Source organism: Chiloscyllium punctatum, chromosome 6 (genome assembly GCF_047496795.1).
Source record: "Chiloscyllium punctatum isolate Juve2018m chromosome 6, sChiPun1.3, whole genome shotgun sequence".
NCBI classification, from domain to species: domain Eukaryota; kingdom Metazoa; phylum Chordata; class Chondrichthyes; order Orectolobiformes; family Hemiscylliidae; genus Chiloscyllium; species Chiloscyllium punctatum.
Genome location: NC_092744.1, coordinates 140662285 through 140734373, shown reverse-complemented (window position 1 = coordinate 140734373; position 72089 = coordinate 140662285).

The following is a 72089-nucleotide window of genomic DNA, read 5'->3' as shown; positions in this document are numbered from 1 at the left end:
AGTATCCCACTGGACAAACGCCTACCCTATCCCTCTGAGCCTGCATTTCCCATGGCTAATCCATCTCGCATACACATCTCAGGATACTATGCGCAATTTAGCATGGCCAATCTACCCTGACCTGTATATCCTTATACTGTCGGAGTAAAACATAACGCCCAAAGGAAACTCACAAAGACACGGGGAGAATGTACAAACTCCACACAGCCAGTCATTCAAGGATGGAATTAAACCCAGGTCGCTGCCCTGTGAGGCAGCAAAGCTAGCCTCGTGGTGCAGGTTCTCAGTTCCTTGAAAGTGCTGTCACAGGTAGACAGCGTAGTGATGAAGGCATTTGGTGATCTTTCCTTTATTGGTGCGTGCTTTGAGTCGAAACATTTGTATGACAAAATCTGTACAAGACATTGTTTTGGCCACTTTTGTAATATTGCCTTTAATTCTGGTCTCCCTGCTGTCAGAAAGATGTTGTCAAACTTGAAAGGATGCAGAAGAGATTTAAAAGACTGTTGCAGGTGTTGGAGGGGAAGAGTTGCAGGGAGAGTTTGAATAGGCTGGGACTATTTTCAAGTGTTGAGGCTGAGGGGGGACCTTAAAGGGGCTTATAAAATCATGAGGGGAATAGATAAGGTAAACAGTCAATGTCTTTTCCCAGGATAGACGAGTCCAAAATTAGACGACAAAGGTTTACGGTGAGAGAAGAAAGTTTTAAATAGGGACATGAGGGACAACAATTTCACACAGAGACCACTGTGTGTATGGATTGAACAGACAAAAGAGGTGGTGGAGGCAGATACAGTTACACCATTTAAAAAGCATTTGGATGGATACATGCATGGGAAGTGTTTAGAGGGAGATGGGCCACCTGCTGGCAAGGGCGACGAGATTAATTTAGGATATTTGGCGGTATGGATGACCAGAGAGAACGATCGTTTTCCGTGCTGTACATCTCTGAGAGTCTATTGACTCTTCAGTGTATAACACGGGAACAGGAGGAGGCTATTCAGCATCTGAATTCTGCCAGTCGGCTTGTTTGCTCAATTACTGAGAGTCAAAAACAGAAATACATAAGTCAGATTTTGATGGTGTTTTACATAAACAGGAGAATGGCCTTGAGTCAAGAAAAGCTGTAAAGAATGTGAAGAGGCCATTCAGTCCCTAACCTCATTCCACAGGGGCAGCAGGTGAGCACAGAGCGATTGGAACCTGTTACTCAGGAGCAGGAGGAGGACATGTTTTCACAAGTTTTCACAAACTTGGGATCAGGAGACAGTCATTCAACTACTTGACACTGGGACACAGGAACAGGAGACTCAACTGTTCGAGACTGGGACACAGGAACAGGAGGCTGTCACTCAACTGCTCAACATTGGGCCACAGGGAAATCTAGCGTCTAGTGAGGCCCGAGGATCCTGTTACGCAGGAACAGGAGGAGGTGACTCAGTCCCCAACAGTATGGGACACTGGGAGAGAAGGGGAGTTTGCTTGGAACAAACAGAAATAGATGAATAAATTTCATTAGTGGTCCATTCAATTCTGCCCCACCATTCACTAAGACCACGGCTGATCTGATGGTGATTCCCTCATTCCATTTACGGAGATTGTCCTCTCTGCAGCCTCTGCTCCATTTGTTGGTCATGTTGCACACCCAGATGCTGTAACAACAGTCACCATGACTCATCCAGAGGGATCGGACAAACCAGATGAATCAGGATTTGAAGCGTCCAATCACAAGAATTAAAACGCAAAATAAAAGCATTGCCAGATGGTTAGTTCTCTCACATTCGCAATCCAACTCACATAACCAGCCCATCCATTACATATTCAGGATGTAGCACTGTGTAGGTCCGGCTAGTGTTTGCTGAATGCAACTCAGCTATGCCCAGAGGGAAACTACGTGCAGTCCACACCAATGCTGGATCTGTAATCCTGGGCTAAATGTCCAGCGTGGGGAGCTGTGCAGTCCGCACGGGATCATTCATATATAAACCCAGGCTGTTGCATTGTTCAGTAACACTGTGTTAGCTCGCAGCTCAGTGTGAGGAAACTTGCAGCCAATGTTGGAACTGACCGGATGTGCAGCTCCCATCCATTTCCAGCTCCATATCTCCGCTGTGCCTTGACAAGGGATGCTGCGAATGTGAAAGTCACTGCGAGGAAGAGATGTAAATGGAAACAATTTAAATACCAATAGTTCTGATTAAGGCGCGTTTCACTCTAGTATTTAAATATGAAATAACTGAGACAATATCCAATGAGATTTTGTAAATGATGCAAACAAGTAAGAGGGGGATGGTGATGTTATAGTGGTTGTACTATACGCCTTCAAATAATCAATGGGAATTAGAGGAACAAACATGCAGGGAGACTGGCGAGACTTGCAGGAGCAATAGGGTTGTCATAATAGGTGATTTTAATTATCCTAACATAGACAGGGACTTCCAGAGGTTAAGAACCTAGGTGGAACGTAATTTGTTCAGTGTGTTCAGGAAAGTTTCCACAAGCAACACACAGAGTATCCTACTCGGGAAGGGACAAACTCGACCTCCTGTGTGGAAATAGGAATGGATAGGTGACGGAGGTAAAGTGGGGGAGCATTTTGGGAAAAGTGACCAGAGCTGTATTAATGTTAAAATAGATATGGTAGGGACAAGATTGGTCCACAGATTCAAGTTCTAAATTGGGGTAAGGCGAATTTTGTTGGAATTAGGCAGGGGATTGAAGGGCTTGATTGGAGTAGTGTGTTTCCAGGTGTAAGGATCCCGGGAAAGTGGGAGAGCTTCAAAAGTGAGATAGCTTGAGCTCAAGGTCTGCATGTCCCTGTGAGGGTGAAGGGAAAGTGAGGCTGGAAGAGAGAACCCTGGATGACAAGAGATATTGAGGCTCTGACCAGAAAAAAAGGAGGCGTCGCTCAAGGACAGGCAGCTGGGACAAAGGGAATCTCTGGAAGGACAAAGGGAACCTCTGGAGGTACACAGGGGTTATAGGAGTTTACTGAAGAAGGAAATCAGCAGAGCTAAAGTGGGGTATGAGATAGCCTTGGCTGAGCAGATTAGGGTGAATCCAAATTCAGTATAGTAAAGAAAAAGAACAACTAGAGAGAGAATACGACGCCTTAAAACTCAAAATGGCCATGCATGTGTAAAACCTCAAGAGATGGGTGAGGTCCTCAATTTCCCCTCTGCGTTTATCATGAAGAAAGACATGAATACCTATGACCTTTGGGAGGTTAGTTGAGATATTTTGGTACAGTCCATATCACAGTAGAGGTGCTGTTGGACATATTAGAATGCACAAAGTCAGGTAAATCTCTTGGTCCTGACCAGATATATCTAAGAGCACTGCACGAGGCGAGAGAAGATAGTTCAGGAGCAAGGTCCTGGAAGACTGGGCAGTAGCAAATGTTGTGCCCTTATTCAGAAGGGCTGCAAAGTAAAGCATGGGAAATATAGACCAGTAAGCTTCACATCTGTTTCTGGAAACCACTTGAGAAGATACAAGGTATAAGATATGCATGCATTTGGAAAGACAGAGTTTGACTTGGAGCAGTCCGCATAGCTTTGTGCCTGGTAGATAATGGCTGACAAATTTTGATAGAGTTTTTGAGGAAGTGACCAGGAAGGTTGACGAGGGCAGGGTGGTTGACATATTCTATATGGATTTCAGTAAGGCCTTTGATAAGGTTCCACATGGTAGGCCGCTCTGGAAGGTTAGATTACATGGACTCCAATGTAAACTGGCAAATTGGCGACACAATTGGCTTTACATAATGAAGCAAATGTCTATGGTGGAGGTATGCTTGTCGGACTGGAGACCTGTGACTAGTGGAGTGCCTCAGTGATCGGTCATGGGCCCATTGCTGTTTTTATCGATATCAGTGATTTGGACCAGAGTGCACAACGCAACGTTAGGAAGTTTGCACATGACACTAAATTAGGAGACATCATTTACAGTGAGGAAAGTTATCAGAAATTGCAGCAGTATCTTGATCAGCTGGGGAAGTGGGCTGAGAAATAGCAAATGGAGTTTAATATAGATAAGTGTCTTGCATTTAGGAAAGTCAAATCCAGGTAGGAATTTAATGACGAATGATAGTGCCTTAAGGAGTGTAGTGGAACAAAAGGTCGTTGGAGATCAGGTACACGGTTGTCTGAAATTTGAGTCACAGATACACAGGACAGTGAAGAAGGCTGTTGGCACATTGGCTTCATCAGGGCATGGAGTATAGAAGTTGGGAAGATATGTTGCAGTTTTACAGGATGTTGGTAAGGCTGCAGTTGGAGTATTGTGTTCAGTTTTGTTCAGCTTGCTCTAGAAAGGATATTATTGAACAAGAAAGTACGTAGAACAAATTTCCAAAGATGTTCCCTGGGCTAAAGGCTCTAAGTTATAGGCAGAGGTTAGACAGGTTAGAACTTATTTCTTTACAGCGTAGGAAAACAAGGGGGTTCTTATAGAAGTGTAGCCCTCAAAAAATCATGAGAGGCGTGCATGGGGTGAATACTTCAAAATTTGTTCACAAGGTTGTGGAATCGAGGACGAGAGGACATCCGTTAATGTTTGGAAAGGATAAAAAATATGAAAAGAAAATTGAGGGGCAACCTTTTTACATAGAGTGTGGTACGCATATGGACTGATCTGTCAGTGGAAGTGATTGAGGTGGGTACAATAACAACATTGAAAAGGCATTTGTACAAATACACAGATAGGAAAGGATTAGAGGGATCCAGAACAAGGACAGTGGAATGGGGTGAGTCTGGAAGGACATTTTGGTTGCCATGGACCAGCTGGTCCAAATGGCCAGTCATACAATCAGTATCGTGCAATATGACTGTAAATGAGTGTGTTTTGGGGTGAAGACAGGGTCGGGGTGGGAGACTGAGATAAAATATCACGGAAGGATATGTTCACAGGTTCAGAATGCTGAAATGAAGACATTTCAATAGTATCATTCAACACGGGTCAGTATTTAGAAGAATTAAGAGTGAAAGGGATATTGCTGTGTGTTCAGGCGATGGAGAGTTTTGGATGAGCATTTGTTCTGCAGCTTTGTAACTGGGAGTGAGGACAGCAGAGTCTTCGCCTCACTGGGCTGAACGGAACAGAAAACTGTCTCAGTGACATTTTCATTAAGTGTGACAGAGGGGTTGTCTGCACGAGGCCGAGCTAGTTTCCTGGTGCTATCTTACCAAACTGATCTCATTAACTACACATGCCACTCCATAATGTCCCTCTCATACAATGCCAGACCGATTCTCCCACCCATCATGACTGGAGGTACTCACAGTCGCCCGAATGCCCCTGGATATTCCGTAATCCCTGATACTGGTGCCATCTTTAAAAGATCATTGGGCACACGGTTGCGCTTTCTCAGTTTGGAGATGCCCTGCACATTTCCCCAAGCATGGCAATGAAGGGGAAATTACACTACGGTTTGTCGACAGCAGCGCGGAGGTCCTGGTGGATGCGCAAGTACAAAAGGGGGCCATTCTCTTCCCAGAGGGGACCACACTACCAGATCCACCGAGCAAGGGCTGAGCTCATCACCCAGCTCAGTGCAGTTTCTGCGGTCTGAAGAAATGTCCAGCAAAACAGGACAAGCATCAATAAGCTTCGCCACTATGTCAGGATAAGGATCACCACATTATCTCTGCTCCCTCACACTCGCTGTATATCTGTTATAGCACTGACCCCCGAACAAGGCTCATGCTCCACCACTCTTACTACTGCATGCAGCACCTTCCCTCTTTTTCTCCCTTGCCTTTCTAATGCCCCCCAACATAGTTAGAGAATATTCTGCAGAATGTTAATTATGGAATGTTCCAGGTATTGTTCCAACTTATTCCCAGTTTCAGGAAAACGGCTGTGCCCCAATGTATATTATATAAGAGGATGGAGTAGAGATGTACGTTTTTCAAATCACACACAATTAAAATCCATCATGAGGCCATTCAGTACTTCAAATATGCTCCAACGTTCAATTCGTTTGGGGGTGTTCTTATGGTTTTCTCAGCTCCATGTTACTGGAACTTCCAGTCATTCAACCCCCAGGTTCCTGTTACTGAGCGGATGATTCTCAAACACTTCATACCATTGGTTTCTTCCAGCATGTGTTCAGAAGGCATTTCTCATGGGGACGGACTCTCCTTACAATATATTCCATCTGATTTATAAATTCATGCAACAGTCAGCAAGCTTTCCACAGACATGCACTTATTTTATGGTTATCAATTTCCAATCACAATAAGTCATTCTGGTTATTTTACTTGTCTTACCTTATTGTATTCAACCAAAGACAGCTTCCAAAGACTTGTCTCATTATAAAATACAATTTCTAACAGAGAACATTTTCATCTCAAATATACCTGTTTTCTTGTCATTAAAATTTCTCTTGCCTTTTTTGTGTCTGATTCTGTGTGTAACAGTTACACAGTCTCCCACTCAGTTGGCTGGATGGTTGGTTTGTGATGCAGAGGAAGGCCACCAGCGTAGGTTCAATTCCCCACACTGACAGAGGTTACCATGAAGGGGATGCTCTCTCAACCTCACCCCATCACCCGTGTGGGGACCTTCAATGTAAACCACCATGAGTGGTCTCTCTAATGAGAGTTATTTGGGACTCTATTCTCTCAATGCAAACATTTTTATTGATAAAGATATTTTATTATTATCTTAAACCAATAACAAAACAACTCTAATAACTGAACAAAATTTCAGCCATGTGCATGTATATACAAAATAAGTTAAAGTCTCTAAACGGACAGAAGAAAAACAAAAATAAAAAAGAAATAATAAATAAATAATACAGCTCAGCATAACAAAGTGATAGCTCTCGTTCTTTGAGAGCATGAACCGATACACATTCATACGTTCATAATTCTTTATATATGATTCATTAGACATTATCGTCATGGCTATATAAAAACCCTTTTCAGAGTGGCAGATAAACCTGTATCGCGGTTATCCAAAAAGGGTTGCCATATCTTATATAAATCTCTGCTTTTCGGTTACCATACTGGTGAGAATGTCCAAAGGGATATTCTCCCTGATGAGCTTACAACCACCCAACAGACCCGGAGGTTTTTCAGACATCCAACACAACAGAATATTTTTACTAGCACAGGAAGTATGGGGCAGATATTAAAGGAGTATTGTGCATTAGTATTGACTGTGGAAAATGATATAGAAGATATAAAATGTGGGGAAATATATGGTGACACCTTGCAAAATGTCGATATTACAGAGGAGGAAGTGCTGGATGTCTTGAAACGGGTAAAGGTGGATAAATCCCCAGGACTTGATCAGGTGTACCCGGGAACTCTGTGGGAAGCTAGAAAAGTGATTGCTGGGCTTCTTGATGAGATATTGTAGTATGGATAGTCACAGGTGAGGTTCTGAAAGACGGGAGGTTGGCTAACGTTGTGCCATTGTATAAGAAGGGTGTTAAGGACAAGCCAGGGAACTATAGACCAGTGACCCTGACGTTGGTGTTGGGCAAGTTGTTGGAGGGAATCCTGAGGGACAGGCTGTGCATGTATTTGGAAAGGCAAGGACTGCTTAGGGATAGTCAACATGGCTTTGTGCGTGAGAAATCATGTCTCACAAAACTTGATTGAGTTTTTTTGAGAAAGTAACAAAGAGGATTGATGAGGGCAGTGGGGTAAATGTGATCTATACGGATTTCAGTTAGGGTTTTGATGAGGTTCCCCATGGGAGACTGAATAGCATGGTTAGATCTCATGGAATACAGGGAGAACTAGCTATTTGGATACGGAACTGACTCAAAGGTAGAAGATAGAGGGTGGTGGTGGAGGGTTGTTTTTCAGACTGGAGGACTGTGACAAGTGCTGTACCACAAGAATCGGTGCTGGATTCACTACTTTTTGTCATTGACATAACTGATTCAGATGCGAGCATGAGAAGTACAATTTGTAAGTTTCCAGATGACTCCAAAATTGGAGGTGTAGTCGTGAGCGAAGTGGGTCACCTCACATTGACCAAATGGCCAATGGGCTGAGAAGTGGCAGATGGAGTTTAATTCAGATAAATGCGAGGTGCTGCATTTTGGGAAAGAAAATCTATGCAGGACTTATACACTTAATGGTAAGGTCGCAGCGAGTGCTGCTGAACAAAGACATCTTGGAACACAGGTTCCCAACTCCTTGAAAGTGGAGTCGCAGGTAGATAGGATAGTGAAGAAGGCGTTCCCTTTATTGGTCAGAGTATTGAGTACAGGAGTTGTTAGATCATGTTGCGGCTGAAAAGGACACTGGTTAGGCCAGTGTTGAAATATTGCGTGCAATTCTGGTCTCCTTCCTATCGGAAAGATGTTGTGAAACTTGAAAGGGTTCAGAAATGATTTCAAGGATATTGCGAGCATTGGAAAATTTGAGCTATAGAGAGAGGCTGAGCAGACTGGGGCTGTTTTCCCTGGAGCGTCGGAGGCTGAGGGGTGACCTTATCGAGGTTTACAAAATTATGAGGGCATGGATAGGGTAAATAGGTAAAGTCTTTTCCCTGGTGTCGGGAGTCAGAACGAGAGGGTATAGGTTTAGGGTGAGAGGGGAAAGATATAATAGAGAACTACGGGCCAACTATTTCACACAGAGAGTGGTATGTGTATGGAATGAACTGCCAAGTGATGTCAGGGAGGCTGATACAAGTGCAACATTTAAGAGGCATTTGGATGGGTAAATGAATAAGAAAGGTTTGGAGGGATATGGGCCAGGTGCTGGCAGGTGGGACTAGATTGGTTTGGGATATCTGGTTGGCATGGACGGGTTGGACCGAAGGGACTGTTTCCATGCTGTCCATCTCCATGACTCTATGATTCTATGACTTATATTAATCTCTGTTTTTTGGTCCACCATGCGGTTGAGAAAGTCCAAAGGGATATTCTCCATGATGAGCTTACAAAGTCTCAACAGACCCGGGGAGTTTTCAGACATACAACACAACATAATATTTTTCCTAGCATAGAAAGTAAGGATATATTTTTTTTCCAATGTGCATCTGCATATTACTCTGGGCAGGTCCAGGAAAAGAGAAACCGTGTCCATCTCCAATTCGATCCCCAAGACCCACTCTACCACACCTAACACAGTGGTCCAATATATACAAAGCCTGCAGCAGGACCACATGCAATGAGTAAGAGTGTCTGTAGTCATTCTACATTTAGGACACGCTGAAGATAATCCAACTTTGAATTTTGAGAGAAAATCTGGGGTCAGATAGAACCTATGAAGAATTTTCAACTGCATGGAATGGGTTCAATTACAGATCAAAATCCTTCGAGCATTTTCACAAATATGTCTCCGAAAAGATCTAAACACCCAACTCTCTCGCACAGACGTCACGAAGCTGCACAGTCTTGTCTGCGGGGACACTATCCAACAAATGGTAAAGGGTACTGACAGAGAGTGTATTCTTTACAATAATCACCTGCTTCGCTGTATTGGATCTATAAGTGTCTTTTAAAATTGTGTTTTTTAATAAATCTCTAATCTGGAAAAAAAACAGAAGAAGTCTCTACTAGGTAGTCCATACTTATGCGTTATTTGATCAAACGGTATCATTGTTTCTCCTTCAAGTAACACGTGGTGGCTCGGTGGTTTGCACTGCTGACTTACAGCACCAGGGTCACAGGTTTGGTTCCAGCCTTGGGTGACTGGCTGTGTGGAGTTAGTATATTCTCAGCTATGACTGCGTAGGTTTCCTACCACAGTCACAAACATGTGCATGTCAGATGAAATGGCCATTGCTCAATCGCTCATAGTGTTCAAGGATCTGTACGTTGGGGCATTGATCAGGGTAAATATAGGATGGTAGGGGAATGGGTTTGGGTGGGTTACTCTTCAGAGGATCGAAGTGGACTTGCTGGGCCCAAGGACCTGTTTCCACACTGTAAGGATATTACTAATTCTAAATCACCCAAACAAGGTTTCCCCCTCGCTGCCCACATTTTAAACCTGGAATCCATTATCCCTGGTATACCAATTGTAGGGGTAAGAAACATGGTTTTGGCTGTATTGCCTCGATCTGACGCATTGTCCTTCAAGTTTTAACAGTATCGATAATCATTATTTTATGGCAATATTCCAAAATGTTGTCATTTTATCTAAGAACAACAGACTAACAAGGGTTCACTTTGTCTGAGAAGGCTCAATGTCTAGCCCTATTGATGCCGAGGCCTCTGCGGCCCAGGCACTAACATACGATGAAAAAAACTTCATTGATTGCTTTTAATCGGGGAGATCTACTCCTTACAATCTGTGGGGCAGTTGCTATTAGTTAGCTTGATAAAAAATCGCTTATGGTGCCAAATAAAAGAGCTAAACCAGCCATTATGTTTCTGAAATATCTGTCTGGGAAACATCATAGAAAGCATTTGAACTGGGTGTAGGTAATAAGGAAGGACATTCATTTTAATAACAGCTGTCTGACCGAGCCAGGATATTGGAAATGCCTCCCATCTTTGAAGGTCTTGTTTAATTTTGTCAAACAAATGGACATAGTTCACGTTAAATAAATGATCAAAGACAAATGTAATGAATATACTGAAATTGGGAAACTAACCCCGTGACCATTTAAAAGGAAACCAGGATTTTCCCTCGGTATCAGATATTTCCCTAAGACCTCCCATAGGCATGGCCTTCAACTTTGTAAAATTAATCTTATCGCCTGGAAAGGCAACAAGCGAATCAACGCGTTGTATCACATGAACTATTGAAATTGCGGGATTTGACAAAAACATAAGACCCTAATCTGCATGCAATGTAATCTTTCGAGACTTCAATCCCACTTCATATATGTTGGCATCCCTACGGATGGCCTCCACCAGTGGCTCAATCCCCAACATAAACATCAATGGTGAAAGGTGTCAACCTTGTTGGCTGCCTGGAGAAATATTAATATTACTGGTTGGCACACCATTAGTGAGAACTGCAGCCAGAGGATCGTGGTAAAGGACCCTCACCAACTTGATAAAAACTTTGCATATACCAAACCATTCTAATGTACAGAAGAGATCCGGGTACTCAACACAATCAAATGCCTTCGCTCATCTAAAAAGATCAGTAATCACTGGACAGATTGTTGTTGACACTCTTGGATCATTTTGAGTAAATTCTTAACATTGAAGAAAGATCTGCGGCCCTTTATAAAGCCTGTTTGGTCCTCGTTGGTAATGGAAGGTAGCAAAGTTTCCACCTTAATGCAGGAACTCAGACAGGATTTTGGGACCAACATTTTAAAGTGAGATTGGCGTGAAAGAAGCACAATCCTCCAGGGTCTTCCTTTCTTCAGCATCAGAGAGATATGAGCCTCTCTTAAGGATGGAGGGAGGGGTTTGTGACTGTATGAGTGACGGAACACGTTAATCATCAGCCGTGATAATAGTTTTATAAATTATTTATAAAATGCACTAGGACATCCATCAGGAACTTGCGCCTTTACATTCTGAAGCTGCTTCACACCCTCCTGCGGTGACAATGGTGCATTAAGGCACAACACCTATTCAGGGGTTACTCCTGGAAGACCCAGGTTCTTGAAAAATAACTCAATCTTAATCCATCTATCCTCAAAATGTTCAGTCTGAAATAATTCGGTGAAATAATCTCGGAGAGGAGACATTCATCTTTTTGGAATTGAAGGTAAGGATCCCAATACCTTCCCTAATTGAGGTAATGGCTTGAGGGGACGCTCGTTTTCCTGGCAAGATGGACTAATAACTGCCTGGCTTATCACCGTGTTCAAACAGCCTTTGGTTTGTAAAAGTAAGTACCTTCTTGGCTGTCTGTGTGAGCGTGGAATTCACTGTAGACCGAAGCGTTGTGATCCTCTGCAGCTTAGCCACTGAGGGACAATCACAGCATGCCCTCTCGGCTGCCCTCAGCTTTGCCTCAAACCAGCGTTCCTGCTCCCCCTTCTGCAACATAATAAGGAATAATTATTCCCTTGGCATAAGCCATAGCAATTTCCCATAGAGTGGAAGAGTTACTCGTTGAATCTGAATTAATGGCTAAGAAAGATCTGAATTCATTGCAGTGATCAGCGCAGTGGCACAATGGTTAGTACTACTGCCTCACAACGCCGGAGAACAGGGTTCAATTCCCTATTTCAGGTGACTATCTGTGTGGCATTTACACATTCTCCTTGTGTCTGCGTGGGTTTCCTCCCACAGTTCAAAAATGTGCAGGTTAGCTAAATTGGCTGTGCTAAATTGCCTGTAGTGTTAGGTGAAGGGGTAAATGTCAGGGGGTGGGCCGGTGTGGACCTCTTGGGACGAGGGCCTGTTTCTACACTATAAGTAATCTAATCTAACTGCCAAATTAACCAACTAGTCTTAAGAATAAAGGGATACATTCGCTAGTGTCTCGAATCTATTATATTGCCCTTAATCCTAATCAATAAGTAAACTGCTTCATGGTCAGAAATGGTAATATTCCCAATTGTGCAGGATGCCACCGAATCTAAGATTGTTGCAGGGATTGGGAAAATATCAACCCTCATGTGGCATTTATGCCGGTTAAAAAAGAAAATAAAATCCCTACGTGTGATGTGCATCTGCCACCAGACATCTACCAGCTCTCGTTGTGCAGACAAATTCACTAATTGCTTACATTATAACGAGGGTATTGGGGCACGTTTGGACATTCTGTCCACCGTAGGGTCCATAAGACTTTTGAAAACTTCTACAATAATGTGCCACGATGCAAGATAACTGAATTTGGAAAAAGCATCTACCAGGAATTTAAGAGGGTGCGCTGGGAGTGAAGGGGCGGGGGGGGGGGGGGGGGGGGGAGCAATAAACATTCAATATACTATATTCTTTACTTTAGTTCACGGCTTCGGGGATTATGAGCCTCCCGGGAATGTCAAATACAATCTAGTAGGTTAAGTCGAAGATTCGTTTTATCCATTATGGTTTCTCCCCTCCTCGTAATATTAAAAGACGAGAAATAAATCCGATCAAGCCCGACCTGCTGTAATGTCGAATGTTCCTTGTCATCAAGGTGCATCTCCTGCAATAGGACAACAGCCCACCCTCTCTTTTTCAGACTAGAAAGTAAATTTTTCCTCTTTTGGCCAATAGCTCACCTTAATGCTCCACGTAGACCATTTAAGCACATCATTACCTAGAACACACTGTAGCAACATTTGAACTCGAGAGAGAAAGAACTCGAATTAATGATCATTAATAAACAAAGTCTCATAGAGCTTAAAATCTACACATACTAAGGCTACTACAATTGCCAAATCTGAAAACTTTCAAAAACTAAACATTTTAAGTAAATGGCTGGGATGGAGTGGGTTAGAGAACCACTTTGCCCGTGCTGTGATGCACAGCCAAACAAAGCAGACCTTCCAGATAGCCACGATCTTGGATTTCCACTTAACATTTTATAGATATTATCATTTCATTCTGCATTGTATTCCTGGGTGTTCTGGAGCAGTGTGATTTTGTACCACTGTCAGCATTTCTCCAACACTGCACATTCCTGCCATTCCCCGATAATCCTTGACTCCGTTATGCTTTTTGAACCTTCTGTCTGTGCCTCAAACATATTCAATATCTCAGCCTCCAATGCTCTGCAGGGAAGAGAGTTCCAAATACTCTCACCATTGAGAAAACAAAAAATAACTTCATCTATGTGAGAGATTATTTTTGTCTCCTTACCTGAGAAAGGATATAACTAAATTGGAAGCATTTCGAAGATGTTTCACTTCATGTATTCCAGGAATGATAGTCTTATATTATGAAGGCTTTAACAGGTTACTCTTGGAATAAGAGGTGATCTTACTGAAACATACAAAACCTAGAGGAGAGTGATCAGATAGATACCCACTGGGTGTTTGCATAGTCCAAACTTCTTGTTGTTTTTATAGAATCTCTACAGTGTGGAAGCAGGACATTCCGTCCATCAAGTCCACATTGACCCTCGGAACAGTATACCCCCCCGGACCTGTCCCCCTACTCTGTCCGTGTAACCCTGCATTTCCCATGACTAACCTATCTCACCTACACATCCCTGGGAACTATGGGCAATTTAGCATGGCCAATCCGCTCTAAGGTGCATATCTATGGACGATGGAAGAAACTAGAACTGGGAGGAAATCCACACAGACATGGGGAGAATGTTCAAAATCCACATAGACTGTTGCCCGAAGTTGGAACTGAACGCAGCTACTTGGTGACGGGAGGTATCAGTGCTAACCTCAGATCCACCATGCGCATCCGTTAGGTTCATTAGTTACTTGGGGCTGACTAAAGAAATCTGCCTGACTTGTTCCTGTCACTGAACCTGACTCAATCTGTGAACTTTATCATCGGCCATATCACCAACCTGGTTACATTTAAAATTTAGTGTGGGAAGTGGAGGAATGGGATGAGAAAAGGAAACAATGACACCTTCCAACCTCCGTTAGAGCAGGAATTAGGTTAAATCCACAAAGTGGGATTTCAGTCAAGTGGGAATTCTCTTTCGCAGAAGTTTGAGATGGTTGGATCTTTATATCATATCGAAGCTGACTTTGTCTGATTTTCCATGGACTGGTGAATCAGGGATAATGGAGCATGGAAAGAAAAGTGCAGCTGGGATCACAATGAGATGAGCCATGATCTTATTTACTGGTGGAGTAGTGTCAAAGGGCCTAATGTCCCACTTGTGTTCCTCAGCCTTATGTTCTGATGTTCCATTCAGCCCTCGGACATGCTAAACAGGGACAGATCGAGGCCACTCTGATGGTTAGGTGGAGTTTTGGAAATGCACTTGCAAAATCCAGGCTGAGTCAAGAAGTGACCACCACACCCACCCCTCAATCCCTGTTTCTAGGCTTCCCGTCTCTGTAACTTCTGCTCCAGATGTGGGTCATGTTGCAGCCCCAGATACGCTAGGAGTACAGCCACATACACCACCCAGGGTTAAAATATCAAATCCTCTGCTGTCCCTGAATGCAACATTGTACAACACGATTTCCATCAAAATAACGCATTACTTTCCAAAAGCATAACTAGAAATTAATAAATAGGAACAGGAGTAGGTCAGTCGGCCCCTCAAGCTAACCCTGTCATTTCATAAGAACATGGCTGATCTACTCCAGTGCTCAACTCCACTTTCTTCCCGATTCCTTGTATCCCTCCACACCTCTCTGGGTTAGGAAATGCCAGACATTCACTACCTTCGGAGAGAAGACATTACTCTGCATCTCAGATTGAAATCGATGTTCCATATTCGGTATCTATGTCCTCGAGTTCGACACTTTGCACAAGAATGGAAAAACACTTCTTAATATCTACCTTCTCCAATCCCTTCTGTGTCTTGTATGTTTCAGCAGTATCACTCCTCATTCATTTAAACCCCAATGAATTATCGCCTCACCATTTTAGAGATTCTCAATAACACAACCCTTTCTTCGCAGGAAACCGCCAAATGTGCCATCCAAGTTCCTTGCTGCATCATCATGGTGACTTTATGTTTCATACATAGGAAGACTCCAATGCCTTTCCTGTTCCTTTTCTGGAAGTCCTCTCCATTAAGTAACAGCCTGCCTTTTGATTCTCAGTGTCATCCTCAAACTTGGATGTGTATTGCACTCAGCTTCCTCCTTCAGGCTGTCAGCTGAGATTGCAAATAACTAATGCCATCAGACTGATATTTGTGGTACTCCAGCAGATAAAGATCCATTAATCCTGACTCTGCGATTTCTGTGTTAACCAATCATCAGCCCATGTTAATACAGTATCCGACGTCCTGGAGCTTCTGTTTTGTGTAAGAACTTTTAATTTGTAATACCTTGTGGAAAATCTCTGGAACGCCTCGTGTCTAACAGATCCCCTTTATCAAGTCCCCTTGTTACATTTACAGGCATTTCCAGAAATACTTCGCATGATTTTACAGGCAAAATATCATTTCCCTTTCACAAAACCACCCTGACTCTGCGTGAAGGTTTTCTAAATGTCCACGCTGGCCAAGATTTCCAAATTAAGCTCGTCCCATTTGATTTCATTTGGCCCATAGGCCACTAAATGTTTCCCATTCATATGTTTGTACAAATGAGTTTTAAATGTTATAGCTCTCCTTGCATCTCCCACTCTTCCTCTGGAAGCTCATTCCATACCCACACCATCCTCAGTGTAAGAGCGCTGATCCTTCATCCCTTTTAAATCTACCCTCTTTCATCTTAAACCTATTTCCTCTATGTTTAGATTCCCCTACCCTTTGGAAAAGACCTTGGCTATTCACCCTATCCATACCTCTCATGATTGTATAAGTTTCTAAAATGTCACCCCTCAATATTCTACACTCCATCTGATACTAACTTCAAGAACAAGCGTTTAAAGATAAGCACTGCAAAATTGAAACAATATTAAAAATGACAGGTAACCAACACTCAGCCCAAACGTCACACTGTGACTTGTTTTTCTCAATGTTACAATACTCAGGCAACAGGAAACGCTTACTAGTACCAATAAGAAGTCAATCACCTGAATTCCTTTGTCTAAAGGGGATGATGATCACGAAAGTGAAAATGTATCTGTAGCCAGATTTATATAATAAATCTTGTGCTACTGAGATTTTATAAAACTCTGGTTAGGCCCAATTTAGAGTAATGTGTCCAGGGTTGGGCCCCAAACCTCAGGAAGGACATACTGGCACTGAAGCATGTCCAGCAGAGATTCACACGGCTGATCCCTGGAATGGTTGGTCTAACATACGAGGAACGGCTGAGGATCCTGTGATTGTATTTATTGGAGTTTAGAAGGTTAAGGGGAGATCTAATAGAAACTTACAAGATAATACATGGCTTGGAGAGGGTGGACGCTAGGAATTTGTTTCCTTTAGGTGAGGAGACTAGGACCCTTGGGCACAGCCTTAGAATTAGAGGGGGTCAATTCAGAATAGAAATGCAGAGACATTTCTTCAGCCAGAGAGTGGTGGGCCTGTGGAATTTATTGCCACAGAATGAAGTGGAGGCCGGGACGCTAAATGTCTTCAAGGCAGGAATTGATAAATGCTTGATTTCACAAGGAATTAAGGGCTACGGGGAGAATGCGGTTAAGTGGAGTTAAAATGCCCATTAGCCATGATTAAATGGCGGAGTGGACCCGATGGGGCGAATGGCCTAACTTCCACTCCTATGTCTTATGGTCTTATACCACATGGTCAACATTCTCCCTCCTGGCCTCCGTATGTGTGGCTGTGTCTTCTTTATCTTGCATTCAATAGAGAGAACCCCTTACCCCCATTCACACCTTAAATTCGACCCGTTATACAGAATCTTCTCATTCACCACTGCTAAAAGCCCGTTTTTCTTTTGCCACACCCTCTTTTCCCTGTCACCCATCCTCCACTTCTGGCAAGGAATTAAAAGACCATTTTGCAATTGTATTCAGTTTTGATGAATTGTCGCACTGGACTGGAACCACTAACTCTGTTTCTCTGTCTCTGCAGATGTTGACATACCTGCTGAGTTTCTGCAGAAATGAATAGGCACAGAACAAATCTTCAATTAAACAAATAACTATGGACACTGGAAATAAAAATACAAAAACCTTTGTCGAAGGTTCGCTGGACCTGAAAATTTAACTTTGCATTCACTCCAGAAAATTCTGCAACACTTTTAGCAATTTTTTCAGCACTTTCTGTTTGTTGAACAATTTCCAAAGACATATTATCAAAGATGCCCAAACATCCTGTCCAAAATGGAGCGCTGTACACTGAGAACTGAACAGAAACGCATGGTGACAAGTTCCTTGACTCTGAAACTGCATAAGGCTGGCATTACTGACACTGCAGAGCTCTGAATCATGGTCAGGGAGAAAAACAGAAGTAAACACATTCACTTCAAATACAGACAATGGCATTACTGCAAGCAAAATTTTCAGATTAGTACCTTAAATTGATATTGTTTATGTAACAAATTGGAGGCATGACATCAAGTAAAGACTTCCAGCAGAATGAGAATATGAAAGTGGAAGTATTTCTGCATCAGAATCCAGAGTAGGTCACTGAGTACAGGGCTAATGGGTGAATAGGTCTCGGTATGAACTGGGGGGCAGTCAGTAGAACTTAATTGTAGATATTGCAGCTAAAACTGGGTTATCTTCTGATGCGGTAGATTTCAATGACTATCTGTAACATTTCCCCCTGGATAGTCCATCCATCTACCATTTCCATCAAGCCGATCCATGGGTCAGTGACGAGTGTGGGTGAACATAGTCGGGTCGGAATCACGTGCACCTAAACCTGATGACAACCCATTAAAGCTACCGCACTTGACTGGTTACACTACAAACAGCAGGACTAACATCTGATACAGAGAGAGAGAGATGATCCCAAGACTAACAAATCAGATCTAAGCTCTGTCGTCCTGACAAATTCATGCATAAAAGTCGATGGACCATTTACCAACTTACTGGAAGAGAGGATTCCACAAATATCCTCACCCTAAATAATGGAACAGCCCTGTACGTCAGTGTAAAAGATGCAGTATCTGCACCATCCTTCGCCAAAAGTGTTGAGTCGATTATCAACCTCACCCTCACCATGATGCCCACAGAATCACAGATGGCCATCTTCAACCAATTCAATTCACTGCACGTGACATGATAAAAAAAACAGCTGGACACTGTAGATACGACTAATGCAGTGGGCCCTGGCACCATTCCTGCAATAGGACTGAAGACTTGTGCTGTACAACAAGCCGTGCCCCTGGGGAAGCTGTTTCATTCCAGCTCCAACTCCGACATCTCCCTGCCAATGTGGAAAATTACTCAACTATATCCAATCCGCTAAGAGGAGGATTACTGCAAGCTGACTCTTTACTCGTCCTTCAGTCCCATCACGATAGTTAAATTTGACAGAGCTGTCAAGCACCACAGAAATAATCTGCTCAGTGTGGTTTCCGATAAGTCCACATGTGGAGATGGTGCCGTTGTGGAAATGTCACTGTATTACTAACCCAGACCAGGCTAATTCTCTGGCAGCTGGTGCAAATTAACAAAAATTAATAAGATCTAAAATATGGTGCCAGTAATAGTGATCTTGTGTTCAATGTTGCTGTAAACTTCGGTTTCCTTCCCCAATGTACTTTCAGGAAGTGAATCTCCGTGCTTTCCTGGTCTGTCCTAAAAGTGACTCCAGACACAGAGACATGTGATAAACTCTTCAATGATCTCTGAATCGGCCAAACAAGACTCTCAATTATATCAAACTGCACTAAGGTCTTAAATGATAAACCCGTACCGAACACCAGGCCCCAGCCTCGTTAGTAGAAAAGGGAATGGGAAACACAATCCTGTCGACCCTGCAGAGACCTCTGTCCTAACTGTTGAGAGCTTGTGACAATATTTGCAGAGCTTTCCCACACACTGCACAGAAACATTGTGAGAGGAGTAGGTCATACAACACATTGAGCTTTCCCTGTGTAGTTAATGGCCGAACATCTCCTCGGTGCAGTTTTCCCCATACAATAATCATATCCCTTAATATGTTTAAACATTGTGAAATATAAAATGAGAACTGCTGTAGTGCCTTCAGCCCATCAGTTTTGTTCCTCCATTCAATATACAGGCAGGTCTCCGTGTTGATTAAATACAATTTCTATAAAGTGAATTCCCGTTCACTGTGACGCAATTCCTTGCCGGGAATCAGCTGGACAGCAAATCCCTGCCTCAGGATCCTCTCTCTGCAAAATGTACGAACAATGTGGTCAGCTAAAACAGGAATGCAATGCGCTCAGGAAGCCTTGAAACTGAGGCTGAAACTGGAAAGTGTAGACTACATTTAGAAATAACTTTATTTCAAACTGTGGAGAGAATCTTGAGGAGACCTGGAATTCCCCATCGGCATCACGTGGTTATTCAGCCCCCACGTGCTTTCTGGTGAAAGGTACAGTGCGCCAGTGAGTGACTGTAGTGTGAAAGTGTTACATTTACAGCACTGTTCCATTACAACATGTGATTTAAAGAATTATTTAGACTGAACTAGTGTGGTTGTTAGACCAAACTTAATTTTTGGTTTTTACTGATTTTTTGGGGGGTTCGCCCCTTACCCTCTTTTTTCCATAGACTCCATTATTAATATTGCACGATTTTCGACAACGCAGTGTTGCTCTTACCGTGTTATTGGAGAACAACCTGCACTGATATCTGATCTTCTATCTTCACACCGTACCCCTGCTCTATCCTTATCCCTTTAATTTCCAGAAATCCTTATTTATATTCAGCGCCATGACTTCCACACCCTGATCTGGAGAGAGAACCCCTGGTTTGCCAGTCTCAGAGTGCAGACATTTATTCTCAGCTCAATGCAAAGCGGCCTGTCTGTACCTGATACTGTAGCCCCTTGCTTTAGACAGCCGAGTCTGGGGAATTACCATCCCTGCTTCCAATCTGTCTCACCCAATCAGAGTGTTATATATTTCACTGAGATCTCCACTCGTTTTCCTAAACCGCATGGAACACAAGCCCAGTCCCTCCCAAACTCCGATCCCACAACAAGTCTGACATCCCAGAGATCAGTCTGGTCATCCTTTACTGCTCTTTCTCAATGTCAGGTTTATCCTCTATTAGGACCAGAGACCAAAACTGCACACATTGCTGCACAATGTACAACATGGTGTCCCACCAAGGCCCTGTACAGCTGCAGTAAGATACTATTACTCCTGTACTCAAATCCCCCTGAATTGAAGGTGAATACAGCATTTATCTTCCTACCTGCTTACTGCTCCTGAAATATTGCTTTCAGTGACTGGTGTACAGGCAGATCCAGATTTCTTTCAAAGTTACAGCTCCCCACTTGCTGGGTCTATATACACTGGCCAGCGTGCCAATGCCAAATCCCAGTATTGAAGCCTGGATTCAGAACTCACTGCCTGACATGGACTCGGGGGCTACACAGAAATAAACAAATATGTAGCTTAAGTTCCTTTATAGAGCAACATTTTTCAACCACTCCCTTTTCAAATGATAGGCTGCCATTCTATTGTTCCCATCAAAGTACACAAGATCTCATCTCTCCAATTGCTCTCCGTCCGCCACAAATTTGCCCAGTCATTTCACTTGTCTCAGTCACCTTGGAGCTTTTTTACATCCTCCTCACCCACTCACAAGCTGACATTGTTTAGTGCTGCCAGCAAACTTGGGAATATTGCATTTGAGACACTCAACCAAATATATGAAGTTAGAAATCACACAACACCAGGTTATAGTCCAATAGGTTTAATTGGAAGCACACTAGCTTTCGGAGTGACGCTCCTTCATCAGGTGATTGAGAACTTTGGCTAAAAGGAACAGCTGCTTTCCATCCACACTGCCCATGCTCCTCATAATCCTATCCTTCAGAATCACGTCTCCTTCAGCCTCCTCTCCTCCAAACTAAACAACCCAAGCTTATCCAGCCTCTCCCCATAGCTGATGTGCTCAATCCCAGGGAACATCCTGGTGAATCCCCTTTGCACCCCCTCCAGTGCAATCACATCCTTCCTGTACTGTGATTCACAGAACTACACCCAGTATTCCATCTTAGCAACACCAAAGTTCCGCATACCTCTTATAATCTGTGCCTCAATGAATCAAGGTTATGATTACAGTCCCTTATGCTTTCCCAAATTTTGTGTAAACCTGTACATCACATTCAGGGATGTGTGGAGAAGCACCCTCTGACTTTCCTAGTGTGCTACCATTCATTGAGTCCTCCCCTGTCTGGTTCATTCCTGGCTGACCATTTCATCTGTATCTTCCCGTAATTTAAGCCTTCCTCCTCACTGCCAACCAACCGGCCAATCTGCGTATCAAACACAAACTTACTTATCACACTCCCCACACCTCGTCCATATTCACAGCGACATCATTTATGAGTATCACCAATATTAAAGTGGAAAATCATACAACATCAGGTTAGAGTCCAACAGGTTTATTCGGAGGCACTAACTTTCGAAGCGCTACTTCTTCATCAGATGATTGTGCGCTTTGATGAAGAGCAGTACTTTGAAAGGTAGTGCCGCCGAATAAACCTGGTGGACTATAATCTGGTGTTATGCGATTTTTAACATTATCCACCCAGTCCAACACCAGCACCTCCGAATCACAAATAATAAAGGACACAGCACTGATCCCTGTGGTATACCATTGGACACTGGCCTCCAGTCACACAAGGAGTCAACCACCACCTTGTGTCCCCTTCCACTAAACTTCACTTGGATGCGATTTGGCAAGTCACTAATGATTCCTATCTGTTCCCTGGTCATTCTGTTGCGCTGGACACATTTGTAGAATATCTGGGAATTCTCCCTAATCTTGCCGTGCCAGCAGGTTTCCATGCCCCTGTGTTAGTTAGTCCCCTACGCGTGCAGAATTTCCTACTTATTGCAGTCTTAAATGGTCTGTCCTTTATCCTGCCATTATTTCCCGTGATTGTGTATTAGGCAGCCGGAGAAACATCCTGTTAATTTCCAACTTGTCACATGTTTTGTGAATTTTATACATTTCACAGTGACCCATCTCTCATTCTTCGAAACTCTAGAGAACACAGACCGAGTTTCCTCATCACGCAATCTCGCCAATTGAGGGATTAATCAGGAGAATGTCCTCTGAACTTCCTCTGTGGTCAGTATATTCTTTCTCAGATTTGGTGGCCAAAACTGAACTCAATATTCCAAGTACAGTACTCACCAACACGCTGTTAAACTGCTTCAACATGTCTTTACATCCATATTCTGACGCCCTTAAAGGAAGGCAATCCCAACTTTAACTTACCACTTGCATATATTCCTCCAAATACCCTTCACATTCATTGGATTTACAAACTCATTGTGTGCGTTCTTATAGAAAGCCTTCTGATAATCTAAAATATGCCAGTTGTACTGGTTCCCCATTATCTATGCTGTAAGAATCAACTTCAAACAATTCCAAAGCTTGTCAAGTATGATTTCCCTTTCAGAAATACATACTGATTCTCTCCAATGTTGCTGTTAATTTCTAAATAACGAATATCACATCCTATATAATAGACTCCAACAGTTTCCCACAAATGTCAAGTTAATTGGTCTGCAGTTCTCCACACTATCTCTTCTTAACTTTGTAGATGCTTCGATCACTACCGTACATCTATAGTGCTTGGATCCAGACTATGCAGAATGCACTTTGTAATAGAACACAATCATCGACAGGGCAACTAATACTTCTATTTGTGGTTGATTTCTGAAGATTTTGGTATGAGGTACATCTGGTTTGTCAAGGTTAGCAATGCTCAATCCAGCTGTATGTTCAAGTAAAGCCTTTTTTACTGATATAAATTGACTTTATGTCTTTCTTCCACAAGTCTTATATGATGATGTCGTATTTCTGGGTGATTTTCTGAATTTTCCTCCATGATGACAGATGCAAAGTAACTGGTTATTTGCTTGGCCATTTCCCTGTTATCCATAATAAGCTCGTCTCGCCTGATTGCAGATTTCCACATTTGACTATGCTTCTCTCTTTCCTTTGAAATATAGAACATAGATTTATGCAGTCTTTGTGTTCCTGTTTGTTTGCATGTGTGTTCGCTTTTTGATTTCCTTACCCGTTTCATGGCCCTGCTTTTCTGGATCGTAAATTTCTGAGAATTCTCAGGATTCCACAATGTCTGGAATTCCTCTGAAGTCACTTCCTGTGATTAATATAATCTTTCATTTATTCCACTAATCATTGTTAACACAGTTTCTCACTCGTGGGTGTTTTACCTGAAATAAATAGACACATTTTTCAGACTTTGTAGTATTTCTCTAAATCTCCTGGTCCTGACCATATATATTCAGGAACTCTGCAGGAGGACAGGAAAGAAATAGCAGGGGCCCTGATTGGTACATTTGAATCATCGGTAGCCAATCGGTGAGGTCCTGGAGGAATGGAGGGTAGTGAATGCTGTGCCGTTATTCACGAAGGGCTACAAATAAAAACCGGGGAACTATCGACCAAAAAACCTTATATATCTCACTGAGATCGCCATACATTTTCATAAACCCCATGAATGACAGGCTCAGTTTCCCCAACTCTGCTCCACAAAAAGTCTGTCATCCCAGAGATCAGTCTGGTCATACTTCGCTTCACTCCCTCAATGTCAGGTTTGTCCTTTATTAGGTACGGAGACCAAAACTGCACCCAATACTGCACAATGTTCGAGTTGAGGTCTCACCAAGGGCCTGTACAGCTGCACTGAGACACCCTTACTCCTGGACTCAAGCCCCCCTGCAATGGGGGTGAACACCTCATTTATCTTCCTGACTGCTTTCTGTGCCTGCAATATTGCTTTCAGTGACTGGTGTACAGGGAGATCCCAGATCCTTTTCAATGTTACAGCTCCGCACATGGTGGGCCTGTGTAAACTGGTCCGTGTGCCAATGTATTCCCTGTATTGGCCTCTGTCTTCAGAACTTACTGTCCTGCATGGAACTTAGATGTCTGTCCAAACAATAACAGAAGAAAAGTGCAGTTCCCTTCATAGATCGACATTTCTCAAGCACTCCCTTTTCCAATGGTTGGCTGGAATTTTAGTGTTTCCCAACAAAGTAGAAAACATCACATCTATCCACACTGCTCTTCATCTGCCACATGTTTGCTCATTCACTCCATTTGTTTCAATCACCTTTAAGTTTTTTTCACATCCTCCTCACTTTAAAAATCCTAGTTCTGTTAGCGGACTTAGAAACTTTGCATTTGATTCCCTCAACGAGATGTTTGAGGTGTATTGTGAATATCTGGCGTCCCAGCAACAATCATTACGATGCCCCATGAGCCTTCCAAACTGAAACCCATCCATTTATTCCTCCTCATTGTTTCCTGTCCACACTCCCATTTTAACACCATGTTCATATACTACCCCCTGTCACATGTGCTTTTACTTTGCACACTAGGCTTGGGACTCTATTAAAATTCTTGCTGAAAATCCAAGTTCAATGCCTCTAATGTATTTTCTGTAATTAATCTACCAGTCAGTTTCTCAAATATGTTTCCCATTTCATCAATCTGTGTTGGGTTTTTTTCTATGCCCATTATTTTCAGTTCCAATAATTTCTCCAAACTAGTTTATTTACTAGTTTCATTTCACATCATTTTCTCATCAGACTCAGGTTTTCTCCTATTGCTGGGAAGGCTTTGTTTATGCATTTTTCTATGAAGGCAGAAGTGAAGTAGCTGTGTCATGTTTCTCTGTTCTCCATTCTCCATTCCCTGGTTTCACTCTGTAAGGAAGCTGAAACTTTGACTAAAAAGAACAGCTGTTGTCTATTCACCCTGTCCATGCCCCTTGCAATCTTAAACCTGAATGACTTATCCGCTCAGCTTCCTCTGCTCCAAAATAAATAACTTGAGCTTACCCAGCCTCTCTCCACAGCTCATATGTTCCTTCCCAGGGAACATCCTGGTGAATCTCTTCTGCACCTCATCCAGTACAATCACATCCTTCCTGTAATGTGGCTCCCAGAACTGCACACAATATTTCATTTGGCCTTACCAAAGTGCGAGATAAAACTCGGATAATGTTTGGGTCAATGAATAAAGGCTTTATCTACAGTCATGCTGAACTCATCGATTATCATAGCCAGTCACATTCAGGGATGTGTGGAGAAGCACGGTCTGAGCTTCCTAGTGTGATGCCGTTCTTTGAGTCCTCCCCTGTCTGATTCCTTCTTCCAAAGTGGATCATCTCATATTTATCAGGGTTATATTCCATCTGCCATTGATCTGAACATTCTATCTGTATCTTCCTGTAACAGAAGACCTTCCTCCTCACTGCCAACCACCCGGCCAATCTTTGTGTCAAACACAAACTTCCTTATCACACTCCCCCTACCCACTTCACATTCACATCTCTTATGAATACCACAAATAATAAGGGACACAGCATTGATCTCTGTGGTACACCTGGGGAAATTGGGCTCCAGTCACACAAACAGCCTTCTACCATGAAGTTGAGTTGGGATGCAACTTGCCAAGTCACTAATAGGCCCTACATGTTCCCTGGTTGTTCTGTTCCACTTGATAGACGTGAAGAATATCTGGTGATTCTCCTTAATCTTGCCCTGCCAACAGGCTTCCATGCCCCTGTGTTAGTCAGTCCCCTCCGAGGGAAGCATCTCCTCCTTATTACGGTCTTAAATGGCATATCCCTTATCCTGTCATTATTTGCCTTAAATATAGAGTAGACAGCTCGAGAAACATCCTGGTTATTTCCAACTCATCACATGTAGCATAGATTTTTGAAATTTCACTGCGATCATCTCTCCTGCTTTGAAACTGGAGAGGTCACTAGACAAATCTCCCCATCAGAAACTCTTGTCACCTCAGGAATTAATCTGGAGAATGTCCATTGCACGTCCTCTGTGATCAGTGTCAACTTTCTTAGATTAGATCACCAACGCTGCACTCAATACCTCAGGTACACTCTCACGAACACTCTATGCAACTGCTTCATGATGTCTTTACCTCTATATTCCAACTCCCTTAAACAATCTCCAACCTAACTTTAACTTTCCAATTACACGTATTCCTCCAAATACCATTCACATTAATTTCATTTACGAACTCACTATGTGCGTTATAAAGGCATAGAGATGTACAGCATGGAAACAGACCCTTCAGTCCAACCCGTCCATGTCTAGCAGATATCCCAACCCTATCTATTCTTATAACCATCCAAATGTCTTTTAAATGCTGCAATTGTACCAGCCTCCACCACATCCTCTGGCAGCTCTTTCCATACATGTACCACTGTCTGTGTGAAAAAGTTGTCCCTTTTGTCCTTTACGTTTAATTACTTACAGTGTGGGAACAAGTCCAAACAAACCCACCGAAGCACACCCCCCCTCCCCCCGACCCATTCCCCTACACCTAACACCACAGGCAATTTAGTATGGCCAATTCACCTAGCCTGCACATTTTTGGATTGTAGGATGAAACCCACGCAGACACTGGGAGAATGTGCAAACTCCACACAGAAAATCCACACAGCCTGAGACAGGAATTGAACCGGAGTCTCTATCATTGTGCAGCAGCATTGCTAACCACTGTGCCACCGTGCCACCCAACACCTTCTGCCTCTCACCCTAAACCTATGCCCTTTAGTTCTGGAGTCCATGACCCCAGGGAAAAGACTTTGTCCATTTATCCTCTCCATACCCTTCATAATTTTATACATGTCTATAAGGTCACTTCTCAGCCTCCAGCGCTCAATGAAAAATAGCCCCAGCCTGTACAGCCTCTCCCTGTAGCTCAAATGCTCCAAACCCGTCAACGTCCTTGTAAATCTTTCCTGAACCCTTTCAATTTTCACAACATATTTCCAATAGGAAGGAGACCAGAATTCCACGCAATATTCCAACAGTGGCCGAACCAGTGTCCCGTATAGCCGCAACATGACCTCCCAACTCCAATACTCAATACTCTAACCAATAAAGGAAAGCATACCAAACGCCGCCTTAACTATCCTATCTACCTGCCACTCCACTTTCAAGGAGCTATAAACCTGCACTCCAAGCTCTCTTTATTTAGCAACACTCCCCAGGACATTGCCATTAAGTGTATAAGTCCTGCGAAAATTTGCTTTCCCAAACTGCAGCACCTCGCATTTATCTGAATTAAACTCCATGAAATAAACTGAATTAAACTTCTCAGCCCATTGGCCCATCTGATAAAGATCCTGTTGTACTCTGAGGTAACCTTCTTCGCTGTCCACTGCACGCCAATTTTATTGTCATCTGAGAAATTACTAACGATACCTCTTAGGCTCGCATCCAAATCATTTATGTAAATGACAAAAAATAGAGGACCCAGCACTGATCCTTGTGGTACTCCACTGGTCACAGACCTCCAGTCTGAAAAACAACCGTCCACCTCCACCCTCTGTCTTCAGCCTTTGAGCCATCTCTGTATCCAAATGGCTCATTGTCCCCGTATTCCATGCGATCTAAACTTGCTAACCAGTGTCCCATAGAGAATCTTGTCGAACGCGTCCATACAGATCACATCTACTGCTCTGCCCTCTTCGTTACTTCTTCAAAAATCTCAATCAAAATTGTGAGATATGAATTCCCTGCACAAAGCCATGTTGACTATCCCTAATCAGTTCTTGTCTTTCCAAATGCATGTACATCCTGTCCTTCAGGATTCCCTTCAACAACTTGCTCACCACCGACGTCAGGCTCACTGGCCTATAGTTCCCTGGCTTGTCCGTACCACCCTTCTTAAAACAGTGGCACCACGTTAGCCAATCTCCAGTCTTCCGCTACCGCACCTGTGACTATTGATGATACAAATATCTCAGCAAGAAGCCCAGCAATCACTTCTGTAGCTTTCCACAGAGTTCTCGGATGCACCTGATCTGGTCCTGGAGATTTGTCCACCTTTAACCATTTCAAGACATCCAACACTTCCTCCTCTGTAATATGGACATTTTTCAACGGGTAACCATCTATTTCCTGACATTCTATATCTTCCATCTCCTTTTCCACAGTAAATACTCATGCAAAATACTCGTTTAGTATCTCCCCCATTTTCTGCGGCTCCACACAAACGCTGCCTTGCTGAACTTTGCGGGGCCTTATTCTCTCCTAAGTTATGATTTTGTTCTTAATGTATTTGTAAAGAAAAACCCTTTGGATTCTCCTTAGTTCTACTTGGTAAAGCTATCTCATGTCCCCATTTTGCCCTCCTGACTTCCCTCTTAAGTATACTCCTACTGGCTTTATACCCTTCTAAGGATTCACTCGATTTATCCTGTCTATACCTGACAGATGCTTCCTTCTTTTTATTAATCAAGCCCTTTAGTTAGCCAGCAATCCCTATACCTACCAGCCTTTCCTTTCATTCTAACAGGAATATACTTTCTATGGATTATTGTTATCTCATTTCTGAAGGCTTCCCATTTTCCAGCCGTCTGTGAATATTTGCCCCCAAACAGGTTTTGAACGTTCTTACCAAATACCGTCAAAATTGGCCTTTCTCCAATTTAGAACTTGAACTTTTAGATCTGGTCTATCCTTTTCCATCATTATTTTAAATCTAATAGAATTATGGTAGCTGGCCCCAAAGTGACTTATTTCCCCAAAGTGGGTCAAGTTTTGCACCTTCTCTTGTAGGGTCATCCACATACTGAATCGTGAAAATTTTCTTGTACACAATTAACAAATTCCTCTCCATCTAGACCCATAAAGCTATGGCAGCCCCAGTCTATGTTTGGAAAATTAAAATCTCCGACCAAATCACCCTACTTTCTTACAGATAGCTGAGATCTCCTTACAAGTTTGTTTCTCAAATCCCCTCTGACTGTTCGGGGGTCTATAATATAATCCCAATAAGGTTATCATCCCGTTCTTATTTCTCAGTTCTACCCAAATAACTTCCCTGGATGTATTTCCTGGAATATCCTCCCTCAGTACAGCTGTAATGCTATCCCTAATCAAAATCGCCACTCACCCTCCTCTCCTGCCTCCCTTTCTATCTTACCTGAAGCATTTGTATCCTGGAACACTTAGCTGCCAGTCCTGCCCATCCCTGAGCCATGTTTCTGCAATTGCTATGAGATCCCAGTCCCATGTTCCGAACCATGCCGAGTTCATCTGCCTTCCCTGTTAGGTTCAATCCCTTGCATTGAAATAAATGCAGTTTACTTTATTAGTCCTACCTTGTGCCTGTCTGCCCTGACTATTTGACTTGTTTCTTTTCTCAATTGTTCCAATTTCAGATTGATCTGTTTCCTCACTATCTCCCTGCCCACTCCCCCTCCCGCGCTTTGCTAGTTTAAATCCTCCCGAGCAGCTCTCACAAATCTCCCTGTCAGTATATTCGTCCCCTTCCAAATTAGATACAATCCCTCCTTCTGGTACAGGTTCCTTCTACCCCAAAAGAGATTCCAGTGATCCAAAAATGTGAATACTTCTCCCATACAACAGCCCCATAGCGATGCATTCATCTGCTCTCTCCCTCTATTCCTGCCCTCACTAGCTCATAGCACCGGGAGTAATCCAGATATTACTACTCTCGAGAACCTCCTTTTAAAATTTCAGCCTAACACCATGCAATCTCCGTCTAGAATCTCAAACTTTTCCCTTCCTTTGTCGTTGGTTCCAATTTAGACAATGACCACTTGCTGGCCCCTCTCCCCCGTGAGAACATTCTACACCCTTTCTGAGACATTATTGATCCTGGCACCAGGGAAGCAACACACCACCATTTTTTTTTTCTCTGCTAGCCACAGAACCGTCTGTCTGTTCCTCAGACTAGCGAGTCCCCTAACACAATTAACCTCGTGGAATCCAACTTATCCCTTGTTGCAGTAGAGCCCGTCTCAATACCAGACACTTGCCTGTCCGTGCTACATTCCCCTGTGAATCCGTCACCCGCTACATTTTCCAAAACAGCATATTTGTTTGAAATGGGGACAGTCGCAGAAGACTCCTGCACTACCTGCTTAACTGTTTTACCTTACTTGGAGTTAACCCATCTAGGTGACTGTATCTGAGACCACCCCCATTCCTATAACAGCTATCCATCACATACTGTTGCTGTTACAAATTCTTCATTGTCTTTAACTGTCTCTCAAAACGATCCATTCGATCTGACAGAATTCTCAACCAGAAGCATTTATTGCAGATATAATCTGCAGTAATCCTTAAATCCTCTTTAAACTCCCACATTTGACAAGAAGCGCATATGATTCTACTAAGGCCATTTGTGCTTTCTCACAATCTACTGACCCAGAAAAACAAAACTGTCTTATTCCTCTACAAAACACTGCTCAAATTTAAATTAATATTTATGGCTTATATTTTAAGATTAATCAAGATACATATCTCAAAAACATATACTTAAGGAAGAACCCACTCGACTCACTTCTGCAGACTTTCTGTAGGACACAGTTAAAACAATTCACTTATCTGGCTGGGAGCTTTGCCCAAACAGTTCCTCCAAACCAGTTGTGAATTTCACTGTTTGTTAATTTTCCTAGATGCACTCCGATATCCAGCGATACATGAATTCAAATACAAACGGCAGTAACTGCGCAGGTACGCTGTCCTATCAGTTTCTTCCCCTCACCATGTGCTTCCTTTGTCTGTTCTTTTCCCTCTTAAAACTGCTGTTGCTTTGACTTTTTTCCCCAAAGTTCCAAAATAATGCAATAGCATATAAAACAGTAATTGCTGCTTCTGGAATTCGAGGAAATCAACTCCAACACCTAAAATACATCAAAAAAGGAGCAGCTGTTACAGCCAGAAATTTTTCCTGCCCTGACTTCTGAAAATCCAAATATATTACTTCAACTGGCTGTCCGTGGTCTATGCTGCAAGAAACAACTTCAAATAATTTCGAAGTTTGTCAGGCAAGATTTCTCTGTCAGCAATGCATTGTGATTCTCTGCAATTTTGCTGTTCATTTCTCCATACCCAATATCACATCTTATATAATGGATTCCAACTGTTTCCATACATATGTCAAATGAATTGGTCTGCAGTCCTCCACATGATCTCTTCTTCCCTGTGTACATAGATGGATCATGTTTACTACCTTTCAGTTATCTACAATGTCTATGGCCTTTGCAGGGTCTGCAAGAAACTAAAATACAGTCACCGACAGTTCAATTAATATGCTGTTTTATTTCTGACATTTTGATATGAACTATATCTGGCGCATCAGACTTGGCAATGATCAATCTAGGTCCATTTTCAAGGACTACCTTGTTGCTGATATGAATTGACTTTATGTCTTTAGGTCCACAAGTCCCATGTGATCACTTGCTTTACACAGAGATTGCCTGGCGCTTTCTCCATGAAGACAGATGCAAAGTAGCTGGTTAGTTTCTCTGCCACTTCCTTGTTCCCCACAATAAATTCTTCTGTACCTTACAAATTTCTACATTTGACCTTGCTTTTGTTTTCTTTGGTGTATGGATTGTAGATGTAAGCAGTCTGTGTGTTTCCTGTTTGTTTGTATTCATGTTCTTTTTGATTTCCTTAACACTTTCTTCGTCCTTATTTTCAGAAAAGTAAATCTCTCAGAATGTTCAGGTTTGCACAATATCTGGAATTCTTCTGAAGCTGCTTCCTTAGATTTAATGCAATCTTTGCTTTCTTACATAAACCATCAATGAGTTACCTTCCCTTTCGTGGGTGCTTGCAACTTAGTGATATATACGTATTTTTCAGACTTTACAGTATTTCTATCACTAACAACCAATGTTTGTCTCACACTAAATGTCATATTGTATTTTTCCAATTCACTTGACCCTCTAGCCTTCGGGTTTCCATGATATTTGAGTGTAATGTTCAAACATTCTATATTGCTTGCAGGCGCCATGTAAAATTGAACATATTAATGCGATTGCCCAAAAGCTGCCTCAGAGCGCGGTAAGTAATTAGTCCTTCTGACCACACAACACCACGCCCGAAATAACCTGCTCTATACTTTGGTTCACAACACACTCTTCAACCTACCTCATATACACATGAAATAGATTTTTCACAGCATTAGCCATCATTTAGTTAACGCAGTTTAGATGCAAATTTAGATCATCCAGTATTACCGTATCACCCAAGATATTTGCATATCTAATTTCCAGATAATCGGATGCACAAAGTTGCACAACAGTTTTGGTTTAGATATGTAAGGCACCAATATGTGTTCCTCCTTGCTGTTTGCAAGATCCATGCAAACATATTCTGAAGAAGCTGTGGGTTGTGCTCTGTGCTGTTATTAGTGATAGACGTGGACAAGGCATTGGGGAGGCTCACCCCGATGCTGAGATGATCTGAAGAAATGCACATCTATACAGGACAAGCAAACATAACCTTTCCCGTTCGGACAGGACAAAGGTCTTCCTATTCTCTCTACTCCCTCACACTCGCTGTTTTTCTGTTACAACACCTACCCCCGAACAAGGCTCTTGCTCCACTACTCTCACTATTGCATGCAACACTCTCTTTCCTTCACTCTCTCTGTCACTGAAAGCAAATCGAGATTGAATTTATTGTTTTACCAACATTGAAACAGTGAGACAGTTTGATGCTGGGACATAAAATGCGGACATTTTGAAAACTGGGGAGAGAACAGATGCCATCGAGACAGAAGAAGCCTGGCATCAATCATCTTGCTCCGCAAGAAATTAGGAAATACTCACTGTCATATATATTTTTTCATATGAAACAGATTCACAGTAAACAGAAATACGACGACCCAGGGGATTCAGCAGCCAGGAGAGTAACATCACAGAGGACAGCAGTGGCTGTGTGGTTTTGAAATTAAGTTGATGTAATCTTCATAAGTGTTTGATTGAAACAGCATATTGTTAGAGATTTGGGGGCAGTTATGGGGGGTGGGTTGGTTAAAGTTGTAAATAGTTGTGGCGTAATGTTCATATTTACAGTTAAAAATAAATTGTCGTTATTTTCTTTAACTAGTGGAATTTGGGAGTTCTCTGTCACTCATATTCTAATAGATTATGAGATGAGGTGAGGTGAGCTCTCCTGGGTGTTTGGTTTAATTAGCAGAGGAGTTCACCACCATGTCGTAACACTTGCAAAGACCAACAGAGAGCAACAAAAAACGAAATAAGGAGTGAGATGGTTAAATATGAGGGTTAGTAAGCCAGTCATGTAAAGAAAGACTGTAAGAGCTTCTTTCGATACATAAAGCGCAAACGAGAGGCAAAAATGGGCATCTGATCGATAGAAATTGACACAGGAGAGATAAGAATATGGAACAAGGAAATGGCTGAGGAGCTGAAAAACTACTTCGTGTCAGTCTTCACGGTTGAAAACACGAGCAATATCCCAAACATTGAAAAGATTTAGTGGACAGACCTGAATAAGGTGGCCATCACTAAGGAGAAGGTGCTGGGAAAACTGAATGGTCTGAAGGTACGTAAATCACCTGGACCAGATGGACTCCACTACAGATTTCTAAGGCAGATAGCTGATGAGACAGTGGAGGCGATGGTGGTGATCTTTCAGGAATCTCTCGAATCAGGGAGATTCCCAGTGGACTGGAAAATCGCTAACGTGATACCCCTGTTTAAAAAAAGTAAAGCAAAAAAACGGAAAACTACAGACTGACTAATCTATACTTGGCTGTGGGTAAGATCCTGGAATCCATTGTGAAGGATGAGATTTCTGAATACTCGGATGTGGATGGTAAAGTAAGACAACGTTAGCATGGTTTCATCAAGGGGAGGTCATGCCGGAAGATCTTTTAGAAAACCTTGAGGACGTAATGATCAGCTTAGAACAAGGAGAGCCAATGGATGTCATCCACCTGGACTTCCAGAAGGTCTATGACAATGTGCCAACAGAGGCTACTGAGTAAGGCAAGGTCCCATTGTGTTAGAGGCAAGGTGCTAGCATGGATAGAAGTTTGGCTGTCTGGCAGGAAGCAGAGAGTGTCGATAAAAGTGTCCTTCTCAGGATGACAGCCGGTGACAAGTGGTGTTCCATAAGGCTCAGTGTTGGGACCACAACTTTTCACCTTATACATTAACGATCCAGATGAAGGAACTGAAGGCATTCTGGCTACGTTTGAAGATGATACAAAGATACGTATAGGGACAGGTAACGTCGAAGAGGCAGGGAGGGTCAAGAAGGATTTGGAACGTTTAGGAGAATGGGAAAAGAAATGGAAAATGCAGTACAAAGTGGGAAATTGTGGGAACATGCACTTTGTTCGGATGAATAAAAACATGGACTACTGAGAAAATTCAGTTGTTTGAAGTGCAAAGGGACTTGGAAGTTCTACTCCAGGATTCTGTCAATGTAAACTTGCAGGGTTGAGTCAGTAGTTAGGAAGGCAAATGCAGTGGTGGAATTTATTTGGAAATGATTTAAATATACAAGCAGGGACGTAGGTCTGAGGCTCTATACGGCTCTTGTCAGACCATATTTGGAGTATTGTGCGCTGTTTTGAGCCCCATATCTCAGGAAGCATGTGCTGACCTTTGAATGGGTTCACAGGATGTTCACGAGAATAGTCCCAGGAATGAAAAGCTTAACATATGAGAACGTTTGAGGACTCTGGGTCTGTTCTTGTTGGAGTTCAGAGGGATGTGGGGGGATCTAATTGAAACATACAGAATACTAAATGGCCTGGACAGTATGGATGGTGAGAAGACTTCCACTGGTAGGAGACTCTAGGACACAAGGATGCAACCTTAGAGTAAAGGGAAATCCTTTCAGAACAGAGGTAAGGAGAAATGTGTTCAGCCAGAGAGTGGAGAATCTATGGAATTCATTTTCACAGAAGGCAGTGGAGGTCAAGTCATTGAGTACATTTAAGAGAGAGATTGATAGATTCTTGTGTATCAAAGGGATCAAGGGTTACAGGGAGAAAGCAGGAGAATGGGGTTGAGAAACTTGGCAGCCAAACTGAATAGTGGATCAGATTCAATGGGCGGAATGGCCTAATTTCTGTTCCTATATTCGATGATATTATGGCTGTAAGCTACAGTCTATTGCACCCTCTCTCTCACTTTGTCCCTTCTGGCAGCAAAATGCGAGAGGAAAAAATTCCTGAGTCATCAATTGCCAAACTTGAAGGATTCCTGTTGAGGATTCAATGGAATCACTCCACTGCTTGAAGGAAAGGAAATTCTGCCAAATCCAACTCTTCCAGGAAGAAGTCTCAACAGAATACTGTTTGAGCAGAATACCGTTGGAGACAGAGTATCAGTTGGGACGCATCATTTCTTTTCCATTTGAAATGAGTTCAACTACTATGAAACTCTGAAAACCTTTTCCTGTTCTTCTTCGTCTTCAGATATGTGCGATTGTGTATGGGTCTGTACGAGTGTGACTCTGTTTCACATTTTTCTAGAGAATGAGCTAGATTACACTCCACTGTGTAACCAGTGGAGAAGTGGGGCTGGAAAAGGACACAGTGACACTTCAACATTGGTCAGAGCAGAAATGAGAAATTCACATGGGCTGTTCAAATGGGAATTCTCTTCCCCAGAGGTTTCATCCCAAGATGGCAGCTCAACTCTTCCAGCCGTAATTTGACATGGTCCATAAATGTTGGCCTATCAACAACACCCACATTCCATGAACAAATCTAAAATGATAAACTGCATCAGAATTAATTGAATGGGAGCAAGACTGATAGATAAATGCCTTGTGCCTTCCAGAATTGTGCTGCCTGTGTATTTAGGCTTTGTGCAGCTCCCTAGTATTGTGCCTGGATGCTTGCATTTATTCAAAGTTGTGTTTTGAAACATTTGACAGACATGTAAATGGAGGAAAATTGTGGACAGACTGAAAAGTGCTGCGCAGACCACAATCAGATCAGCCATGATCTTATTGTCCGGTCGAGCAATGACAACGTGTCTAATGACCCACTGCTGCTCCTCAGTTCTCTGTTCCTAAGTTCCATTCAGTCCTTAAAACCACTTGTATAGGAGCAGATTGAGACCACTTGCTCCAAATAACTGGTCCGCAGTATTACAGGAAATTATTAAGTCCCTCAACACTGTGTGGTTTGCTGTGGGTTGGAAAATGCGATGGGAACTCCAACCTGGATATGTTTGTGGTCTCCCACCTCTTTAAATAGTGTCTTCTCTCTGCAAGTGGTGTTTCATTTGTTGGTCATGTTGTAGACTCAGGTTCACTGTGAATACCGTGTCCATATCTCTCCCAGAGATAGCTCACAAAATACTTTTCTCTCACTGTTCTCAACATTCAAAACAACACTTTCATTAAAATTACAACCATTCACTTTCCAAAGACAGAACATGAGAACATAAGAAACAGGAATAGGTAATTTGGATGCTCACGCCATTGTATGCTATCATGGCTGACCTACAGTTGGCATTAACTCTTCTTTAATGCACAATTCTTCACACCCCTCAGCGCTCTGACAGGTCAACAATCCATCTGTCTCCTCTTTAAATACTTGGAGTGATATCGCTCCCCTAACTTTCTAGACCTGAGAATTCCTGACATTCACTACCCTCTATGAGAAGAAAACACTCTCCACACAGAGACCATCACGTATTAACATTAACAAAAGTGTTTAACTGACCTGCTCAGGTAAGAGGGATTGACCCCGATATCAAGGCAGGATTTGATGGAAGATTTTATCCACGGAGGCACTTAAATATCCAGAATCATGCATCCCGAGTAAAAATAAAAATACAAGCCATGAAATTTATCACCTTCTCAGTGTCTGTGTAGAACATAACGAGTGATTGTCCATCGCCATCAAGTTTCAATGCAATGACCTCTTATTCTCTGATAGTGCGAAAGATTAACCTTCACTCACTCCTCTTTTACCATCAGCCCAGGGACGAGTCTGGTAATATTCCTTTACACAGCCTCTATTGCAATGAGATAATTCCTTTTAAAGGGGAAAAATCTGTCCATAATACCCCAAATACTGTCTCAACTACAGTCTTAGTGATGATCACAATAATTCCTTTCCCTCACTTATTGGTCTCCGTATCTTTATTATGACATAAAAACTCATTCCTTCTCTATGCACTGCCACTGTTTTGGAATTTAAAAGTTCCTTACATCTGCATGTCAGCATCAGTAAAGTCAGCACCAGAGGTGCCTGTGGAGATGAACATCACTCTTGGGGCGAGACTCAATTAGAAAGATTGCACTTTAAATAGGGAATGGTTACCTACCTGAATGGAAATGAAGCGTAGGAATAAGGAAAACAGGCAGAGGAAGGGAGCTAACTTTACCTTTATTCTTCTCTCACGGGATGTGTGCAGCCAAGGTCAGGAAGCATGTTATGCTGAGCTTGAACTGAGTGCCTGGTTCAGCTATTCTACAGGACAGTCAAGAGTAAAACACATTGCTGTGGGTTTGCACAGACCTGACTGGGGAAGGATAACGCATTGCCTTCTCTGAAGGACATGAAGCAAGCAGATGGGCCTTTTCTCACAAATGATGATGGTTTCAGTTCAATTACATCAATTTCCTTCATGAGATATCACCAGATTATTATTCTGTGCCTCTGGATTATATATCAGTTATTTAAGCAGCATGCAGTGTCTGCCCGTCTGACAAAATCTGTGCAGTGAACAAGTTCAACATACTCAAGAATAATTATTCTGTAATTGACATGTGGTTAGAAGGAACTTGATAAATTGTATCCAGATTTAACAAAGGCACAATTGATGGTTAATTCAGAAGATGCACTGAGGAGATGGGGATATCGTGATGGTGGGATTGGACGGGATTCGTGAGTGGGGAGGATAGAGAAATGTAGATCTGTGCAGGGCTAGAAGGATTATGGAGTTTGAGAACAGTCTGGTTCTCCTCATACATTGGTGAGTAATTTGTCTTGAATAATTTGCTCGATATAATTTTCGAGGAATGGAATAATTCATTGGAATTGAAAATGTTGACATCCACCTTTCTAAATTTTAAATAATATGTGCAGCAATTCAGTCCAACCTGGCTTAATGAACAGATAGAATGACTTATAAGGAACACCAACTATAGCGAGGATCGGATAGTAACCAGCTTGAATAAGCATCAATACATCATAGATCCGCAAAACTAGTGACATCTAAGGTTGAGATAGCCAGTAAAGACCCCCAGATAAACTCCTGCCCATTGCTGTAACATTCCAGTCTAATGTTCTCAGATTCTGATCTCTCCTCCCCCTCTCTCTGGGTCTGCTGATCACTGTTAGTGCTGTCGTTGATGCTCCCGCTGATACTATGGGATAACACATTGAACCAAGTCCCTAATTAATAGAAGAGGAAAGCCCTCCAGATACATATTTAGGATGCACGGAGACTGAAAACAATCACAGTCGCTGAACAAATACCTCCCGTTAACCCATTTCAATTCAATACTTTTTATTAAAATTCAAAATTATGATTAAAATTTACACATTCTGGATGGTGTATGTGGGGGTGGCTGAGGGAACAAATGTTGGGTCTGGTAGATCAATCATGTGTAAGCATTCAATCTGCCTTGGATATGGGAGCAATGCCAGAGGTTTATCAGGATATAAGCATGCTTCTCCGTTTATAAATTGAAACATACGTTCTGTATCTACTGATCAGGCACTGCAATATCAGGAAGAAATTGAGAGAACTTTTATCGCCCATGATCTGAAAAGAAAATATCCCTAAGACTACGTGCAGTTATAACAGACACCGACATGGTTATGTTAACAGGGAATTGTACCTAACAGATAATGGGGACTGCAGATATTGGATAATTCAGTGTAGGTAAAGCATGACGGTGGAAAAGGCACAGGAAGCCAGGCAACATCCGAGGAGCAAGAGAGTCGACATTTCAGGCAGGACATTTCTTCAGAGCTGAAAAATGTGTTGCTGGAAAAGCGCATCAGGTCAGGCAGCATCAAGGGAGCAGGAGAATCGACGGTTCAGGCAAAAGCCCTTCTTCAGGAATGAGGAGGGTGTGCCAAGCAGGCTAAGATAAAAGGTAGAGAGGAGGGACGTGGGTGAGAGGCGTTGGGAATTCGATTGGTTGAAGGAGGTTAAAGTGAGGGTGATAGGCCAGAGAGGAGGTGGGGGGTCAGAGAGGTTGGGAAGAAGTTTGCAGGTCATGAAGGTGGTGCTGAGTCCGAGGGTTCCGACTGAGATCAGGTGGGAGGAGGGGAAATGAGGAAACTGGGGAAATATGTATTCATCCCTTGTGGTTGGAGGGTTCCTAAGCGGAAGCTGAAGTGCACTTCCTCCAGCGTCGTGTTGCTATGGTCTGGCGATGGAGGAGGCCAAGGATCTGCATGTCCTTGGCAGAGTGGGAGGGGGAGTTAAAGTGTTGAGCCAAGGGCTGGTTGGGTTGGTTGGTCCGGGTGTCCCAGAGGTGTTCACTGAAACATTCCGCAAGTAGACGGCCTGTCTTCCCAATGTAGAGGAGACAACATAGGGTGCAGTGGATGCAGTAAATAATGTGTGAGCGGTGCAGGTGTATTTGTGACGGATATGGAAGGATCCCTTGGGGTTTTGGAGGGAAGTGAGTGTGGAGGTGTGGGCGCAAGTTTTACACTTCTTTTTTTTGCAGAGGAAGGTGCCAGGAGTGGAGGTTGGGTTGGTGGGGGGTGTGGACCTGACGAGGGAGTCGCAGAGGGAGTGGTCTTTCAGGAACGCTGATAGTGGAGGGGAGGGACTTATATCCTTTGTGTTGGGGACTGTTTGGAGGTGGCGGAAATGATGAAGGATGATACGATGTATCTGGAGGTTGGTAGGGTGATAGGTGAGGACCAGTAGGGTTCTGTCCTGTTGGTGATTGGAGGGGCGGGGTTCAAGGGCGGAGGAGTGGGAAGTGGAGGAGATGCGGTGGAGAGCATCATCAACCACGTCGGAGGGGAAATTGCGGTCTTTGAAGAAGGAGGCCGTCTGGGTTGTTCCATATTGGAATTGTACCTTTCTTCAGGAAAGGGGAAGGGGAAGGGGCTAAGTGAAGGGTATGGGGTGAGGCTTTGGGAAAGATAAGTGATAGGTGACGGAAGGTAGGAGGTGATACTGATTGATTGGTGGGGAGTGTGGAGCAGATGATGGGAAGGAAGATGGACGTTATGTCTCCTCGAGAGGGCTGATGTGAATCTGGGGGGGTGGATCTGGGACCTGGGTTGGCCAGGGGAGATTTGGAAACCATTGAATTCAATGTTCATGCCATGTGTTTGTTGGCTTCCGAGGCAGAAGATGAGGTGTTACTGGTAACATCCTGGTGATCTCTTCTCAACCATCTCCAGCTTAATAATCTCCTTCCTAGAACAGAACTGCATACAGAACTACAGAAGAGGCTTTAACGATGTCCTGCACAGTCTCAGCATGACTTCCCAACTTCTAACCTCAAAGGTCTGAGCAATGAAGTAACCTTAAACACTCTGTGCCACAAACTTCAAAGAATTATAACTGTGCCCCTAGGTCCCTCTTTTCTATCTAACTACCAAAACCCAGCATTCATTGTATAAGCCCTCCCCTTGTTTGTTTTACCAAAATGCAGTAACTCACATGTATCCATGTTAAGCCCCATCTGCCACACCTCAGACCAGTGAATGAATTTACTGCCACCTCATACTTCCCTTTCTGATCAAAACGACAATCCCCTCTCCAGAAGGCCTGCAAACACCAGCCTTGAGTTTCTCAAAGACCCAGAGCTTGGTTTCCCTTGCGCAGGCAGAGGGAGGAATCGGTAAGGAGAAGCTGGAAAGGAAACAGTTGGCTTGTGTCAGTGAATGATTTTAGGAAGAGGGAAGCCACATGTTAGAGATTTGAAATAATGAACGGTGTTTTGGGACCATAATTGTGCTCCTTCCTCATCTCTGCTATCAGTATTGATATCTACTTATCTACTCGTGATCCTTCATAGTGCAGAGTGTGTTGCAGGATTTCTTCCACAAAAAGAGCAGACTACTGGTAACAGCCATTTAAACCAGAAATGATAACCAAGCAATTAAAGATCTTCATAGTTTATCTCAATGGCACAGCAAATGCACTCAACATCCTATAATTAAGGCGAATAACTTGTACTTTTTTCAATGAGAAATGTCCCCTGTATAATTTGGTGGTGTTAACCCGAATTTAATAAATCCATTCACTAAAAATATGACCCAAAATCTGGGCATGGTTTAGGCCTTGTTTAATGGATGGTGCCCACGTTTCTGAGCCGGAGCTCTGGAGTCGATTCCAGTCCATGACTGTCTGGTAGTTCCCCTATCTCGGGAGAAGGTGGTGTATATTCATATCCTGTGGAGGAGTGTCACAGCGTGTTATGACAGGCTGATGAACAAACACGCAGGAGCATCATGTTGCAGCTTCAGCGGCTATTGCTGAATGATGGTAGTCTCCCTATCACTGGGCCGAAAATCCCAGTTTCAAAGCCCACAGAGCTGTTTCATAATATGTCTTCGTAATCGTGCCTTGATGGAGAAGGAAGAGGTACGATGACTGGTTTTGAGAATTTAGACGCACAGCCATTCGTGTTGATTGGAGTCACATTTGCATTTACTAGAAGTTTATAAAATGATGAAGATCATGGATCGGGTGAGTGCTCAAAGGGCACCTGAGGTAGTGTCAGGAAATACAGAGAAGAGATCATTACTCATTTTGCTTTTGGAAAGCTGTAACTAGTGGAATTCTTCAGGGATCTGTGTGATGTCATCAACAAATTACAATCCATACCAAGGAATTGGATGAAAGGGATGGAGCTCAGTTTGCTCATGCAACAGGATAGTCAATCAATAAGATGTCAAATGGAGACAGGGCGTCTGCAATGGGATACAAACAGGGGAGGGCAGAGCGTCTGCAATGGGATAGAGACAGGGGAAGGGCAGAGCATCTGCAATGGGGTAGATACAGGGGAGTGCAGAATATCTGCAATGGGATACAGACAGGGGAGTGCAGAGTGTCTGCAATAGGACAGACTGGGAGAGGTCAGAGCATCAAGGAATGGCATACAGACAGAGGACAGTTGTGAGCAACCCGTCACTAGAAAAAAAATAACAGTTCTCTCTCTCTCTCTCTCTCTCTCTCTCTCTCTCTCTCTGTATATATATATATACATACATGTGATGGGAATTTTCTGTTTTGGGGAAAAGACAAAACAGCATAAAACTATTTAAATGCAAGGAGAATGCATACCTCAGTGGTACTGAGGGATGTGTGTGTTCTGGCACATGACTCACATCAAATTGCTCTAAAGATGCAGCAAATGATTTGGAAGGTAAGCGGAATGATTCTGTCTGGTGCAAGGTGTGTTGGGAATGATCTTAGCGATGTTTTTCTGCATCAGTGCAGGGCATTGCTGAGATCACATCTGAAGTATTATGTCTAGTTATAATTGCTTAAACTGAAAAAAAAAACAAAATTGCTTTCGAAACGTTTCAAAGTTTTTTTTCTCTCTTTACTTATTCTTGGGACGAAGACATTACGTTATGAAGAATTAACAGTTCAGTCTGAGAATGAGGGTTGTTTTATTGACCATATAAGATCTTGGTGAATATCAGATGGATATTTCTTCTTGTGTGGGAGAATAAAACTGGGGAAATAATTTCAGAATAAATCAGTTTGAAAGGAAAGGTCAATGGACTGAAAAAAATGAACTCTGATTTCTCTTCATATATGCTGCAAGACAGGCTGAGCTTTTCCAGTAATTTCTGTATTTGTTTAAGAATAAAACATATTCATCTTAATGCAGGTATTATGAAGACATGAAATGCTTATTTTTGCATTATGCAGGCACATATTAAAAGATCTTTAAAATAATTAGGGCCATTTATTGTTAATGAATTGGTTCTGTGTACGACAACAGCAATAACGCACTGACCTGGAGTCGAGAATGTGATGGTGTCATATAGTTCGGACAATGTTCAAGAAGAGCTCACATGGTCCAGCTTGGGTTTGATAACGTTATTGATTTAACTTAGAGATGGAAAAATGTAGTCTATCTGTGAAGGAACAGTCTATTGCTCCCTTTCTGTTTCCCTGTCGTTCATCACAGCAATGTGTGGGAGTGAAAAAATGTCGCCTTACCCACTTATGGAGGATTCCTGATGATGATTCATTGGAATCTCCCCACTGCCTGAAGCAAAGCAATTCAGCCAAATCCAACTGTTTCAGGAAGAAATCCCATTGTCAGAAGGTTTTGCGAGCAGAATAATTTCAGAAGTACTTATTCAGACTCGATAGTGAGGGTGACAGACAAGAGATTCTGTGTCTGCAAATGGGAATCCAGGATAGTGTGTAGCTTCCAACGTGCCAGGGTCCAGGATGTATCAGAGCGGCTGCAGAGCTTTATCACGGGGGTGGGGGAGCAGCCAGGAGTCATTGTACACATTAGTACAAATGACACAGGCAGAGATAGGAATGAGGTCCTGCAGAGTGATTATAGAGAGCTAAGAAAAAGAGTAAAAGACAGGACAACGACAGTGGTAATATTAGGTTTACTTCCAGTGTTCCGTGTTAGTGAGGGTGAGAACAGGAGGATATGGCAGATGAATTAGTGGCTAAAGAATTGGTGCAGGGGAAAGAGCTTTAGATTTTTGGACCACGAGGCTATTTTGTGAGGCAGAGGTGATCTGTTCACGAAGGACGGTTTATACCTGAACTGGAAGGGGACCACTATCCTGGCAGGCAGGTTTGCTAGTGCTGCAAGGGAGGGTTTCAACTAGTTTGGCTGGGTTGGGGAGGGGTGGGATCCTCAACAGCAGGAAGGCAGGTGTGAGGCTGGAAAGAGATGCAGTTATCAGAAACAGTAAAGTGAAGACAGGTTAGGCTGGTACACGACAGGGAGCAAAGAATGTCTGTTGGATTAAATTGCGATTGTTTCAATGCAGGATGGCTGACAGGTAAGACCGATGAACTCAAGGTGTGAATAGGTATGTGGGGCATTGGATAGTATAGCCATTACAGAAACATGGCTAAGGAAGGGACAGGACTGGCAGCTTAATGTACTCGGGTACGGGAACCTTATGCGGGAGAGAGACTGAGGAAGGAGGGGACGGGGAGTTTCATTTTTGTTTCTGGTGAGTATCACAGCAGTAATCAGAGATAAAATAATTGATGGATCATCCAATGATGATTTGTGGGTGGAGCTAAGAAATAAGAAGGGAATGGTGATAGTATTTGGGTTGTTCTAGAAGCCTCCAAATAGTAAACGGGGAATTAGGAGAATAAAAATATGTAAAGAGATTGGGGAGACTTACAGGGTCAGTAGGATTGCCATAGTAGGAGATTTTAATTTTCCTAACATAGACTGGGAATGACATAGAATTAAGGACTGAGATGGGGTGTATTTATTAAGTGTGTTCAGAATAGTTTCCTCAAGCAGTATGTAGAGGGTGCAACTATGGAAGGGACGAAACTTGACCTATTCTAAGATCTATGGCAGTACAGGTGACTGAGGTGACAGTGGGGGAGCCCTCTGGGACCAGTGACCATAGTTGTATTAATTTTAAAACAGTTATGTAGAAGGACAAAACTGGTCCACATGTTCAAGTTCAAAATTGGGTCAAGGCGAATTTTAACGGAATTAGACAGGAGCTTGTAGGGGTTGGTTGGAGGAGTTTGTTTGCAGGTGAAGGGACCTCCTCGGATGTCAGGAGATATTTAGGCTTTGACCAGCAAAAAGGAGGCGTGGCTCAGGTTCAGGCAGCTTGGATCGAGGGAATACCTGGAGGTATACAGGGGATACAGGAGTTTACTGAAGAAGGAAATCAGGAGGGTGAAAAGGGGGCACAAGATAGCCTTGGCTGATAAGATTAGGGTGAATCCAAAGATGTTATTTAAGTATATTAAAGTAAAAGGAAGAAGTAAATGAGAATATGAACCCTCAAGGTCCAAAGTGAACATGCATGTCTAGAACCGTAGGAGATTTGCAAGATTCTCAATGAATATTTCTTCTCTGTCTTGACCATGGATAAATACATGAAGAATTGGGAGGTTAACAAAGGTCGTGGTGTTATCTAGGGGTGAGTCATTATCACAGAAGAGGACGTGTTGGCTGTATTAGAATGTATGAAGGTGGATAAATCTCCTCATCCTAAACAGATGTATCCAAGAACACAGCAAGAGGCTACAGAAGAAACTACGGGGACCTGGTTGATATTTTTGCATCATCGTTAGCCAAAGGTTAGGCTCCAGGAGATTGGAGGGTAGCAAATGTTGTGCCATTATTCAGGAAGGGAAGCAAAGAAAATTCTGGGAACTACAGGCCATAAGTCTAACATCTGTCGTACGTAGGTTAGTTGAGAAGACTCTGATGGCTAAGATATACATGCATTTGAAAAGACAACGTTTGATTAGAAATTTTTTTTTCAGATTCTCTACAGTATGGAAACAGGCCATTTGGCACAACAAGGCCACACCGACCCTCCAAACAGTTACCCACCCAGTCCCATTGCCCTACCCTTTATTTCTCCCTGACGAATGCACATAACACTGTGGGTAACTTACCATGGCCAATTCACCTAACCTGTACATGTTTGGATTGTGGGAGGAAAATGGATCACCTGGAGGAAACCCACACAAACACAGGGAGAATGTGCAAACTCCACACAGAGAGTCACCCGAAGCTGGAATCAAGCCCAGATCCATGGCACTACGAGGCAGCAGTACTTACCACTGAGCCACCATGTCACCCTTGCTTAATGGCAAAACAGCTCGATGACACAGGTACAAAATCTATCTGCCCTTCACCCATAATGCAAGTTCCAATACAACATACCATGGATAATTTATTCTCCATTGAAAATGTCATCTTATTATTTTATTTATTATTGTTTGTTATTATTAAATTAAATAATAATTATTATTTGTTGTTTTTAGACTGAACAGATCGCATGGTTTTGTGAGTGGGAGATCATGCCTCACAAACTTGTTTGAATTCATTGATGAAGTAATCAGTACTATTGATGAGGGTAGGGCGGTAGAAGTAGTCTGTATGGTTTTCAGGAGGGCCTTTGAAAAGGTTACCATTGATAGGCTGTTCTGGAAGGTTGAATTGCATGGAATCCAGAGGGACCTGGCAAATTGGATACACAATTGGCTTGATGGTAGTGAACAGAGCGTAATAGTGGAAGGATGCTCTTGGATTGCAGGCCTGAGACACATGACCTTCATCTGGGGTCAGTGCTAGGTCCATTGCTGTTTATTATCAATGTAATTGATATTCTTGAGAATGTACAAGGCATGATTAGTAAATTTGAAGATAAGACTAAAATAAGTGGTATCATGGACAGTGAGGAAGTATATCAGACATTGCAGCAGGACCTTGATCAACTGGAGAATTGGGCCGAGGAATATTTTTAGGAGAATGTGAAGACTGCAGATGCTGGAGATCAGAGCTTTAAAATGTGTTCCTGGAAAAGCGCAGCATCAAAGGTGCAGGAGAATCAACATTTCTGGCATAAGCCTAGGAACCCTCCAACCACAAGGGATGAATGCAGATTTCTCCAGCTTCTTCATTTTCCCTCCCTCCACCTTTTCTCAGTCCCAACCCTCGCACTCAGCACCGCCTTCTTGACCTGCAATCTTCTTCCCGACATCTCCGCCCCACCCCCTCTCCGGCCTATCACCCTCACCTTAACCTTCTTCCACCTATCGCATTCCCAACGCCCCTCCCCCATATCCCGCCTCCCTACCTTTTATCTTAGCCTGCTTGGCAAACCCTCCTCATTCCTGAAGAAGGGCTTATGTCGGAAACATCGATTCTCCTGCTCCTTTGATGCTGCCTGCCCTGCTGCTCTTTTCCTGTAACATATTTTTAAGTGAGGAATATATTTGCAAAGTTAGATCAAGGTAGGAGTTTCATAGTGAATGGTAGGGCCTTAAGGAGTGCAGTTGAGCAGAGGGACCATGAAGTTCAGGTACACCGTTCTCTGAAATTGGAGTCACAGATGGAGATGGCAGTGAAGAAGGCTTTTGGCTCACTGGCATTTATCAGTCAGCACATGGAGGAGAAAATTGGGATTAAATGTTACAGTTATACAGGAGTTTGGTGAGACTGCAGTTGTAGTGTTGTGTTCAGTTCTGGTCACATTGCAATCAGAAGGATATTTTTAAATTGTGATGTGTGCAGACGGAATTTACAAAGATGTTGCCAGGACTCAACAGTGTGACTTATAGGGAGAGGTAGGACAAGCGAGAAATTTTTTCTTTAGAATGTAGTAGACTCAGCGGGATCCAATAGAAGTGCACAAGATTATGACAGGCATGGATAGGGTGAATGGACTCAACCTGTTTTCCCAGAGTTGTGGAATTGAGGGCGAGAGGACATCAGTTTAAGGTGAGAGGGGAAAAAATAAAGGGAAACTGATAGAATCTGTTTTACACAGTGAGTGGTACGCAACGGGAATGAGCTGCAAGCGGAAGTGGTTGAAGCATTTATATTAACAATGTTTAAATGGCATTTTGGACAAGTACATGGGCAGGAAAGGAAAAGAATTCTATGGGCCAAGTGCTGGGTAATGGGGTTCGTGTGGATGGACATTTGGGTCAGCATGGATCTGTTTGGGCCAAAGGGTCTTTCTCCATGCTGTAGGACTTGATTACTCTACAAATAGAACACCATTTGTGTGAAACTCTCGTTTTTCCTTTGGTCATGAGTTCGAATAATATTCGGACAAAGATCTTTCAAGTTAACTTTGCAGATACTTTGCCTTTCAGTTTGATATTAAACGTACGTGTGTGTGTGTGTGTGTGTGTGTGTGTTTGTTCCACAGCATTTTTCAAAGGGAAATATCAATGTACATATTTGCAACTCCTCTCGTCATTCTTGTTTCCAATTTAGTGTAAGTAATTTTGCTTTTGTCATAAACGTGTTGTTTTAGCAGACAAAAGAATTCCATCTGACTTGTTCCTAACACTGACCCTGACACACTCTGAGAACTATATCCTTGGTCACATCACCATACTTTTTGTGGCCAGTGGAGGAGTGGGACGAGAAAAGGGAACAGCGGTCCTAAAGCACATGAAGTTATAGACTCAGTGAGCCTAACGTCAGTGTAGAGGAGTTTGTTGGAGGGGATTCTGAGGGATAGGACTTCCATCCATTTAGAAATACAAGGACTGATTAGGGATAGTCAAATGACTTTATGTGATGGAAATCATGTCTGATTGATGTGTTTGAGTATTTTGAAGAGGTGACAAAGAAGACTGAAGAAGGCACTGTTGTATATATTGTTTACACAGACTTCAGCAATGTGTTTAATAAGGTTCTCCATCTGAGACAGGGTACTAAGGTTAGGTCACAAGGAATCCAGAGAAAGCTAACCAATCGGTACAAACTTTTCCTGAAGGTAACGGATTATTTTCCAGACTGGAGGCCTGTGGCCAGCGGTGTGCTGAACGAATCAGTGCTGACCTCACTGCTTTTCATCATGGATATAAACGACTTGGATGGGAATATAGGAGGCATGGTAAGTAAGTTTTGCAGATAACATCAAAATCATGGTGCAGGAGACAGTGAAGAAGATTATCTCAGAGTACAACGGCACCGTTGACCATCAAAGGGCCAAGGACTGGCAGATAAAGTTTAATTTAGATATTTGTGAGGTTTTGCATTTTGGTAAGTTGAAGCAGGGTCGTGCCCTGGGGAATGTTGCTGAATAAAGTGACCTACGGGGGGAAGGTTCATAGTTCCTTGCAAGTGTAATTGCAGGTATACAGTGTGGTGAACAATGCAGTTGGCATGCTTGCCTGAATCGGTCACAACATTGTATATAGAAGTTGGGGTGGCATGTTGCGCTTGCACAGGGACGCTTGGGAGGACACATTCAGAATACTGCATACAATTTGCTTGGCTCTGCTAAAGGATTAATGTTGTTAAGTTTGAGAGGGTGCAGAAAATATTTATAATGGTTTTCTGGAACCTGAACGTTTCATCGACAGGGAGAGGATGAACAAGTTGAGGCTTTTCCACCTGGACCGTCGGATGCTGAGGGGTGACATGAAAGTGGTTTATAAAATCATAAGGGGCATGGATAGCCTGAATGGCCAAGGTCTTTTCCCCAGGGCCGGGGAGTCCACAAGTAGAGTCATAGGTTGAAGGTGACTGGTGAAAGGTTTAAAAGGGACCTTCGGGGTAACTTTTTTCATGCAGAGGGTTTTGCATGTACGGAAAGTATTGTCAGAGAAAGTGATGGAAGCAGAAACAATTACATGTTTAAATGTATCTGGACAGGTACATCAATAGGAATGTTTCAGAGCGATATGAGCTAAATGTGGCAAGTGGGACTAGATCAGATTGTGATATCTGGTCAGCACGGACTAGCTGGAATAAAGGATCTGTTTCCATGCTGTATGACTCTCTGATTGAATAAGAGGGATGAGGATGAATTCTAAAGAGGGCCTTTCAAGTGAAAATTCTCTTCCCCAGAAGCTTGAGATGCCTCTCTGATTACAAGAATTCAAAGATGAGTTAGTTCAATATTTGACAGAGAGGTGAGTCACGGATAATGTGATACAGACAGTAAAGTGGGGTTTACAACACAACCTGATCAGCCACAATCTTAGTGGCTAGTGGAAAAAGCTCGAAGTATCAAATGACCCATTCCTGCTCCTCAGTCCCATGTTTCTGTGTTCCATTCAGCCCCTCACAGCTGCTATACAGGAGCAGTTGGAGTCCACTTGCTGTCGTAAACTGGTGACAGAAACAGAGGCTACCATTCAGTCCCTCAATACTGTCACACACAGTTTGGGGTGATTTGGAAAGTGTAATTGGAAATCCAAGGATGATTATAGAAGAGAACCCTCATCTCTCCTTACAGAACTGCCCCTCTCTGCAACTTGTGTGTCATTTATTAGTCATGTTGTAGACCCAGGTTCATTGTGAATACAGCCTTCATACCTCAACCAGAGATGGCTCACAAAATTCTCCCAGGCCACAACATTCAAACAGACCTTCCGGGAAAATATCACCCACTAATTTTCCAATAACAGAATGTGAGAACATCAGAAACAAGAGCATGTTATTCACCTCCGCACGCCCCCCCCCCCCGCCCCCCGCCAAGCCTGCCTTGCCTTTCACTAAGATCGTGTCTGATCTGCTCTTAGTCTCAAATCTTCTTTGAAGTTCAAACCTTCATAAGTCTCAACTCTCTGACAGGTCAAAATCCCTCTCCAGCCTCGACAAACACTTCCATCGCACGCAGAACATTGAACAGTACAGCACAGTAGAGGCTCTCGACCCTTAATGTTGTGCCATCTGTTTGTCCTACTCTAAGATCAGACTCACCGACACTCTTCCATGCACTTGCTTCCATGTGCTTATCCAAGAGTCTCACGTATTTGACTACTCCCACCGCTGGCAATGCATTCCACACAGCCACCACATTCTGTCCTGAAAAAAAAACAACCGTTGACATCTCGTCTAAACTTTCCTTTAATTACCTTAAAATTATGACCCCTGGTTATAGACATTTCTGCCCTAGTGAAAAGTCTCTGGCTATTCACTCTTTCTTTGCCTCTCATCACCGTTTACCATCTATCAAGTCACCTCTCATTCTTCTTAACGCAAATGTCAAAGGCCGTAGCTCCATCAACCTTTCTTCATAAGACCTGCCCTCCAGTCCAGGCATGATTTCTAAATCTTCCTCATCCTTCCTATAATGGTGTCACCAGAAGTGCACAAAATACTCCAGGAGCGGTCTAAGCAGGGCTCTACAGAGCTGCAGTATAACCACACGGCTCTTAAAGTTAATCTCCCTTCTAATGAAGGCTAACACACCATTCGCCTCCTGAACAACCATATCAATTTTGGTAGCAACTTTGAGGGATCTATGGGCATGGACGCCAAATTCCCTCTGTTCTTCCATACTGCCAAGAACCCTGCCTATAATCCTATATTATGCAAATATGAGCTTTCAAAGGGAATTACTTCACGCTTTTCCAGCTTGAATGCCATCTGCCACTTCTTAGCCTAGCTCTGCATGATGTCAATGTCCAGTTGCAATCTACAAAAGTCCTGCAAACACCCATGTACCACTTCACAAACCTACGTGTCATCGGCAAACTTACTAACCCACCCTTCTACTTCCTCTTCCAAGTTAGTTATAAAAGTCTTAAAGAGAAGAGTTCCCGGAACTGATCTCTGTGGGACACCACTGGTGGTTTTCAGAGATCTAGCTCCCCACCTCTCTGTGTAAGAGAATTCTTGACATTCACTACGCTCTGTTTGAAGAAAACATTTTCTGCTTCTGCACCATGACCTATTGATATGAACAAAAGAGGAAACTCGAGGGATTAGACAGAGAGACTGGCCCTGAACTCAAGGCAGTATTAGACTGAGGTTGACATCAAGGAGTCTGAGGAAAATCGCACTTATTGAGAATTGATTACGACCTCATCTACTGTTTGAAATCATTCACAGCACAAGAGAAGATGTTTATCATCAGTGGACATCAGTCACCCCAGTCTTAGGGCATCACTTCAGGGGAACCTCAAAGTAGCTCCCTCAGCCCAGGCATCCCCAGTTTGTAATCATAGAATCCTTATAATGTGGAAGCACTCATGTCATTGAGTCCAAATTGAGCCAAATAGGGGGTATTCACTGACATTTACATAGTTTTCAGAACAAGGTGACCATCCTCAGCTCTTGAAGCAGTCTGTGTCCATGTGTAACAAGAACTGGACACCATTCAAGATCGTGCTGTTAAAGTCTGGGTAACATTCATGTAACAGCACTGCTAGACATTGTACATTTCCACAGTAAAAGGTGCAGCTCATTCGGCACCTCAATCTGTGTTCAGAAGAATATGTGGAAGTCATTCAACCCATCAAACTATTGGACAAGATGTGTGATAGCTCATTCAGCCCGACCAGCCAAATACACAGTAGGAGAAGAAATCTGTTCACTCCCTCACTTTCAAGGGATCAGCAAGAGAGTGTTTTGCACCTGGAGATACTTACTGAGGGACAGAAAGCGGTCATTCAGCTTCTCAAGTCAATAACCCAGGAACAGGAAGGTCTCAGAGATGTTCCAGCTTCACAATCAACTGGAACAGGGACTAAACAGATAGACTGCACCATCGTGTTCCTCGTGGCTTAATTGCTCATAGTACATATGTGTAACTTTAACATGGTTTTCTGGCAGTAGGAATAAAGCCAACTTTTTGAACCATTCATCAAAGTGTCTTGCATCTCCATGATAATAGACCCATGGTCTCCATATAGGTCAGAAGGTGGTGCGGAATTGTTAACACTTTCAGAATGATGGTATTGTGACTGCTTGACAGGATTGTGTCCAAAGTGGCATTCAATTCAGTATCACACAGTAACTGTGCATGAAAATGTCAGGGACAATTAAAGTGTCAAGCATACTAGCGTCGCACCTTCATCAGGTGATAGTGGAGGGCTCGATCCTAACACACAGAATTTATAGCAAAAATTTACAGTGTGATGTAACTGAAATTATACATTGAAAAATTGACTCTCTGTTAAGCCTTTAATCTGTAAGAATACCGTGATAACTTCACTTCTTTCATGTGTAAATCACAAAACCTTTTTTTTAAAAAGTTGCATTCTCGGGTTAGCTGTTAACAACGGTGAATGCTAGACAATATGTTGAAGGTGTTGGCCCCCTGCGTTCTCTGTCTATGCCATGATGCTTAGGAGGTCACCATATGTTTGGGTCTCCCTGAATGGACGCAGCAGCTGATAACACAAACCTGAAAAAAGCGTCCATAGAACCTCTCTTTACTCTGTAATGACAGGAGCAAGTCAAATCCCCCCACACACAGTACACGCATTTAGTGTTGAAAACGTTTCTCTTCTTAGCGGAAAACAACCGTTACATCTCTGCACAGTCCCACACTCACAGTTCCTCTCTCCCAAGAATCAGGCGACAATAACATTACCTTTCTCTGTATCTCAGCAACTATAATGGCAGCACTTGTATTGCAGATGTCGTAGATCACCACACTTAGAGAAGAAGGACAGAGGGAATATAACTCAATTTAAACTGGGACACATCAAAATTAACATAATATTCAGGAATATGGGAAAAGGGGAAATTTTAGAATTAGCTCCCACTTTATTTTCCTTCTGGTTCATCATCAGCAGTCCCTTTGTTTGCTTTTCATTTCTCTCTCTCTCTCTCTCTCTCTCTCTCTCTCTGGCTCTCTGTCTGGACGTTTCTCCATCCATTCAACTAACCTCCCGATCACTCATCCGCCCATCCCTGATATAAATAATATTATTTCCCAGTTGCTTTCAGTTGTGATATAGAGTCACTAGATTCGACACTTTATCTGTTTTTCTCCTGACACAGGCTGCCATACTTGCTGAGGTTCTCCAACATTTTCAGACACTGTAGAATTTTATTTCATATCTCCATCATCCACGGTTCCTTGGTTTATTTCACATTTAGTGGTGTAGTTTCACAGCATGTCAGCATCACTGCTAAGGGCAGCATTTGTTATTCGTCACTAATTGCCGTTGACTGCGAGACAATTTGTGCAGACAATATGCAGCTGACTTTTTTTTTGTCACACTTAGTTTTTTTACCAAATGCTATCAGTGAATTAATAAAAGAAATCCTGATTGTTTATGGTTGCCGGTGTAAAATGAGGTTTCATTCCAATTGTTCCCATTTTAATTTTAGTTCTAACATCGGCTGTGGTAGGATTTGAAACAATGCTTTTAAAGTCATAACTTGTGCCTGTGAATTGCATCTGAGTTACACTGCCAGTGACATTATTACTCTGATATGAGATCCCTATTTTGAAATAACTGGAGAGACAAGAAAACGTTTGTGGGCAAAATGTTTGTAACTGGAAGAGTTGTCAGAAAAGAACTGGAGCCGTAAAATTTGAATTATGAAGGAGGCAGATGATGGCTAATTCAGCAACAGCACTGAGGCAGTGTTGGAGACTGGGGATATTATAAAGGTGGGTGTAGGCAGGTTTGATGACAGAGAGAATACAAAGACATAAAACAGTTCAGGGCAAAAGGGAAACTCAAGGGTCTGAACAGTCTTGTTCCCTCTTGGATGTTTATGAGTGAGGAGTCTGATTTTCATGTAAATGAAGTGGAGTTTGTGATTGAAACTGAAGATAACAGTGTATGCATTTTTAAAATATAAATAACTGAAATAGCAACAACCTTCACCATCGTTTATAGAATGGGAAGAGATTGGCTTACCAGGAACACCAATAATAGCGAGGATGGGATAATAACCCGCTTGAATAATCATCAGTACGGCTTGTATCCGCACCTCTAACCTTGGCCAAGGGTTAGAGGATGACCAAGAGGATGGCCAAGAGGATGACATTGCCGCTGATGCTATGAGATAACACATTGAAGAAAGTCTCTTATTAATAGAAGAGGAAAGTCTCCAGGGACACACTCAGGATCCATGAAGACTGACATTAATCACAGTCACCGAACAAACAGCTCAATTTAACCCCTTTCACAACAGCCCTGACAAATCACAATAATACGTGGTCTTCCTGAGATGTTGACATCGCTGACTATCGGGCTAATGGCAGGTCACGAATTGGAAAGTTAGAGGTGAGGCAGAGAGATGATGCTTTCTCTTCACTAGCTCAGTGATTCTCCTCTCTTTTGGCGATGTAGGAATTGCTGGGCTCCTGAGGCTGTGTCCGATTACCAGGCCTGCTGCATCCTTTGGCTTTATTTATTTCTATTTAACTTTGACATTTATCTTACCAACATTTCATGGCTTAGGTGGGTTTAGACATTTTTGGGAGACCTACTTCAGTTGTATAGACGGTTAGATACAGTCCATTCCTTGTTGAACTTGCAGCCGCGGCCTGGCCCTGTCGAGTGATGGTCAAACTCTCACTTAACCAGGATTCTTAGTTTGACCTTTTATCAGTTATTGCTGGGGTCTCAGCAGGGGTGGAAGGCAGTAAATCTCTCCTGGCTGCTACACACTCTAGATTTCCCTCAGAATTGGCTTTTGATGTTCATTCCACCTGGATTAGAGAACTGCATGTCAGACAATATATTTCCTGAACTGTTTTTTGGACAAGTGTGTGTTTCTAGGATTTTACCATATTGGAGCAGTTACTGTTTAGTAAGTGAATAACCTATTAATCTATAAAGATTTCCAATGAATTAAATTATTCCAAATTCCTCTTGATTTTGTTGTAGTTTGTCTACAGTGTTGGAATAAATTGCGTTTTGCTTAATGTCAAATATTTTGACCAAACAAATTGCATCTGAAACACATCACCTCACAATTACGTTAAAATAAGAAAACGTTGGGGTCGAGATGACCTTCTTCATATATTATGAGAGGCGTCTGTTCGGATCCATAACAAGAAGGACAGATATTCATGTTTTAATTGGATAATTATTTAATGGACAATAAGTTTCAGGAACACGGGGTTTGACAGCGGAATGCGCCGAGCTGGATGAGTGATAACTCTATCGGAATTATATCAGATACACAATCCACCCCACAGTTCCAGCCCAGATACGTATAAGACCAGATGAGACACCTTCTCAGCACGGAGCATTGTGCAGACCAGGCTCAGTACAACTCAGCAATCTGTCCAGGAGGGAATACTGAGCAGCTCTCTGTAATCCACTAGCTGTCTGTCCAACATGGGGAGCAGTACAGACCACACCAGTGCATTGATTAAGAAGCCTGGACGAAACGGTCTGTCCACGATGGGTGATATGCAGAGTCTTGGTCTATCAACGTATACAAGGTATCATGTTCAGTGTGGGAGCTGTGTTGTGAATAACAGTGAATTCATCTGTTACTCTCCCACCATGCAGACATGTGTACACCAACCCCGTGCATTGTTCAGTAATTCTGGGTTAGATCATTGCCCAGCGTGGAGAAACTCGCAGCCCATGCTGGAAGTGACAGGATATGCAGCTCCCACCCATTTACAGCTCCATATCTCCATTGCGCAATGACAAGGGGTGCTGCGGGTGTGTAAATCACTGCCAGAGAGTGATGACAGAGGAATCAGTAAAAAGACCTACAAACAAAAACATTTTGTGAAAAAGGGAAAGGGAGATTGAGAGACAACTTCGTGGAAGATAACAGGTTTCAGAATGCTTAAATGAAGATATTTCGAGAGCATTCTACAAGATAAGCCATTATCATCAAGAATGATGGATGAATGTGCTATTGGTGTCAGTTCAGATGATGGAGAATTTTGGATGAGGATTTGTTCTGCAGCTTTTTAACTGGGAGTGATATCAGCAGAGTGTATGACTCATTTGGCTGAATTGAACAATAGTTTGTCTCAGTTCCATTTTCATTGAGTGTGACAGAGGGATTGTCTGTACGAGACTGAGCTAGTTTCCTGGTGCTATCTTTTCGAACTCAACTCATTAACTACCCACCCCACCCTATAGTGTCCCTCTCATTCAATACCAGCCCGATTCTCCCAGCCATCATGGCTGGAAGTACCCACCATCGCCCAGTTGTCCCTGGATATTCTGAGATCACTGTCACTGGTGCCATCTTTAAAAGGCCAATGGGCACACGGTTGAGCTTTCTCAGTTTGGAGCTGCCCTGCACAGTTTACCATGAGCATGGCAGATACGGGGCAATTACACCACGGTTTGTCGACAGGGGAACGGAGGTCCTGGTGGATGGGCTAGTACAAAGAGCGGCCATTCTCTTCCCAGAGGAGGCTACAGCATCAGACCCACCGAGCATGATCTGAGCTCACCACCCAGCTCAGTGCAATATCTGCAATCTGATGAAATGTCCAGCAATACAGGAAAAAAACATCAATGATATTCTCTGCTCTGTCAGGATAAGGGTCACCGTATTCTCTCTGCTCCCTCGCACTTACGGTAGATCTGTTATAGCACCTATCCCTGAACAAGGCTCATGCTCCACCACTCCCTCTATTGCATGCAGCACCTTCCCTCTCTGTCTCTCTCTCTGTCTCTCTCTCTGTCTCTCTCTCTCTGTCTCTCTCCCCAAACCCCCTCCCCTCACCTTTGCAATACCTCCACACAGCAATGGAATGTCCTGGAGAATGCCAGTTATGGAATGTTCAAGACAACGTTCCAAGTAATTCCAATTTACAGCAAAGTGTCAGTGCCCCAGTATGTAATACGTCAGGGGAAGGAGTAGAGATGTATGTTTTTAAAATCACATAGTATTCAAATCCATCATGAGACATTTCAACCATTTAAACGTGCTCTAGTATTAATAAGATCGGGGTAATCCGATTGTGCACTGAGCTCCATGTTAGAGGAACTTTTAAACATTAAACCCCCTGGCTTTCTGTCACTGACAAGACGACACTCAAGCACTTTTACCCCGGTTGTCTTCAAGCACCTGTTTGAGGTCATTTCCCATGGGGGACGGACTCTCCTAACAATATATTTCACCAACTTTATACATCTATGTATTGGTAAGCACATTTTACACAGACCAATCAAAAGTATACGCTTATTTTATGGTTATCAATATCAAATTGCAATTAATAATTCTGGTTACTTCACTTGTCTCATCTTATTGTATTCAGCTAAAGACAGCTTCTAAACACTTTTCTCATTATAAAATACAAATTATAGCAAAGAACATTTTTATCCTCAGCCATTGTCTTGACCGTTCTCTGAATTATATCTTTTTCCTTGTTATGAAAATTTCTATTGCCCTTTTTCTGTGACTTTTTCTGAATGTAGTGGTTACACGGTCTCCCACGCAGTTGGCTGGATGGCTTGTTTGTGATGCACAGGGAAGCCAACAGCCCAGGTTCAATTCCCCCCCCTGACAGAGGTTACCATGAAGGGGACGCTCTCTCATCCTCACCCCAGCACCTGAGGTGTGGTAACCCTCAGCGTAAACCACCATGAGTGGTCTCTCTCTCTCTCTCTCTCTCTCTCTAATGACAGAGCAACCCCATGACCCTTTGGAACTGTATTCTAACACTCTTAACATTTTAAAATGTTATCCATGTCATCATTTCGTTTTGCCTTATATTCCTGGATGTTATGGAGCAGTGCCATTTTGTACAACTGTCTGCATTATTCCCACACTGTACATTCCTGCCCATTCCCCAAAATCCATGACTCCGTCGTTATTTATGAACCTTGCGGTCTGTGTCTCAAAAAATGTTTAATATCTCTGCCTCCAATGATCTGCAAAAGTATTAACAAATAAGCAAAAAAAATTAACCTCGTATCTATGAGTCAGATTTTTATTCGTCACCTTACCTGAGAAAGGATATAATTACATTGGAAGCAGTTCAGAGATGTTTCACTTCACTGCGATGAAGAGCTTATATTATGGAGGCTTTAACAGGTTACTCTTGGAATGAGACATGATTTGATTTAAACACACAAAACCTTGAGGACAGTGGATCAGGTAAATACACACTGGGAGTTTTTAAGTCCAAACTTGTGTCATTTTCAGTGAACTTCGACAATGTTGAAGCACGACATTCTGCCCATCGAGTCCACACTGACCCACTGAAAAGCATCCCAGACAGCCCTGCCCCTTCCACGTAACCCAGCTTTTCCCATGACTAACCCACCTAAACTACACATCCCTGGGCACTATGGGCAATGAGGAATGGCCGATCCACTCTAAGTTGCACATCTTTAGATTGTGGGTGGAAACTGAAGCACTGCGAGGAGACCCACACAGACACGGAGTGAATGTTCAAACTCCACATCAAGGGTCGCCCAAAGTTGGAATTAAGGTCAGCTGCTTGGTGATGTGAGGCAGCAGTGCTGAATACAGATCCACCATGCTCCTCTGTGGCTTAAGAAAGAAAACTGGCTGAATTGTTGCTGTCACTGACCCTGACCCAGTCTGAGACCTTTATCATCGGCCATATCACCAACCTGGTTACATTTAAAATTTATTGTAAGCAATGGAGGAGTGGGACTAGAAAGGGAAAGTGTTGACACCCTCCAACCTCAGTCAGGACCAGAGTGAGGAGAAATTCACAAAGTGGGATTTCATTCAAGTGGGAGTTCTCTTTCCCAGAAATTTGATGGCTCAATCTTTATATTATATCGATGCTGGATTCATCTGCTTTTCCATAGACAAGTGAATCAGGGATAATTGTACATGGAGAGAAAAGTGCAGCTGGGCACACAATGACCTAAGCATGTCCTTATTTACTGGTGGAGTAGTGTCAAAGGGCCGAAAGGCCCAATCGTATCTGTCAGCCCTATGCTCTGATGTTCCATTCAGCCCTTCGGACCTGCTATACAGGGGAAGATTGAGGCCACTCCGATGGTTAGGTGCAGTTTCAGAAATATACTTGGAAAATCCAGGCTGAGTCAGCAAGTCATCCCCACCGCCCAATCCCTCTTTCCAGGCCTCCCCTCTCTGTAACTTCTGTTGCCCACTTGGGTGATGTTACAGACACAGATTCGTTGTGGATACAACCCCCATCCCCCACCCAGGGTACAAATCCTGTACTCTCCCTGGATGCAACATTGTACAACACGACTTCCAGGAAAATAGCCAGTTACCTTCCAAAAGCATAACATCAGAACGAAAGAAATAGGAACAGGAGCTGGCTATTCGGACCCTCAAGCTTGCACTGTCATTCAATACGAACATGGCTGATCTACTCCAAGGCTCACCTCCACTTTCCTGCTAACCCCTTGTATCCTGCAACTCGCCGATATGTCAAAAACTATTCCACTCCGTCTGTAAATATATTCTGTGTCCCAGCCTCCACAACTCTCTGCGTTAGGGTATTCCATACATTCACTAATGTCAGAAAGAAGACATTTTTTGCATCTCAGTTTGAATTCAGTATCCCTTATTCTGTACCGATATCCCCGAATTCAAGACTGTGGCCAACAGTGGACCCATATTCTCTACATTTACCTTTCAGCCCTCTCTGTATCTTGTAAGTTTCATTAATATTCAGTCATTTCAGCCACAATGAATAATCGCCTCACCAATTTAGATGCACTCAATAATTCAACATTTTCACCCCAGGAACCCACCTAATGAACCAACCTGGTTATTTGCTTTATCAGCATGCTGACTATATGTTTCATACACGGGAACACCCCAATCCCTTTGAACTGCTCCTTTTTTGGGAGTCATTTTCATTAAATAACAACCTGCCTTTTGGTTCTCAATGTCATCCACAAACTCGGATGTATACCGCACTCAGCTTCCACCGTCAGGCTATCAGTATAGATGGTCAATAAGTGATGCCATCGGACTGATATTTGTGGTACTCTAGTTGATACTTTTTATCATAAAGCTCTATTAATCCTTACTCTTTAACGTCTTTGTGTTCACCAATCGTCATTCCATGCAAATATACTATCCGTCATATTACGAGCTTCTGTATTGTATAAGCACCTTTATTTTGTGATACCTTATGGAAAATCTCTGGAAAGCCTCATGTCTACCAGTTCCCTTTCATCAAGTCTGCTTGTTATATTCTCAGTGGTATCCAGATAAACCTTGCATGATTTTTTATAGATACCCTTGCATGAAGCCATACTGATTCTGTGTGAAGCTTTTCAAAATGTCCTGCAATTCTCTCCTTAATAACAAACTCTCGCAGATTCCAAGCAATAATGGTGAAGCTAAATGGTTCCTGCTTTCAGTCTCGTTCATTTCTTGAAGACAGGCGCCATATTGGAGGTTCTCCAGTTTCGCTGGAACACTCCTGTAATCCACAGAGTTATGGAATATTTTCCACGGTGCCACCAGTCATTCTGTAACCACTTCCTTTAAAACCAGCTATGAATTTCTGCTGACCTTCCCCCCCCCCCCCCCCCCCACTTACACTTCTCTATTTGTTTAAAAAAATGTTCCTTTTACTATAACATCCCTCCTAATACCATTTTGTTTATAGCATTGAAATATTTACAGTGCCTCACCTTGTGTGGAACAATGTAAAATATTGGTGTAAATTATCCTGCAAATTCCCTCTGGGCAATTCCCCCGTCACACCCTCCAAATATCCTCAATATACTTTCCTGACTTCATTTCCACAAAAAGTCACCCAATCATCCTGAAGTTTTTGTTATAAACACAGAAGAGCTCATGCAACCATATCACCCACACACAGACCCTTTGGTCCAACTTGTCCATTCTGACCAGGTTTTCCAAACTAAACTAGTTCCACCTGCTTGCACTTGGCCCAAATGCCTCTGTACGTTTTCCATTAATATGTTTGTCCAACTCTCTTTTCAATATTGTAGCTGTATCTACCACTTTTCCTCTGGCAGTTCATTCCATGCACAAGCCACCCTCTGCATGAAAAAGTTACTTCTTCGTCCCTTTTAAATCTTCCCTTTTCACCTTAAAGCTATGTCCTCCATGTTTGAAATTCACTAACCTGTCAAAAAGTCGTTGGCTATGCAACCTATCCATGTCTCTCATGATTTTATACACTTCTAGAATTTCACCCCTCCACCTCCTACACTCCATCTGATATTAACTTCAAGACCAAGCATTTAAAAATAATCACTGCAAAGTTGAAACAATATTAAAAGCGAATTGTAAACAACACTCAGCCCAAAACTTCATACTGTGATTAGTTTTTCTCCATATTACAATACTAAGGCAGCATGACACTCTTACTATTGCCAATAAGAAGTCAAATACCTGAATTTCTTTGTCTGAAGGGGGCGAAGGTCTCTACAGTGAAAACGTATCTCTGCCCAAATCTATGTAATGCCACATAGTCAACATTCTTCCTCCTAGTCTCCCTGTGTGGTTGTGCCTTCTTTAGCTTGCACTCAATATCGAGAACCCCTTTACCTAACTCACATCTGAATTTATACCCATTTTACATCATCTTCTCGTTCAGCACTGATAAAAGCCCGATTTATCTTTTGCCACACCCTCTTTACACTGTCATCCATCCCCCACCACTGACAAGGGAATAAAAAGCCAATTTTCCAATCATTTTCAATTCCGAACAAGTGCCATACTGGACTTGAAACGCTAACTCTGTTCCTAAGTCTCGCCAAATGCTGCCAGACCTGCTGAGTTTCTCCAGAATAGGCACAGCACAAATTTTCAATTAAATAAACAATTATTGATATTTAAAATAAAAATATAAAAATTGCTGGAGGATCTGGAAGCTTTGTAGAACGGACACTTAGCCAAAAGATTAACTCTGAATTCACTCCAGAATATGCTGCCAGACATGCATAGTTTGTTCAGCAATTTCTGTTTTTGAACAATTTCCAAAATTATGTGTCAAAGTTGCTCATACGCCCTGTTCAGCAGGGACTTCCATACACCAGCAAGTGAACGATAACACAAGGTGCACAAATTCCTTGTTTCCATAAGTTTGGCATCACTGATACTACATAGCTCTTAATCATGGTCAGGGAGAGAAACAGAGAGAAAGACATTCACTTCAAACACAGAAGATGGCATTGCAGGAAAGGAAAAGATTCAGATGAATATGTTAAAGTGTTTGAGTAATGTAGCAAATTGGAGGCGTGACACTCGGGAGAAACCCTCAGCAGAATGTGGATATGAAAATGGAAGTGTTACCATATCAGAAACCAGGTTAGTTAACTGTGTACAGGACTGATGGGTGAATGGGTCTCGATATGAACTGCGGGATGGTCAGGAGAATGGAATCGCAGATATTGCAGTTCTAACTGGTTCTATAATGCGATGCTGTGGACAACAGCAGCAGCAGAAGCAGCATTGTAATCAATCACAACCTGTAACTGTTTACCCAGGATAATCCACCAGGCTACTATGAGCATCAAGCTGATCTAACGTTCAGTGGGGTGAACGTGCCAGAGTCAGAATCATGCGTATCTAAGCGTAATGATAACCCATTAAAGCTACCACACTTGACTGTTAGAATTCCAAACATCAGGGCTAACATCTGGGAGAGAGGGAGATATTATCCCCAGACTAACATATCAGATTTAAGATTTGTAGTCCTGCCACAATAAATATCAACGGACCATTCAAAAACTTACTGGAGGAGAGGACTCCAGATATATAACCATCCTAAATAATGGAACAACCCTGTACATCAGTGTAAGAGACAACAATACAGTGTATACACCAACCTCAGCCAGAAGTGTTGCTGGGATGATGCAGATCACCCTCGCCATGATGCACATGGAATCACAGATGCCAGTCTTCAATCAGTTCGATTCGCTGCACGTGAGATGAAGAAACAGCTGAACACAGTAGGTACGACAAAGGCAATGGGTCCTGACCCCATTCCTGCAATAGGACTGAAGCCTTGTGCTGCACAACAAGCCGTGTCGCTGGGGAAGCTCTTTCATTCCAGCTCCAACTCCAACATCCCCCTGGCAATGCAGAAAATTGCTCAATTATGTCCAGTCCGCAAAGAGGAGAATAATTACAATTTGACAAATTACCACCCCATCAGTCCCATCTGGATACTCAAATTGGTGGGAGTTCTTTCTGACAGAGTTGTCAAGCAGCACAGAAATAACCTGCTCAGTGCGGTTTCTGATAGGTCCCAATGTGGAGACGGTGCAGTTGTGGAAATGTCACTGGATTACTAATCCAGACCAGGCTAATGCTCTGGCAGCTGGTGGAAGTTAAAAACAATTAATAATATATAAATATCTAAAATCTGGTGTCAGTAATGGTAACCCTAAAGCCATTGTCGATTGTAAGCATCTATTTCTTTCCACAATGTACTTTCAGGAAGTGAATCTCCAGATCTGGCCTAAAAGTGACTCCAGGCACACAGACATATGATAAATCTTCAATTGTCTCTGAAACGGCCAAGCAAGACACTCTATTTTATCAAACTGCTTCGAGCACTTCAAGGGTAAAACCATACCCAATGCCCAGCACTAGATTTGGTATCGGAAAAGGGAACGGGAGACACAGTCCTGTCGACCCTGAAGAGATTTCCTTCCGAACATATAAGAGCTAATGACAACATTTACAGAACTTTCCCATAGAATGCACAGAAACATCAAGAAAGGAGGAGGGCATTCAACACATTGAGCCTTCCCCATTCGAGATAATGGAGAAAATATCCTCAGTGCAGTTTTCCTCACACAGTGTTCGTATACCTTAATATGCTTAACCATCGTGAAATATGTAATAAGAACTGCTGTCGTCACTGTTGTCCATCAATTCTGCTCCTCCAATCAATATTCAGGCCATTCTGTGGGGACATCTGCCTATTAATCATGGTTTGGTTGCAATGCCGTTCATGAATTGTGTTTTTTTTAAATAAAGCAAGCTCGTGTTCACTGTTACGCGATTCCATCCCAACATTGGCTGAACAGCAAAACCCAAGCTCGTGATCCTCTATCTGCAAATGCCCACTCAGTGTGTTCAGCTAAAACAGGGATGCAATCCGCTCTGCAAGCCTTGAAACTGAGCCTCACACTGGGAATTGTAGTCTACGTTGCGAAGAAACACCATTTCAAACTGGGGGAGAATTTCGGGGAGAACTGGAATTCCACGGCAGCATCACGTGGTCAGTCAGCCCCGAAAACATCTGGTGAAATGCATGGTGAAAGGTACAGCGCTGTAGTCAGTGGCTGTAGTGTTGAAGTGTTACATATAAAGTACTATTTCATTGTAATACATGCTTTAAAGATTAACTTAGACTGTGCTAGTGAGTGTGTTCGACCACCTTTCATTTTTGGTTTTTACTGATATTTCAGCGTTCGCCCCTAAACCCCATAGCCCCCGTTATGTATGTTGCACCATTATCAAACTGCTCCAAGATTTGGAACGATAAAACCGAGAGAAAACTCGTTGTCCGAAAAGGGAACGGGAAACACAGTCCTGTTGACACTGCAGAGATCTCCTTCTTAACATCTGAGAGCCTGTGACAGCTGTACTCCAGCTGTCTGCTCATTCCTTTAGTGTCCAGAAATCCTTATTTATATTAAATGTCCTGGTTTCTACAGCCTTATGTGGGAGAGAACTCCCCAGGTTCGCCAGTCTCTGAGTACACACATTTATTCTCATCTCAATGCAGAGTGACCTGCCTGTATCTAATACTGTGGTCCCCCTGTTTCCAGTCTGTCTCGCCCTGTCAGAGGTGTATATCCTTCTCTGAGATCTCCACTCATTTTCCTAAAGCCCATTGAACACTTGCCCAGTCGCCCCAAACTCTGCTCCCACAACAAGCCTGTCATCCCAGAGACCAGTCTGGTCATCCTTCGCTGCTCTCCCTCAATGTCAGGTTTGTCCTTTATTAGGTAAGGAGACCACAACTGCACACAACACTGCACAGTGTTCAAGATGGGGTCTCACCAAGGGCCTGTACAGCTGCAGTAACACACCCTTACTCCTGGACTCAAATCCCCCTGGAATGAAGGTCAACACACCATTTATCTTCCTAACTGCTTTCTGTTCCTGCAATAATGCTTTCAGTGAATGGTGTGGAGGGAGATCCAAACCTTTTTCAATGTTACAGCTCCCCACTTTGTGGCTCTATTTATCACTGGTAAGCGTGGCGAAGCCATTCCCAGTATTGACCGCTTGCTTCAGAAGGCACTACCTTGCATAGACTTCGGAGGTCTGCACAGAATGAAACAAAATTGCAGCATTACTTCCTTTATAAATCAATATTTTTCAACCAATCCTTTTTCAAATTGTAGGTTGCTGTCTTGTTTTCCCACCAAAGGGCACGACGTCACATCTACCCCTATTGCTCTCCATTTGCCACATATTTGTCTAATCACTTCACTTGTCTCAATCTTGGAGTTTTTAAAAATCCTGCTCAACGACTCACAATCCGACATCGACATTTAGTGCCATCATCAGAATTGGGAATATTGCATTTGATTCCCACAACCAAAAATCTGGTGTTTATTGGGAATAGCTGGGACCCAAGCCCCGATTCCTGCTATACCCCCAAGCTTTCCACTCGAAAACACATTGTTTTATTCCTATTTGCTGTGTCATGTCAGTTCTCCCATTCTAAATTATGTCCACATATTAACCCCCGTCCTATAAGATTTGAATTTGTATGGTAGGCTTGGAGCTTTAACATCTATTTTCCTAAAAAATCCAATCATATTGTATTGACTGCTTCCCCATAATTTTGCTCAGTCAGTTTCTCAAATGTGATTCCCTTTTCATAAATCTCTATTGACTTTGTCTCTGCCCATTACTTCCTCTAAAACTGTTCCGTTGCCAGTTTCATTCTATTTCCTTTCATTCTCACCAGATCAAAGTTTCCTAGCATTGCTGGGAAGATTGCTTTTTTGATTTGATTTCTTCAGTGAAGGCACAACTGAAATATTTGCTCCATAGTTCTGCCATTACCCTGTCCTCAATTCTCTGGTTTCAGCCTGTCAGGAAACTGCACCGTTTTTCCCTTAATTTTGCCACGTACATGTTTTTAGAACAAATTATAAATTCACTTTTATAACCCTTGTTAATATACTCTTCAGAAACTCATTAATTCCGGCTTAAGGTGCTGAATGACTGACATTCCACAGCCATACGATCAGAAGAGCATAGACTCTGTACCGTCACAAATACAGCACGGTCGACATTAGTCCCACTTTCTGACCCACGACCCGTAACCGGAAATGTTATGGCATTTCAAGTGCGCGACCTTGAATCATTTTTTCACGGTTGTTAAGTTACCCGTGACAACTCCCCTCTCAGGAAGTCCATCCCAGGACCCACCACCAGCTGGATTAAAAAATCCTCAAATTCTCACTAAACCTCAAACCCTCCACTCAAAATGTGCGCTACCTGTTCTTGACCCTTTGACTAAAAGGATCAACTGCTGTCTATCCACGCTCTCCATGCCCCTCGTAATCTTATCCTTCTGAATCACCTCCCCCTCAGCCTGCTCTGATCCAAATTAAGCAACCCGGGTTTATCCAGCCTCTCTCCATTGCTGATACGGTCCATCCCGGGAACATCCTGGTGAATCTCCTCTGTACCCCTCCAGTCCAATCACAATCTTCCTGTAACTTGGATCCCAGAACTACGCAAATTATTCCATCTTGGATTAACTAACATTCTGCATAGCTCTTATAATCTATGCCTCGATGAAAAAAGGCCATGTTTAAAGTCGCTATGCTTTATCAACTTGTGTGTTACCCTGTCCATACCCATTCATGGATATGTGGAGAAGCACCCGTTGAGCTTCCGAGTGTGCTGCCATTCATTTAGTACTACCCTTAATCATCGCCTTTATTAGGGTTACGATCCGTCTTTCATTGATCTGCCCATCTGACTGTTCCATTTACATCTTCCTGTAAATTTAGACCTTGCTCCTCATTTGCAACCAACTGGATAATTGTTTTTAAGGTTACAAAATCACACCATGTTATAGTACAACAGTGTTATTCAGAGACACAAGCTTTCGATGCACTACTTCTTCATCAGGTGATGATGCCTTTGGAAAGCTGCTGCCGAGAAATAAACCTGTTGGACTATAATCTTGTTCAAAGTTTGGGAGAAGATTTATAGCTCGGGTGCTCGTTGTTGTGGTTCTGTTCGCCGAGGTGGGAATTTGTCTTGCAAAAGTTTCGTCCCCTGTCTAGGTGACATCCTCAGTGCTTGGGAGCCTCCTGTGAAGCGCTTCTGTGATGTTTCCTCCGGCATTTATAGTGGTTTGTCTCTGCCACTTCCGGTTGTCAGTTCCAGCTGTCCGCTGTAGTGGCTGGTATATTGGGTCCAGGTCAATGTGCTTATTGATTGAATCTGTGAATGAGTGCCATGCCTCTAGGAATTCCCTGGCTGTTCTCTGTTTGGCTTGTCGTATATTAGTAGTGTTGTGAGGCACAGGTCCAGTAGTTTGAGTATGCCGTCTTTGTTGATAGGTTCCCCGTCTTGTTGTCTGTTCTGTATGTCCGGCAGATTGGCTATTGTTTCTCTGGCTAGGGTTTTGTCGATAGAGGTGAACAGTGCCGTGACATCGAATGAGACCATAGTTTCTTCCTTGTCAATTTGTATATTTCTGATAATGTCCAAGAATTCCTGTGTTGACTGTATAGAGTGTCTAGATCCGCTGATCAGGTGTTTCAGTTTCTGCTGTAGTTCTTTAGCCAGTTTTTTGTGATGGTGTCCCTGGTAGTTATACTATTGGTCTGAGTGGGATGTCTGGTTTGTGCACTTTAGGTACTACATAGAATCTGGGTGCGTTGTTGCTTTCAGGTTTTATCTTTTGTTCTATCAAGAAAGACGGCATACTAAAACTACTGGACCTGTGCCTCAGAACACACTTCACATTCCACAACCAAATATATGAACAAATCAACGGCACACCCATGGACTCACCCATCTCTGGACTCATAGCAGAAGTGGTAATGCAAAGATTAGAACAAACAGTCTTACCGCAAATTAAACCCAAACTCTGGGTCAGATATGTGGATGACACCTTTGTAATCATGAAAAACACAGACATAGAGAACACACACCAGATCATCAACGCCACACTGACAGGAATCCGATTCACTAGAGAGGGAGAAAAGGACAACCAACTCCCATTCCTAGACGTGATTGTACAGAGAACACCGAACGGAGAATTCACCACAAAGGTTTACAGGAAAGCCACACATGCAGAGCAAGTCCTACACTACGAAAGCAACCACCCCAACACATGCAAACGAACTTGCATCAAGACACTGTTCAAAAGGGCCACAACACACTGCAATACATCAGAACTGCAATAAGAGGAAGAAGAACACCTATACAATGTATTCGCCAAAAACGGAAAACCATGCAATTTCATCAACAGATGCCTAAGGGAAAGACAACGGAACGAGGACATGCCGTACCCCAAAGGACTAGCCACACTACCATGCATCAAGAGCATTTCTGAACTGACAGCCAGACTACTGCGACCACTAGGACTCATAACAGCACACAAACCAATAGCCACTCTCAGACAACAACTCATCAGAACGAAGGACCCGACACCTAGCATGAGCAAAACCAACATCGTGTATAAAATCCCATGCAAGGACTGCACAAAACACTACATAGGACAAACAGGAAGACAGCTAACAATCTGCATCCATGAACACCAACTAGCCACGAAACGACATGACCAGCTATCCTTAGTAGCCACACACGCAGATGACAAGCAACATGAGTTCGACTGGGACAACACTACTATTATAGGACAAGCCAAACAGAGAACAGCCAGGGAATTCCTAGAGGCATGGCACTCATCCACAGATTCAATCAATAAGCACATCGACCTGGACCCAATATACCGGCCACTACAGCGGACAGCTGGAACTGACAACCGGAAGTGGCAGTGACATACCACGATAAATGCTGGAGGAAACATCACAGAAGCGCTTCACAGGAGGCTCCCAAGCACTGAGGATGTCACCTAGACAGGGGAAGAAACGTCTGCAACACAAATTCCTAGCTCAGCGAACAGAAACACAACAACTATAATCTAGTGTTATCTGACTTTTAAATTTGTCCACACCAGTCCAACATTGGCACATCCGAATTACCAGTAACAAGGGCACAGCATTGATGCACCTGTGGTGCATTTTTGACATCAATCTACAGTCAAACAGCCTTCTAACACCATGTTCTGTATGCTAACACTAAGTTGTTTTGGATGCAATTTGGCAAGTCACTGATGAGTGCGAATTGTTCCCTTTTTTATACGGCTAGATTCCCTACAGTGTGGAAACAGACCCTTCGGCTCAACCAGTCAACAAAGAGTAGCCCATCCAGACCCATTTCCCTCTGACGATTGCACCTAATGCCATGGGCAATTTAGCATAGCCGATTCACCTGAACTGCACATTTTTGGACTGTGGGAGGAAACACACGCAGACACAGGGAGAACTGGCAAACTCCACACAGAAAGTTGTCCAAGGTGTGAATTGGACCTGGGACTCTGCCACTCTGCCGCTTGATATACCTGCAGAATACCTGGGGATTCTCCCTAATCTTACCCTGCCAGCAAGATTTGCTTCTTCTTTCTATTTTAAATGGCCTGTCCCTTATACTGCCATTATTGGCCTTAAACGTAGATTAGACAGCCAGAGAAATAGTTTGTTTATTTCCAACTTGTCACTTGGTCAGTGAAGTTTCTAAATTTCACTGCGGTCACCTCTCAATCTCGCCATCTGAGGGATTAATCTGGAGAATGTCCATTACAGTTCCTCTGCGGTAAGTATATTCTTTCTCAGATTGAGTCAAAAACACTGTACACAATCCTCCAAATACAGTCTCACCAACACACTGTCAAACTGCTTCAACATGTCCTTCCATCTATATTCTTATTTCCTTAAATGAAAGCGAATATAACTTTAACTTTTCACCTACATATATTCCTCAAAATGCCTTTCACATGTTGTTTTTACGAACTCATTGTTTGAGTTCTTATCAAAAGCCTTCTGAAAATCCAAATATGCCAATTCTACTGGTTCCCCATTAGCTCTGCTGTAAAAAACAATTTCAAATAATTCTGAAGTTTGTCGAGTATGATTTCTCTGTCAGAAACACATGTTGATACTCTCACATGTTGCTGTTAATTTCTAAATATCGAACATCACGTGGTATGTAGTAGATTCCAACGGTTTTCTTACAGATGTCAAGTTAATTGGTCTGCAGTTGTCCACACTTTCTCTTCTTCCGTTGCAGATGCTCGGATCCATTCTATTTACCTACAATTCTTGGAATATGTTTACTTCCTTCCATTTATCTACAATGGCTTCTGACCTCTGCACAAAGTGCAGGAAAATAAAACACAGTCATCGACAGCACAGTTAATAATTCTCTTGCCGATGTATTGCAAATATTATGATGTGAAGTACATCTGGTTTATCAGACTTAGAATTGCGCAATCCATCTATACGTTCACGTACGACCATGTTACTGACGTAAATTGACTTTATGTCTTTCGTGTCACAAGTTCCATATGATCACTTGGAAATTCTGGGTGATTTTCTGGCTCTTCTTCCATGAAGACAGATGCAAAGTAACTGATTGATATCTCGGCCATTTCCCTGTTTCCAACAATATATTCTCCTCTCCCGATTACACAATTTCCTATTTGACCTTGCTTTATTTTGTTTTATTTGAAATACAGATTGTAGATTTATTCAGATTTTGTGCTCTAACATTGTGAAAAAGGCCCTTGGGCCGAGCAGTTCCACACTGCCCCTTCGAAGAGTAACCCACACAGACCCATTTCCATACGATTCTGAATTTACGCCAGACTAATGCACCTAATGTACACATCCCAGAACACGAGGGAGCAATTTAGCATGGCCAATTCACCTAACCTGCAGATCTTTGGATTGTGGGAGAAAAGCGGAGCACCCAGAGGAAAGCAACGGAGACAGGGGGAGCATTGGAAACTCCACACAGACAACTTTCTGAGTATTCTCACGTTTTCACAATGTCTGAAATTCTTCTAAAGTCACTTCCTATGATGAATATAATTTTTAATTTGTTATGTTAACCACCACTAAGTCACTTCCCCTTTCTTTGGTAATTATACCTTAAAAAAAGACGTATTTTTCATACTATGCAATATTTCTATAGATCTCCTGGCCCTGGCCAGATATATCCAAGAACACAGCAATCGGGGAGAGAAGAAATTGCGTGAGCCCTGGCTGATAATTTTGCATCATCGTTAACCACGGGTGAAGTCACCGAAGGCTGGTAGGGAGCGAATGTTGTCCCCTTATTCAAGAAGAGCTGCAACGAAGAACATGGGAACGAGAAACCAGTTAGCTTCACAACTGTAATGGGTATGTTACTTAAGAAGACTCTGTGCT